Source organism: Pongo abelii, chromosome 9 (assembly GCF_028885655.2).
Source record: "Pongo abelii isolate AG06213 chromosome 9, NHGRI_mPonAbe1-v2.0_pri, whole genome shotgun sequence".
NCBI classification, from domain to species: Eukaryota; Metazoa; Chordata; class Mammalia; order Primates; family Hominidae; genus Pongo; species Pongo abelii.
In genome coordinates, this window is record NC_071994.2 from 15,340,686 (window position 1) to 15,412,774 (window position 72,089).

General features: G+C 39.8%; 3 protein-coding genes and 1 pseudogene across 3 annotated transcripts in view; 2 read left to right on the top strand and 2 right to left on the bottom strand.

The window, feature by feature from the left end:
- Positions 1–11,700: 11,700 nt before the first annotated feature.
- LOC129047363 (polyprenol reductase-like) lies at positions 11,701–12,655 on the bottom strand (annotated as a pseudogene).
- Positions 12,656–14,513: 1,858 nt separating this feature from the next.
- Positions 14,514–32,285, bottom strand: OOSP3 (oocyte secreted protein family member 3). The gene is given in 5 exon segments (XM_054524329.1): positions 14,514–14,594; positions 15,075–15,228; positions 16,559–16,656; positions 30,654–30,832; positions 32,213–32,285. Coding segments are annotated over 5 exon segments (585 nt in total).
- Positions 32,286–44,406: 12,121 nt separating this feature from the next.
- Positions 44,407–58,107, top strand: TCN1 (transcobalamin 1). The gene is made up of 9 exons (XM_002821730.4): positions 44,407–44,548; positions 46,847–47,026; positions 48,216–48,356; positions 49,246–49,401; positions 51,671–51,861; positions 54,859–55,048; positions 56,079–56,262; positions 57,594–57,712; positions 57,879–58,107. The coding sequence occupies exons 1-9, from the start codon at positions 44,470–44,472 to the stop codon at positions 57,938–57,940; spliced, it is 1,302 nt and encodes a 433-aa protein (XP_002821776.3). The 5' UTR covers positions 44,407–44,469; the 3' UTR covers positions 57,941–58,107.
- Positions 58,108–64,865: 6,758 nt separating this feature from the next.
- Positions 64,866–72,089, top strand: part of CBLIF (cobalamin binding intrinsic factor) — a 16,455-nt gene continuing 9,231 nt past the window's right edge. Inside the window, exons 1-5 of the mRNA XM_002821732.3 lie at positions 64,866–64,990; positions 66,338–66,514; positions 67,242–67,355; positions 67,807–67,947; positions 69,059–69,240. Of these exons, the coding sequence (XP_002821778.2) occupies positions 64,912–64,990; positions 66,338–66,514; positions 67,242–67,355; positions 67,807–67,947; positions 69,059–69,240 (693 nt within the window). The 5' untranslated portion in view covers positions 64,866–64,911. The remainder of the gene's footprint in view (positions 64,991–66,337; positions 66,515–67,241; positions 67,356–67,806; positions 67,948–69,058; positions 69,241–72,089) is intronic.

The window sequence follows — 72,089 nt, forward strand, 5'->3', positions numbered from 1 at the left end:
CAGGAAAATGTGGGAACATTTGGAACTCCCTAGAGACTTGCTGAATGGTTTTGACCAAAATACTGATAATGATATGGACAAGGAATTCCAGGCTGAGGTGATCTCAGATGGAGATGAGGAACTTGTTGAGAACTGGAGCAAAGGTGACTCTTAACATTTTAGCAAAGAGACTGGCAGCATTTTGCCCCGCTCTAGAGATTCGTGGAACTTTGAACTTGAAAGAGATGATTTAGGGTATCTGGCAGAAGAAATTTCTAAGCAGCAAAGCATTCAAGAGATGATGTGCATACTGTTAAAGGCATTCGGTTTTATAACAGAAGCACAGCATAAAAGTTTGGAAAATTTGCAGCCTTACAATGTGATAAAAAGAAAATCCCATTTTCTGAGGAGAAATTCAAGCCAGCTGCAGAAATACACACAATTAATGAGGAGCCAAATGTTAATCCCCAAGACAATGGGGAAAATGTCTCCAGGGCACATCAGAGTTTTTCATGGCAGCCCCTGCCATAACGGGCCCAGTGGCCTAGGAGGAAAAAGTGGTTTTGTGGGCTGGGGGCCCAGGGTCCCCATGCTGTGTGCAGTGTAGGGACTTGGTGCCCTGCATCCCAGCCACTCCAGCCATGGCTGAATGCAGAGTTTGGGCATGGCTGCAGAGGATTCAAGCCCCAAGCCTTGGCAGCTTCCATGTGGTGTTGAGCCTGTGAGTGGACAGAAGTCAAGGACTGGGATTTGGAAACTTCCACCTACATTTCAGAAGATGTGTGGAAACATCTACTTACCCAGGCAGAAGTTTGCTGCGGGGGCAGGGCCTTCATAGAGAACCTCTGCTAGGGCAGTGCAGAAGGGAAATGTGGGGTCAGAGCCCCCACACAGAGTCCCTACTGGGGCACCACCTAGTGGATCTGTGAGAAGAAGGCCACCATCCTCCAGACCCCAGAATATTAGATCCACCAACAGCTTGCACTGTGTACCTGGAAAAGCCACAGACACTCAATGCCAGCCCATGAAAGCAGCCAGGAGGGAGGCTGTACCCTGCAAAGCCACAGAGGCAGAGCTGCCCAACACTGTGGGAGCCCACCTCTTGCATCACTGTGACCTGAATTTGAGACATAGAGTCAAAGGAGCTCATTTTGGAGCTTTAAGATTTGACTGCCCTGCTGGGTTTGGGACTTGCGTGGGGCCTACAGCTCCTTTGTCTTGGCCAATTTCTCCCATTTGGAATGAATGTATTTACCCAATGCCTGTACCCCCATTGTATCTAGGAAGTAACTAACTTGCTTTAGATTTTACAGAATAATAGGCAGAAGGGGCTTGCCTTGTCTGAAATGAGACTTTGGACTGTGGACTTTTGAGTTAATACTGAAATGAGATAAGACTTTGGGGGACTGTAGGGAAGGCATGACTGGTTTTGAAATGTGAGGACATGAGATTTGGGAGGGTCCAGGGGTGGAATGATATGGTTTGGCTGTGCCCCCACCCAAATCTCATCTTGAATTGTAACTCCCAAAATTTCCAAGTGTCATGGGAGGAACCTAGTGGGAGGTAAGTCAATCATGGGGGAGGGTCTTTCTCATGCTGTTCTCATTATAGTAAATAAGACTCACGAGATCTGATGGTTTTAGAAACGGGAGTTTCCCGCACAAACTCTCTTGTCTGCTGCCATGTGAGATGTGCCTTTCACATTCTGCCATGATTGTGAGGCCTCCCCGCACACGTGGAACTGTAAGTCTATTAAACCTCTTTCTTCTGTAAATTGCCCAGTCTCAGGTATGTATTTATCAGCAGCATGAAAACAGACTAATACAGAGGGCCAAGGAGAATTCTAGGCAGAAGGAACATCAGATGCAAAGGTTCTAAGGCAGGAGCATGCATTCAATGAATGGCAAGGACATCGGGTAATTAAAGTTGAGTTAGGAGGATGGAGCAGCAAGGTATATAAGGGATGGCACTTTCTAGCCCTCTTCCCTGGGAGACAATACAGAGTGCTAGGGCTTTGTGGGCCATAATAAAGACTATATGACTTTTACTATGAGCTGGATAGATATAGAATGAGGGGTCTTCTGCAGAGGATGCCATGATCTAACTTGGTGTTATAGATTGAATTGTGTCTCCCAAAAAGATATATTGAAGTCTTAACCCCTAGTACTTTAGAATATGACCTTGTTTGGAAATAAGGTCATTGCCTATGTGATTAGTTAAGATGAGGTCACGCAGGAGTAGGGTGGCCCTTAATCCAATGTAACTGATGCCCTTATAAGAAGAAGGAGCACAGCCTTGTGAAGACACAGACACACAAAGGAAAGCACCATGTGGTAAGTGGCAGAGATTGCAGTGATATGGCTGCAGGGTAAGGAAGCTGAGGATTGGAGGAACCGTCAGAAATTAGGAAGAAGCAAGAAAGGACTCTACTAAGATTCTCAGGGGAATCATGGCCCTGCTGACACCTTTATTTTGGACTTCTAGACTTCAGAACTGTGAAAGAATAAGCCCCCCAGTTTTTTTAAGCACCCTGTGTTGTTTTAAGCCCCCCCCCCCATTTGCGGTGCTTTGTTACAGCAGTTTTGGAAAATAAATACACTGGGTATTAACAGAATGGCTCTGGCTGCTGTCTTGAGAATATTTAATAGATTCACAAGGACCGAGGAAAAAATGCCAGTTAGGCGGCAGCTGCAATTATCTGAGAAATACAGCAGCCTGTCACAAGTTAGTAGTGGTGGAAGCCACAGAACTTTCTGACAGACTGAATATGGTGTAGAGATGAACACAGCTGCCATGTACTGAGATACAGGAGGGGAGCCAGGAGGGGATCCAGGAGGGGAGCAGGCTGGGGCTGGGGACAAAATTATAAATTCAGTTCTGAACTTTTTTTTTTGAGACAGCCTCTTGCTCTGACACCAGGCTGAAGTGCAGTGGCGTGATCTGGGTTCACTGCAACCTCCGCCTCCTGGGTTCAAGCGATTCTTCTGCCTCAGCCTCCTGAGTAGCTGGGACGACAGGCATGTGCCACCACATCCAGTTAATTTTTGCATTTTTAGTAGAGACAGGGTTTCACCATGTTGGCAGGATTGTCTCTATCTCTTGACCTTGAGTGATCTGCCCGCCTTGGCCTCCCAAAGGCTGGGATTACAGGCATGAGCCACCACGCCTGGCCTCAGCTCTCAACTTCTTAAGATGCTAGCTACTTCTCAGTTGCAGTTGGAGATGCCGATTAGGCAATTCTTTTAGAGTTTATCCTGTTATTTCTCCTGGTTCTACAACCTGAGTTGTTTGTTTGTTTGTTTTCTCCTTTTTATGGCCTGTAAGTATTCTCTGCCACCACTCAAACTAGATGCTCCACTGACCACACTTTGAGGAACACTAGCAATAGGATCACAAAATCACAATTGGTGGGCCAGGCACTAGGCAAATGTGTCATGTTATTGCCAGGGTGCACCATTGTCAAAAGCTAAAGGTGCCTGGCAGGGTGGCTCACGCTTGTAATCCCAGCATTTTGGGAGGCCGAGGTGGGTGGATCACCTGAGGCAGGAGTTCAGACCAGCCTGGCCAACATGGTGAAACCCCGTCTCTAATAAAAGTACAAAAAAATCAGCCAGGTGTGGTGACAGGCACCTGTAATCCCAGCCACTCAGGAGGCTGAGATGGAAGAATCACTTGAAACCAGGAGGCAGAGGTTGTGGTGAGCCGAGATCGCGCCACTGCACTCCAGCCTGGGCATAACAGAGCAAGACTCTATCTCAAAAAAAGAAAAAAAAAAAAAGTAAGTTAAAGGAGAATGGCCTGTCTTTGTGCCACTGCCACATCCAGCCCTCTCTGCACTGCCTACTAAGCAAGTCTCATCTCATGGCAGCTCCCCTTTCTCTCCATGATCCCACTATACACTTTATCTTGCACCACCTCACATACATCACCACCTCAGGGCTCCTGTACCTTCTGTTCCCACTGCCTGGCACTTGCCTCCCATCCACTCCCCTGCACGTCATCCAACTCAACTCCTACTTTTGCCGAAGATCTTAACTCATCATTTCCCAAGGAGAATGGTCCTTCTAGAGTGGGTCAAGCCTCCTGTTGAAGTGTCCACATTTCCCTGTACTCTGATCCTTAGCAGTTTACATATGGAGGATTCAATTAATGTCTGTCTGCCCAACTAGACTGCAAACTTCCCTAAGACAGGAATCACACCCTTTTGAATTCCAAGCACTGAGCATGGTACCTGACATGTCACGAGTATTCAAGTATTTTCTGAATGAGTGTGAGAGTGAAAAAAGGAAGTAATGAATGAATCCTCCAATTAGTCCATGGCAGCCTCCCAAAAAAATAATTCTCCAGGTTCAAAGGAAGAGTTGAAAACACGCTGATGGCACTTGAGTTCTCTCTTTAGCCAGAGTTTCTTTAGCTACCTGAGAGAGATCGCTCACACCTCACCAGATCACAAAATTTTGTGACAGCCTTAGAGGAACAGTCAGACCTTTGGTGTCAAAGGGAGGAAGATTTAAAGTAGAAGTTTGATCATAGCATTAAAATGGAAAATGAAGGAAAGAAGATGGGCTAAGAAGACAGTTCAAAAGAATTCAGGAAGGTGTTAAAACGAAGGATGAGGCATAAACCAAATAGAGTGATGAACTTGGAAAAAACACCATTTTCCAAAGACATTAACCAGTTAACTTGTCAGACTGAGACCCTCTGGTCTTGGATATTAGCAACAAATGATCCTGTCAATAACACCAGACTAGAAACCCCATCCTTTGGCAGTCATGCAATCAAACCACCATAAACCCAAGTTTCTCACCTACCTGACAATAGCCCAGAAGTAGTAAAAACCAAGGAAAGAAAAAGAATCCACCCTTTTAACCACAGAGAGGTCTTCATCTTGCTAAAGCTCACAGCAAGGACTGTTCAGGAAACAGAAGGAGGTTAAGGTTTGGGACGCCTCAAGTTATTTTATGCCTGTCACATTGTTCAAGTATAAGAAATTCCCTCCTACAGCAAGCACACACGAAAAGAAAACTTTTACACCACTATCACTTAGCCTCTAGAAAAATAACATTTTATGACAACTTTGGTACTAAAAAGTAAATGTGCATCCCATACAATTAAATGGCTGCTTTCTGTGCCCATGAATCTCAAGCCTTCTTGGGGACTTTTGAAATACCTGAGAGGATATCATGCACAGGTCTACTGACTCACAGGGCCCTTTGTGGGATCAGTTTAGGGATGCAATAGAGCTTTGTCTTCATTGACGGAGTTCTTTGATAATGCACTTGAAGTCGTTATTTCAAATTTAAGGTGAGTCCTCCAGAAAGGTCAGTATGCCGACTCATGGAAATAGAGTAGTGGTTACCAGACTTGTGGGGATGGACACAGGGAAAGGGGAGATATATTAGTCAAGGGGTACAAAATTCAGCTAGGAAGAGTAAGTTCAGGTGTTCCATTTGCACAGCATAGTGACTGTAGTTAATAATAATGTATTCTATATTTCGAAGTGACTAAAATATCAGATTTTAAATGTTCTCACCACAAAGAAATGATAAGTATGTGATAGATATGTTTATTAGCCTGATTATATCATTCCATAATGTATACAGGTATCAAAACATCACATTGTACCCCACAAATATATATAATTATTTACCAATTAAAAGTAAAATTAAAAAAGACAAAAACTGCATGATTTCATTTATATATAGAATATTAAAAAGTCAAACTCATAGAAGCAAAGTGTAGAGAAATGGTTTCCATGGGGCGAGGGTGGGAGGAAAGGGACTGGGGAGATGTTGATCAAAGGATACAAAATTTCAGTTAGACAAGAGGAATAAGTTCAGGAGATCTATTGTACAACGTGGTGACTATAACAATGTCACAATGTACTGCGTACTTGAAAATTGTATACAATTATATAATTATTAATAACAAGGTATTGTATACTTGAAAATTGCTGAGCATTTTACTATATTTTCTTTTTTGACAACTAAATATTGTACATGTTTATCATATACAACATGATGTTTTAAAACATATATGTAGTCTGTGGCCACACCACCCCAAACGTGCCTAAAATATGTATTAGTTTGGTGCAAAAGTAATTGCAGTGTTTTGCCATTACTTTCAATGGCAAAAAAACAAAAACAAAAAAAACGCAATTACTTATGCATCAACCTAAAATACGGAATGACTAAATTGAGTTAATTAACATACCTCGTACGCATTTCCTCATACACTTACGCTTTGCAGCAAAAAACATTTAAAACCTTCTCTCAGTGATTTTCAAAATACAATACATTGTTATTAACTGTAGTCACCATGTTGTACAATATATCTCTTGAAATTATTCCTCTCATCTACTTGAAATTTAACAGAGGAGGTTTTAAATGTTATGACTACAATAAAGGTTAGTATGTGGAACTACGAATATGTTAATTAACTCAATTTAGCCATTCTACAATGTATACATATATCAAAACATTACTTTGTATACCATAAATATATACAATTTTTGTCCATTAAAAATAAATAGGAGGCAGGACTAGATTGCAGCTCTGGACAGAGCAGCATGCGGAGGCTTATGCTGTGAATTTAAGCTCCAGATCAACGGCCACTCCGAACAAGTAGCTAAGTATCCACCACATTTTTAAAGTTGCATAAAAATATATTATAGAAATATATGACTAACCCATGATCTCTTGGTGAATACTTCAGCAATTTTCATATTTTCATTATTATACATTAATATCCTAAAATATATTTTGTTGGACATGTATATAACTGTTTCCACAGAACAAAGTCCATTGCACCTGGCTCATCCATTGATTCTAATTAGCCAATAATTACATAGTATTTCATTACCTATTTAGTTCTGTTCCTGAAGTTTCTTTGCTCTTTTGAGTATCTATTCTTGCATCACTATTGAAGTGTGTAAACACTCTAGTTTCATAATATATTTTAATATAGAAAAAAGCCTTGCTTCTTTTTAAAAAAATTTATTGGAACTTCTGCCATGTCTATTCTTTTGAATCAACTTTACAACCATTGTATTAGTTTCCCCCAAAAGTTCCCATTGTTATTTTTATTGGAATTCCATAAAATTTTTAGATTTATTAAAGAAAATTTGGTGTATTTACATAGTATTTCCTATCCAGTAGCAATGTATTATCTCTCTTTATTCAATCTTGTTATATTCCAGATTTTTTAAGACTTCCTCTTTAAAGGTGCTGCATGTGTCTTATATTTGTTTTCTAAATGTTGTACATTTGTTTGCTACTGTGACCCAAATTTCATTTCTGCAATATTTGTAACCTATAACAAACATGAAACGTACTTATTATGCTTGTGATCATTGTATGTAGTTTCTATATATAGTACATATCATACATATCATGCATTTTCTATATTTTATGTTTAATATGCATGTATATTAAGTACATTAATTCTATTGACTGTCATTACTTTTAAAAGGATAATTTACTGATTTCTCTTCCTATTTTAAATTTACTTAAAAGCCAGTCCCTTTGGCTGTTCCAGATATGTATATTACTATAAAAAAATTATTTTGCCTCATTCTTTTAAATGTAAGACAGACATTGAATTACCTCAACTATCATAAGCTGATGGCTTTCTGTGACTAAACTCTGTCACCCAGTGATTGGAGCGATTAGATACTGAAATCAGATGACTCTGGAGACTTGTTACATGGTTTCCTACTCATTGCAAATGATGCAGCACCTTATATGAGGAAGCTTCAAGCCAGAATGGCACGGGGGAGCCTATTCTCCTGGAAGGTTCCATAGGTAAACTCCCTGGAGTGTCTGGAGCTACTTACATGAATATATCAGGCAATGGTAGGGCAAAGCAAGCAAAGTATGTTCCACTTCTACACATGGCCAGTTTCTTAAAAGAGTAAAGGGTCAAAAAGTAGAAAGATACAACATGAATAGTTGGCAAAGAATGTGATGTTTTGTGTTACATGTTCTCTGAAGGGCCATCACAGACTCACAGAGCTCCTTAGAGAAACGGAAACTTCAAGGCAGACAATAAAGCAAATACTCCCAGAGTCCGCCTGAGTGTGAGGGGAAGTTCAGGGCTTGGCAACCAAAACGGCTGTCCTGCAGTCAGCAAGTATTTTGGAACTAGTATGCAAAAGAGAAGTAACATGTATTGAGCAGCTACCATATGACAGTCATTTTGCTTCATTTATTCTATTATCAAAGATCAAATATTGATGACTCTTTCCTATTATTATTGCTTTTTAAATGTTTTATAACTAACATTAAAAAGCAGGAAATTTTATCTAAACTTCTGCATTCTTTTCAAAATTAGAAGATGTACATTTGTGCTTTGGCTAAATATGGACTATACCCTCAAAAAATGGTTTAGGCTTTCCAAACTACCTCAGTTTTCATCATTTTTCTTTTTTTTTATGTTACCTACCTAGACACTATTTATTTCTGAAATTTTTATTATTTTATAACTCTATCTTTCAAAAATGGAAGATATGTACATAAATGTATAAGATATAGATAACTTCCCATGGATGGGGCTAATCCAGGGGGGTGGGGAATCAATGGAAGTGCTTTTTTTCTCTCTTTAGAACTTTTTTATATATATTTACTTTTTTCTGTTTTAAGGTCCCCTTTAATGTATCAGCTCATTTTGAGAGATCTCACTTACCAATGGTTCTTGAGTTTTCAGGTACTTTATGCAAATGTTGCAGCCTCCTTAAACCAAATATCTATTAAACTACATACAAAAATATCTGCAAAGGCATTTTTGTAGGAATTCTAGCAATAACCACACATTGAAGTAAAAATATAATACAGAACACAGCTTGGCAGAGACAAAATAATCCATGCTTACTATAAGCAAATGTTAGTGTGTAGGATGAGCTTCAACAAAAACAAAGGCTATTTTCAGCACACTTTTTCAATCAGTAGTTAATCCAGGCAAGGCTGCTAATGAGGTAGTTCAACGTCATTCCCCCTAACTTAGTGGTAGTAGAAAATGAAAGATTACGGCTATTCAACTAAGCCAACAGGAAAATCATGACTCTCCACCTCTAAGCTATTTCTGGATCCTTGTGAAGAATTTGCAAACTCCCTGATGCTCTCCCTTTAGGCACATGGAATATTTTCACCAACACAAAAAAAACAGTACTGATTCTGACATTGCAAGCACAGCACAATTCTCAATTATTTCCCATAGGTGAAGCTTTCACCAAAGGCCATGCTACTTTGTTCTGAATCCCTTTCAGGACATCACTATTTCCTCTTTTATCTTTGCCTAGAAATGTAATGTTTGGCCAAAGAAGGAAAAGGGAAAGTAAGAAGCAGGGATGAGTGAGAGACAAACAGCAGGAAAAGGAAACAGGTGGGAAACTGAACACTGCAACTTTCTCACAACCCCTGACAGGGTGTGTCATGGAGCATGCTCATTACTTAACAGTACAATGAGATTCCAGAACATCAGCCCAATCCCTAGTCTAACCTGGGCATAAAATTGCATGCTAAAAATAAAATACATTTTTCCCCAAATAACTTATTTAAAATTATGCATGACAATCACGTGGAAATTAAGACCAAACTGCAATATGCTTTTCATTTCCAATGTACAAAGAGTTTTGTTCCTGAGAATGGCAAATTCTAAATAAGTAAAACAAATATGGCATTTATTTAAATAGACTGGGTCACAGATTAATCTTAATTAAGTGGTGTTAATTGTTGGGAGAGAAAATGTTCTATCAGAATTGCTGTAAGAACTTTTGAATGTTCTTGACATGCATGTATTTAAAGATATACTAAAAAGATTTTTAGTTTAACAGTTTTGGGTTACAGCTCCAGGGATGGGGGCAGGGATGATTGACTACACGTTTGATATGTGTCTTATTAATCATAAGGTTCTTTCCCGCATAGCAAAGTACACATAAATGCAAAGCTTTAGTGCTTGGCTGACTGTAATAGGACATCTGCATAAAAGGAATAAACTTAACACCTCAGCCAATAAGCCAGAAGATATTATGCTGCACAAATGTGCAGTTTTTACTGTGTTGCCCAGGCTACAGTATTATTTTTCAAGTTTTGGGTTTTCTTTTATACCATGCATTTATTTCCCTCTGAATTAATCACAGGTATTTTCTTTAACATAAGCTATTTTAAATATAAACTTCATTCCTGAATATCTTCAGATACATTCTGTTAGTTCAAATAAACTCAGGCAGACATTAATCCAATTTAAATAACTACATATGAATGAGGCCACAGTATTATTCAATCCAGAGTGTGTCATTTCCATTCAAGAAGGCTTGCTATGCATAAATATATTTTCTGTTCTGATGCTTTCACTTTTGAAGTGCTCCCTTCAAAGGACGTAAAAAAAATATTAAATAAAGGAGCTTTCAAAACGTTCCGTTAGGCTATGATTCGAGGGGGAGATGAGTGGAAATGGCTATTGATAGTTACATGACTGGAGATCTTTGTGGTATTGCGTGAAAGTATAAATTAACTCCAGCAAACTCATTTTTCCCTGAAACTTTTGGTGTAAAAGTATATATTATTTTGAGACAGGGTCTTGCCCTGTTGCCCAGGCTGGAGTAAGGTGGTGTGATCTCGACTCACTGCACGCTTAACCTCCCGGGCTCAAGCGATCCTTCCACTTCAGCCCACCTGAAAGTAGCTAGGACTACAGGTGCGTGCTACCACTCTTAGCAAATTTTTATATTTTTTGACGGAGACAGGGTTTCGCCATCTTGCCCGGGCTGGTCTCGAACTCCTGGGCCCAAGCGATCTGCCCACCTGGGCCTCCCGAAATGCTGGGATTACAGGTGTGAGTCACTGCACCCAGCCTTTTATTATTTTCAAAGTTTATTCTGCTTTTACTGAAATGCAACAAATATTTATTGAGCACCTGCTATATTATTATATAGTCCATTCCTACCAAGCTGTTACAGACATTGATGATCTTATTGAAAGATTCTCCCCAGGGTCTGAAAGCTTAAGGGGATGAGTAACTCCTCCCTCCTCAGGCCCAGTCCCAAGGCGCGAGGCCACTTGCGCCAGCAGTGTACCTCAGCAAGATAGCAGAAGCAGGAAGTGAGCTGGCCCAAAGACACCTACCCCCTGGAGTTGGAGAGAGAGGCCATCCGGGTACCACGTAGCAGTTACGTCAGACTGGGACACTTCCTGTTTATAGGAAACTATAAAACACCTGCCCTGACCTCCCTTGGGGCTGACGCCATTTTAGGCCTCAGCCCGTCTGCCCCCCGTGCTCATTAAAACAGCCTGTTGCTCCACACCACCTTGCGGTGTTTATTGGCACGTTCTCGGGTTTCTAACCAATACAAGAGCCTTGTACTTATCTCTTCGTTTGTGTGTGTGTGTGTGTGCGCGCGCATGTGTGACACTGTATATTTTTGGTTAGTTTGCTTGTGAAGCAGCTTGGAGAAGTCTTATCTACTTTTTATCCGTTGGTTTTTATAGAGCATCTCAGAAAGTGGACACAGAAATCGCAGATCTGCCATTAGTATTTCTTCTTTGAAGACACTGGAGATTCATTTTCTTGAGTGGCATTGCCATGTTCATTCAGTGAAAACTTGTGGGGTATAGAAATGGAACAGAGAGTTTCAAGCAGTTCTGCAGAAACTGTACGTTGGACTCCAGACTTCATTGTCCTTAGGTATGGAAACTATCACCTAGTTTGCATTCTTCATGACTGAGGTTAACTTAAAAATGATAGGAAAGCTTTCCTATGCTTCAGGTAGGAGACAAATTTACTTTTGTAGAATTTGTGGCTGAGAAAGGCAGCCAGGGCTGGACTGAAGAACACATATGTCACCACTATTCACCAAGTTGTGGAACCCAAAGGTAACAGCCATGGAAATGTAGATCAGATCTGCTAAGTAGTTAGGGGAAGAAAACATTCAAACCAGTCTCCAAATGGGATTCTGTGGTTACAGTGAATGACCACTCCTGCTTTATTTACCCTGAGATTGCCGAGAATGACATGGCACTTACACTGATGGGCAGATGGCCAAATGAATATCATCATCCCGAGAATATGGAACCACCGCGCTTGCATCAACAGCTTTTTCCCTATTACATAGGCATTCCTGCCATCCACTGGCACTTGGCTCAGCACAGGTAGGCTGACAAGGACATAGTAGACAAGTCCAAAACAGTATTGCACGACGTGAGTCGTGCCATTAGAGAAGACACTGACGTAGAAGCCCTCTTCGTAAGCTGTGCAGCCACGGAAATACCAGCACTAAGAATGCAGACAGCGCCAGCTTCCCTCCCTGGAACTGTGCTGCCCTGAGAATTCTGAGCAAACCATAAAGCCAGCTTGGAAAAAGATGCTCCCAGGAACAGAGATGGAGTAAGGCACCAAAGCAGGAAGCCATTCCACAGCACTGAGATGATATAGAAGTGGGAAAAGTAGGAAAAAATATCTCTTGGGGACATCAAAGGCGCGGCAGGCGGAAGGGCGCGGCGGCCCCCCAACACTTGGTTTTCCCAAAGCAGATCAGGTCCTGGAAGAGCGCGCGGCCCAGGAGCAGGCCGGGCGGCAGGAGCTGCAGCAGCAGGGTCAGCAGGAAGGCAGCGGCCAGCGTGAGCCACAGCGAGCGCAGCAGCGGGTTCAGCGCCCAGAGCTCGGCTCTCCCGGAGGAAGCCATGGCCTACGCGCCCGTGTTCCGCGTTCCGGCACCGCCGCCTGGCGCGACCTCGGCTCACCGCAACCTCTGCCTCCCGGGTTCAAGCGATTCTCCTGCCTCAGCCTCCCAAGTAGCTGAGATTACAGGCATGCGCCACTACTCCCGGCTAATTTTGTATTTTTAGTAGAGGCGGGGTTTCTCCATGTTGATCAGGCTGGTCTCTAATTCCTGACCTCAGGTGATCCGCCCGCCTTGGCCTCTCAAAGTGCTGGGATTACAAGTGTGAGCCATCACGCCTGGCAATCCTCCTTTCAAGAATGAAGCACCACAGCTTTGGGACAGTGACTAGGGTTATCACTCTCTGTCTGCCTTTACCACCCCTGGCTCCCATTCTGGACTTGGTGGGCTTTTGACTTTAAGGGACAATGGAAAAACAAAAAATATTTTATGAATGAAAGTAGTAAGTTCCTTCCAAATGAATGCTATATGTGAAAGAGAGAGATTAAATACACAAACTCTATCCACTCTTGGTCCTAATTAATACAAAAATTCTTGCATGTCTTCACTGCTGAAATGGAAACTACCCACTTTTATCACCATTTTCTGAGTTTTCCAGCTTGTTTTCATTCTTAAATTACTGGGTTTTTTTGAAGAAGGACAGGAGGAGTCTGAATATACTGTTTATATTTAAAGGATGATGAAAATGTCAAGTAATGTTTTCTACGAAAGTAACAGGGATTCGTTCATTTCAAATGAGTACTAGATATGAAAGAGAGAGAGGCAGGGAGGAAGAAAGGAAGAATGAATAAGTGAACTGTAACCAACTTTAGTCCTAATTAACACACAAATCCTTACTGGTCCCCTTACTAAAATAGAAAGCAGTAGCTCTGTTGGTGCAGCAAGCCTATATGTGTTGCTTACCTGTTGTCTCACTACCAAGTGTGCCTCTCTCTGCCCTACAATGTTGGAGCCAAGAGTTCAAAAATTAGATTTTCAAGCCTCACCTTTAGGTTCTGCCAGCAGGAAACACTGATGGACATTAAAAGATGTCTATCTTCACCCAGTTATTTTCAAATAACAAATATCTAGTCAATAAACCCTATTGCCTAAGGTTTCCCAATATGAAGAATAGGATCACACAGGCAGGACTTGAGCTGAAGGTTTTGTTAGAAACATCTCAAGATCCTCATGTGCATGTTTCAGAATGATGTTCTTACTAACTGGAGAGTGGTCATTGAAATAAAGAAGGATGGTCCTAAGGGATCACTAAAGGTTTAGTTCCTAGAATGCCAAGAATAAAAACTAGTCTCACCCTATTGATCTTGAAAAAAGATACAGAAATATTCTGCTATCGCTGTTTCCCAAAGCCATGGGCCTACAGGAGGTCAAACTTTCTACTCTATTTCCTGGTTGATCTGATGGTGTTCATTTCTATCATGGATACTAAATCTTTCTTAAAGGAATTAAACAACTATGTAGAATTATTATCAGTCTACTGTATTTGAAACACGACTTGTACACTAACAGCAGGTGGAGGACAGAGACCCTTCCATGCCTACATCCCAGCCTAGGTTCTGTTTTGAGATTATAATCCAGTCATCAAGAAGTATAGCCAAAGGCACAGCACATTTTATTTGTAAGATCAACTCCACATAAAAATTATACATAGTCATTGTATTATAAGAGACTATGCACGGGTATAATGGCCTATGTTTAAAAGGGGCACTTTTTAAAAACATATGAAGCACTGGGCACTATCCCAATCCAATGTCCTCTCAGGAAGTGGCATCAAAAAGTGATAAATCTGTAGTGAGTGATTCAAAAATTAAATTTTAAGTAAGCTGTAGCAACAGAGTTTTCAGGATTGCCATGGAAGAACCTAGAATATAGCTACATTTGCACTTTCATTGACTAATGGATGAGACATATTAAGTAGAAGTGACTGATGAGATGCCTCTACCTACAGAGAAAAAAGAAAGGTAGTTAATAAAAAGTTTCCAATGTAACCCCTTGATAAACTTGGCACAGTAAACACACTGACTAATATATTTACCGGTGAACATGGAGGACCTACTATGTGCCAGGGATTAGAGGGAAGGGTTGAAAGAGTTGAAAATTTTTATTCAAGTGTCTGAGCACTATTTAAAGTGAGTGGTTTATCAACTCAGATTATGTTTAAACTATACTAGAGATTTTCATTTATTTGTCATAACTAGGGTAAAGGGAGACTTATTGACAAGACCAGGATATATGTAGACACATGGAAGTAGCATTTTTTCTAAACAGGATTGAAATGTAATGTGAGACTCATCATGTAGTTAGACACTATTTAAACAACAAATACCCTCCTTAGCAGAGATTTGAGCTTTTCCTTCCATATGTCAATATGATCATTTCTATGTGGACACTGCCATGTTTTGTCTCTTCTAAGGATCCTCACTGAGGAGTTTTGAAAATATGGAATCTGAGTCAATCCAAATAAGCTAGCATTGGTTAAGTTTCAGGGAGAATGAGAATTGGTAGAGAGAGGGTCATTTTGGAATTCTGTAAGATTGTTATGGATAGTGCTTGAAGTGGTATCCAAAGATGATGAGCTGAAAGTTTTAAAGAAGACACAATTTGCACATCAGATTACGTTTAAAAATAAACAAACCAGTAAGTCTCATTTTGTCTGAATTCATTTTTTTTCCTTTTACTTATCAGTAGTAGACTTACTACCACTGCTACCTCTCTGCCTTCTACTTGACTTTTTTTTTTAAGGATTAACAAACCTCCATTTAGGGGTGTTAGTCCAAAAAAAAAAAAAAAAAAAAAAAAGTCCTACCATAGGAAATTGTATTCTAAACAAAAAACATCAGCTCTGGTGAGCTAAATAAAATCCCCAAGACAATCTCTTACAAGTATAAACTGAGAATCCTGGCTCTTTTAGAAGTTATCATTCATAAACTACTAAAAGGTTAACAGCGTTCATCCATTGATCCTGAAGATACAGCAAAGTTTCAGGGATTTCCCCAAAAGTCATAAGGCCATAGTATATTAAGAAAACATCTAAATTATTGCTTTTTTAAAATATTTTAATACAATTATGCCCATTCAAGCCCTTTGATTTATATAAGCTATCAAAATTAGGGGGGAAAAGTTAGGTATTATGTAGAATAAAGAACAACTTAGGCTAAGATTTTTTTAATTTGATCTTAAAGGGTTGAAAACTGAGAAATTTGGCTACTATTCCTGTTTCTGCAAGCATTCCCTGATCTGCGGGGTGGCAGTTAGGTGAGAAGGTGTGTTCAAGTCCTGACTTGCCATTCCCTAGCTACATGATCATGGGGACAATCACCTCTGAGCTCTGTTTAACCCGTTTTACCATATCTTACTTGGATTTCCCAAAAGCAGGACTTGGCAAGGATATTTATGTGCAGGTGATTTATTATAGAAGTGTTCCCAGTAAGGGAATGGGAGAAAAGCAGGACATAGAAGGTAAAGACAACAACAAGCAGGAATGCTATTTAAGGCAGAGTCCTAGCCTCAGTAGGACCCTCAAGAGAGCTCCAAAGTTAAATCCTGCCTCCAAGTTTATCCCTGACTCAAGAAACAGAGCTGGCTTTTCATGCCCCCAAATCACTCAATCATGAGAGTGGGAAGTATTTGTTAAATTTCCAAGCCCGATTGGTATCACTGAAAGCCAGATCACACAGAAGCAGGGAGAGGGACAAACAGAAATAGCAAGAGGGGTCCCAGGGCATTTGGGCAGAGCATCTGTAATGGCCAAAAGGCATTGATAAATACCTCATCATTGCACAGAGAAACTATGCAAACCAACCTCGCTCCAGGGTTGTAATGATGTAAAGCTTCATATTCCAAATGTTTTCCTTTTCATTAGTTCTTAGAGGGTAAACTGTGAACCATCTGGTTCATTATACTCACCCGTATACAATACACATGAAAGGAATTTTGCCAGTGACTCCTTTGTGCATTATATTACAGTGGAGTGCTGAATAAAAAACTGTTCCATATGAGAAAACCTAATGGGACAAAAATACTTTATAAGCTGATGTCATCTCACACAGGAGTTTTAAAGACATTTGAACAATGAACAGATCAAGATAAGATGTAATCTCTTTATACTGCACCAAGGTCTCTCTGCAGAGAGCTGGAAAAAGAAAACTGATTCACCAGAAAAATTTTTAAAAAAACACCATCCAAGGCTTCTGATCATCAGTGCAATCAGTTAATATGTGTGGAAATAAAATAACAAGATTGTAATCTTGAAATGCCAGACTAGGAACAAGAGCTACAGCTTCTACTTAACAAGTTTTTTTTCTGATTTGGCTCTTAAACATTATCACAGTGCTGTATCCCAGATGTCTGAAAATATTGAACCAATTGAAGATTTGTGTTTTCTGAACACATGCTCATTGTGGAGATGTCAAAAACACTTATGTTGGTCCAGCGTGGTGGCTCACACCTGTAATCTCACCACTTTGGGAAGGTGAGGCAGAAGCAGGAGGATCACTTGAGCTCAGGAGACCAGCCTGGGCAATATAGCAAGATCTCATCTCTACTAAAAATCAAAAAACAATGAACCGGGTTGAGTGGTTCCAAGCCACTCAGGAGGCTGAGATGGGAGGATTACTTGAGTCCAGAAGGTGGAGGCTGCAGTGAGCTGTGATCATGCTGTAATCATGCCACTGCACTCCAGTCTTGATGACAGAACAAGACTCTGTCAAAAAAGAAAAAAAAGCCACTACGGTTATGGTCAAAGATTCATAATCTTAATACAGGAATAACTTCTGTAAATACATTTAGGTATATGTTTTTCTATTGATAATTTTTACAAAAATGTCGTACTGAATTACTATTTTTCAACCTGTTAAATAATGCAGCAAATATTCTCATAGAAATAAAATGTTATCAAAAAGAATGAATAGAAATATAGAATTCAATAACATGATTATTTTCCCATTGTGTTGCTATTGAAGGTTATTTTAGTTGAGTATATAAATTGTATGTAAAGTGTGGAAAATAGATATTATATGCTCCTTACTTCTCTTGGTAATTATGTATTCAATAGTGATTTCTAGTATGCAAACTAAAGACCACCAAAAAATCCACTTCTTCATAAACAATAAGAAAATGGCAGAAATTATCAAATTCAACATTTTTAAGACTCTGAATATTATCCTAAGTCTTGCAACAATTCAAGGAGCATTTATTCAAGAAAAAAATGATAGAATCTCAGTAAGAATGATAGCTTTTTGGCATTGTAACTTGTTCTATTTCAAGTTCCCTCTTCCCAGTACACAGTATCTATGAAAGCCAACAGCCTAGCAGGATCCAGAGGAAACAGATGGTTTGGAGCTCCTTAAAAGCCCCATCTTCAGAGAATTGTCATTTTTTTGACTTTTCCTGAAATCCTGGTTATTTGACTTGACTCTGAATGTGCTCAAGGGGAATAGACCTATAACAAGTAAAGAGATTGGATTAGTAACCAAAAACTACCCACAAAGAAAGTCCAGGCACCACCAGGCTCCACTACTCAATTCTATCAAACATGTAAAAAAAGAATTAGAACCAGTGCTTCACAAAATCTCCCAACAAATAGAAGTGGAGCAGAGGAGAGGCCAAGATGGTCAAGTAGAAACAGCTCCAGTCTGCAGCTCCCGCCGAGATGGAAATAAATGGTGAGTGAATTCTGCATTTCCAACTGAGGTACCCAGATTCTCTTATTGGGACTGACTAGGCTGTTGGTACAACCCACAGAGAGCAAGAAAAAGCAGGGTGGGGTGATGGTTCACCCAGGGGCTGCACAGGGAAAAGGGCCGTCCCTCCCCTAGTCAAGGGAGGCAGTGAGAGATTGTGCTACCCATCTGGGGAGCTACACTTTTCCCATGGATTTTTACAACCCACAGAACCGGAGATTACTTCATGAGCCCACACCACCAGGGCCTTGGGTCTCAAGCACAAAGCTTTGCAGACTCATGACAGCTGCTCAGGTCAGCAGCCGCTCAGGCAGGCACTAAGCTGCAGGAGTTTTTGCCTACTCCAGCAGCTCCTGGAACTCCAGTGAGGCAAGAGATTCATCCACTACTGTGGGAAGGAAACTGAAGCCAGGGTGCCAAGCAGCCTTGCTCAGCAGATCACACTCCCACAGAACCCTGCAAGCTATGACCCACTGTCTTGGAATCCCCACTGGCCAGCACAGCAGCCTGCAGTCTGCCTAAGATGACTGAGTACCTGGGGGGAGGGGCCACCACCATTACTGCAGCTCTAGTCAGCGGTTGGGGGATTCACCCCAGTGCAGTGCACCTGCTCTGCTAAGGGACAGCCAGACTGCTTCCTTAAGCAGGTCCCTGATTCCATGCCTCCTTACTGCATAAGACCTCCCAACAGGGGTTGCCAGACACCTCACACAGGAAAGTAACAGCTGGCATCTGGTCAGTCCTGCCCTGGGACAAAGCTCCCAGAGGAAGGCACAGGCAGCAATCTTTGCTGTTCTGCGGCCTCAACAGGCGATACCCAGGCAAACAGGGTCTGAAGTGAACCCCCAGAAAATGCAGCAGGCTTGCAGAAGAGTGGTCTGAATGTTCAAAGAAAAACAAACAGAAAGCAACAACATCAACAAAAAAAGACCCCACAAAAACTCCATCCAAAGGTCAACAGCCTCAAAGGTCAAAGGTAGATACATCCAAGAAGATGAGGAAAAATCAACACAAAAATGCTGAAAATTCCAAAAGCCAGAATGCCTCTTCTCCTCCAAATGATTACAACACCTCTTCAGCAAGGGCACAGAACTGGGCTGAATCTGAGATAGATGAACTGACAGAAGTAGGCTTCAGAAAGTGGGTAATAATGAACTTCGCTGAGCTAAAGGATTATGTTCTAACCCAAAGTAAAGAAGCTAAGAATCAGGATAAAAGATTACAAGAGCTTTTAACTAGAATAACCAGTTTAGAGAAAAACATAATGACCTGATGGAGCTGAAAAACACAGCACAAGAACTTTATGATGCAAACACAAGTATCAATAGCTGAATTGGCCAAAGTGGAAGAAAGAATATCAGAGCTTGAAGAATATATTGTTGAAATAAGGCAAGCAGACAAGATTAGAGAAAAAAGAATGAAAAGAAATGAACAAAACTTCTGAGAACTATGGGACTATGGAAAAAGACCAAACCTATGAGTGATTGGAGTACCTGAAAGAGACGGGGAAGATGGAACCAAGTTTGGAAAACACACTTCAGGATATCATCCAGGAGAACTTCCTAACCTAGCAAGACAGACTAACCTTCAAATTCAGGAAATCCAGAGAACCCCAATAAGATACTCCACGAGAAGATCAACCCCAAGACACATAATCATCAGATTTTCCAACGTTGAAATGAAGGAAAAAAAATGTTAAGGGCAGTCAGAGAGAAAGGCCAGGTAACCTACAAAGGTAAGCCCATCAGACTAACAGCAGGCCTCTCAGTGGAAACCCTATAAGCCAAAAGAGATTGGGGGCCAATATTCAACATTCTTAAAGAAAAGAATTTCCATCTCAGAATTTCATATCCAGCCAAACAAAGCTTCATAAGAGAAGGAAAAATAAAATCCTTTTCAGACAAGAAAATGCTAAAGGATCTCATCACCAGAAGGCCTTCCTTGCAAGAGTTCCTGAAGGAAGCATTAAATATGGAAAGGAAAAATCATTAATGACCACTACAAAAACACACTAAAGTACACAGACCAATGACACTGTGAAGCAACTACATTAACAAGTCTGCAAAATTAACCAGCCAGCATCATGATGACAGGACCAAATTCACAAATAGCAATATCAACCTTAAATGTAAATGTGCTAAATGCCCCAATTAAAAGACACAGAATGGCAATCTGGATAAAAAGACAAGATCAATTGGTGTGCTGTATTCAAGAGACACATCTCATATGCAAAGACATAAATAGGATAAAAATAAAGGGATGGAGGAAAGTTTACCAAGCAAATGGAAAGCAGAAAAAAGCAGGAGTTGCAATCCTAGTTTCTGACAAAATAGAATTTAAACCAACAAAGGTCAAAAAAGACAAAGAAGGTCATTACATGGTAAAGGGTTCAATTCAACAAGAAAAGCTAACTATCCTAAATATATATGAACCCAACACAGGAGCACCCAGATTCATAAAATAAGTTCTTAAAGACCTACAAAGAGACTTAGACCCCCACACAATAGTGGGAGACTTTAATACTGCACTGTCAATATTAGATCAGACAGAAAATTAACAAAGATATTCAGGACTTGAACTCAGCTCTGGATCAAGCAGACCTGATAGATATCTACAGAACTCTACACCCCAGAACAACAGAATACACATTCTTCTCAGCGCCACATGACACTTACTCTAAAATTCATCACATAATTGGAAGTAAAACACTCCTCTGCAAATGCAAAAGAACTGAAATATAACAGTCTCTCAGACCACAGCATAATCAAATTAGAACTCAAGATTAAGAAACCCACTCAAAACCACACAATTACATGGAAATTGAACAACCTGCTCCTGAATGACTTCTGGGTAAATAATGAAATTAAGGCAGAAATCAAGTTCTTTGAAACCAATGAGAACAAGGAGACAATGCATCAGAATCCCTGGGAGGCAGCTAATGCAGTGTTAAGAGGGAAATTTATAGCACTAAATGCCCACATCAAAAAGCTAAAAAGATTTCAAATTAACACCCTAACATCAAAACTAAAAAGAACTAGAGAAACAAGAGAAACCCCAGAGCTAGCAGAAGACAAGAAATAGCCAAGCTCAGAGAAGAACTGAAGGAAATAGAGACACAAAAAACCCTTCAAAAAAAATCAATGGATCTAGAAGCTGCTTTTTTGGAAAAAAAAAAATCAACAAAATAGGTAGACCACTAGCTAGACTAATAAAGAAGAAAATAGAGAAGATTCATATAAACACATTCAGAAATGGTAAGGGGGATACCACCACTGACCCTACAGAAATACAACCAACCATCAGAGAATACTATAAACACCTCAAACTAGAAAATCTAGAAAAAATGGATAAACTCCAGGACACGTACACTCTTCCAAGACTGAACCAGGAAGTTGAATCCCTGAATAGATCAATAACAAGTTCTGAAATTGAGGCAGTAATAAATAGCCTACCAAACAACAACAACAACAAAAGCCCAGGACCAGTTGGATTTACAGCTGAATTCTACCAGAGATACAAAGGGGAGCTGGTGCCATTCCTTCTGAAACTATTCCAAACCATTGAAAATAAGGAACTCCTCTCTAACTCATGTTATGAGGCCAGCATCATTCTGATACCAAACCCTGACAGAGATACAACAAAAAAAGAAAACTTCAGGCCAATATCCCTAATGAATATCAATGTGAAAATCCTCAATAAAATACTGGCAAACTGAATCTAGCAGCACATCAAAAAGCTTATACACCACAATCAAGTTGGCTTCCTCCCCAGGATACAAGACTGGTTCAACATATGCAAATCAATAAATGCAATTTGTCACATAAACAGAACTAAAGACAAAAACCATAGGATAATCTCAATAGATACAGAAAAGTCCTTTGAGAAAATTCAACATCCCTTCATGTTAAAAACTCTCAATAAACCAAGTATTGAAAGAACATACCTCAAAACAGTAAGAGCCATTTATGACAAACCCACAGCCAATATCAGAATGAAAGGGCAAAACCTGTATACTTTCCCCTTGAAAAATGGCACAAGACAAAGACGCCCTCTCTCAGCACTCTTATTCAACATAGCTGGAAGTTCTGGCCAGAGCAATCAGGCAAAAGAAAGAAAGGAATGGTATTCACATAAGAAGAGAGAAAGTCAAATTGTCTTTGTTTGCAGATGATGTGATCCTATATCTAGAAAACCCCATGGACTCAGCCAAAAGCTTCTTAAGCTGATAAACAACTTCAGGAAAATCTCAGGATACAAAATTAATGTGCAAAAATCACAAGCATTCCTATACACCAAAAACAGACAAGCAGAGAGCCAAATTATAAATGAACTCCCATTCACAATTGCCACAAAGAGAATAAAATGCCTAGGAATACAGCTAACAAGGGAAGTGAAGGACTTCCTCAAGGAGAACTACAAATCACTGCTCAAGGAAACCAGAGAGAACACAAACAGATGAAAAAACATTCCATGCTCTTGGATAGGAAGAATCAATGTCGTAAAAATGCCCATACTGCCCAAAGCAATTTCTAGATTCAATGCTCTTCCTATTAAACTACCATTGACATTCTTGACAGAATTAGAAAAAAAAAAAAACTATTTTAAAAATCATATGGAATGGAAAAAGAGCTTGTAGAGCCAGGACAATCCTAAACAAAAAGAACAAAGCTGGAGGCATCATGCTACCCAACCTCAAACTATACTACAAGGCTACAGTAATCAAAACAGCATGGTACTGGTGCAAAAACGGACACATTAACCAATGAAACAAAATAGAGAACTCAGAAGTAAAACTGCACATCTACAACCATCTGATCTTTGACAAACCTGACAAAAACAAGCAATGGGGAAAGGATTTCCTATTTAATAAATGGTGCTGGGAGAACTGGCTAGTCATATGCAGAAAATTGAAACTGGATCCCTTTCTTCTACTTTACACAAAAACTAACTCAAGATGGATTAAAGACTTAAATGTAAAACCCAAAACTATAGAAACCCTAGAAGAAAATCTAGGCAATACCATTCAGATCATACACATGGGCAAAGATTTTATGATGACATCACCAAAAGCAATTGCAACAAAAGCAAAAATTGACAAATGGGATCTAATTAAACTAAAGAGCTTCTGCACTGCAAAAGAAACTATCATCAGAGCAAACAGACAACCTACAGAATGGGAGAAAATTTTTGCAGTCTATCCATCTGACAAAGGTCTAATATCCAGAATCTACAAGGAACGTAAGCAAGTTTACAAAAAAAAAAACCACAAAAAAACATTAAAACATTAAAAAACAAAACAAAAAAAACATTAAAACAAAAAAAAATTAAAAAGTGGGCAAAGGGGTGTGGTGGCTCATGCCTGTAATCCCAGCACTTTGGGAGGCCAAGGCACATGAATCACTTGAGGGCAGGAGTTCAAGACCAGCCTGACCAACTTGGTGAAACCCAGTCTCTACTAAAAATACAAAAAAAATTTAGCTGGGCATGGTGGCACATGCCTGTACTCCCAGCTACTCGGGAGGCTGAGGCAGTAGAATCACTTGAATCTGGGAGGCAGAGGTTGCAGTGAGCCAAGACCACACCACTGCACTCCAGCCTGGGTGACAGAGCAAGACTCCATCTCAAAAAAAAAAAAAAAAAAAAAGTGGGCAAATGACATGAACAGACACTTCTCAAAATAAGACATACATTTGGCCAAAAAACATAGGAATAAAAGCTCAACATCACTATCATTAGATAAATGAAAATTAAAACCACAATGAGATACCATCTCACACCAGTCAGAGTGGTGATTATTAAAAAGTCAAGAAACAACAGGTGCTAGAGAGGTTGCAGAGAAATAGGAACTCTTTTACACTGTTGGTGGGAATGTAAATTAGTTCCACCACTGTGGAAGACAGTGTGGTGATTCCTAAAAGATTTACAGCTGGAAATACCATTTGACCAAACAATCTCATTACTGGGTATATACCCAAAAGAATACAAATTCTATTACAAGGATTCATGCACGTGTATGTTCACTGCAGTACTATTCACAATGGCAAAGACATGGAATCAACCCAAATGCCCATCAATGATAGATTGGATAAAGAAAATGTGGTACATACATACCATGGAATACTATGCAGCCATAAAAAGGAATGAGATTATGTCCTTTGCAGGGACTTAGGTGAAGCTGGAAGCCATTGTCCTCAGCAAGCTAATACAGGAACAGAAAACCAAACACTGCATGTACTCACTTAAAGGTGGGGGCTGAACAATGAAAACACATGGACACAGAGAAGGGAACAACACACATAGGGGTTTGTCAGGGGAGGGTGGGGAAGTAGAGCATTAGGAAAAATAGTTAATGCGTGCTGGGCTGGATACCTAGGTGATGGATTGATAGTTGCAGCAAACCACCATGGCATACATTTACCTATGTAACAAATCTGCACATCCAGCACATGTACCCCGGAACTTAAAATAAAATTTTAAGAAATTAAAATAAATATTTTTTAAAAAAAGAAATAGAAGAGGGCACATTATTCAACTCATTCTATGAGGTATTACCCTGATATTAAAACCAAAGACATCACAAAAAGAAACTATAGCTCAATGTACCTTATGAATATACATAAAAAAACTTCCAACCCAAATGCCCATCAATGATAGATTGGATAAAGAAGATGTGGTACATATGCACCATGGAATAGTATGCAGCCATAAAAAGGAAGAAGATCATGTACTTTGCTGGGACATGGATGGAGTTGGAAGCCATTATCCTCCACAAACTAATGCAGGAACAGAAAATCAAATACCGCATGTTTTCACTTATAAGTGGGAGCTGAATGATGAGAACACAGGGACACATGGGGGACAACAACACACACTGGGGCCTGTCAGGGGGATGGGGAGGGAGAACATCAGGAAGAATAGCTAATGCATGCTGGGCTTCATACCTAGGTGATGGGATGATCTGTGTAGCAAACCACCATGGCACATGTTTACCTATGTAACAAACCTGCATATCCTGCACATGTACCCCTGAACTTAAAGTTGAAGAAAAAAAAAGAAGAAATCATTGTCTAACCATACCCCCCAACAAAAAATAAAAACTTCAGCATACCATATCCAGCAACATCTAAAAAGGATTAAGCAGTATGACTAAATGGGATTTATCCCAGGAAAAGGATATGTTGGCTCCACATAACAAAAATCAATGTAATACACCATATTAATACAAGAAACGGCAAAACCCATATGATCATTTCAGTAGTTTCAGGGGAAAAAAACTATAAAATTAAATACCATTTATGATAAAAACTCTCCACAACTAAAGATAAAAGGGGACAGCCTCAACCTGATTAAGAGCACCTGTGAAAATCCCACAGCCAGCATCATATTTAACGATGAAAGACTGAAAGCTTTTCCCTTATAATCAGAAATAATACAAAGATGTTCACTCTCACAACTTGTATCCAATATTGTCTGGAGGTTCTAGCTAGGAACATTAGGCAAGAAGATAAAACAAAAATTATCCAGATTGGAAAGGAAGATTTAAACTATCTCTATTTAAAGATGACATGAGGCCTGGCACAGTGGCTCACACATGTAACCCCATCACTTCAGGAGGCCAAGGTGGGCAGATCACTTGAGGTCAGAAGTTCGAGACCAGCCTGCCCAACATGATGAAATCTGGTATCTACTAAAAATAAAAAAATAAATAGCTGGACGTGGTGGCACACATCTGTAGTCCCAGCTACTTGGGAGACTTGAGGCAGCAGAATTGCTTGAACCCAGGAGGTGGAGGTTGCAGTGAGCTGAGTTCATGCCACTGCACTCCAGCCTGGGCAACAGATTAAGACTGCATAGAGAGAGAGAGAGACAGACAGACAGACAGACAGACATGATCTTGTATATAGAAAATCATAAGAGATCCACCCAAAAAAAAAAAAACTATTACAACTAATAAGCATGCTCACTAATGTTGTAGGAGACAAGATCAATTGACAGAAATCAATTCTTTTTCTGTGTACTAGCAATGAACAATTTGGAAAGAAAATTAATAAAACAGCTTCAACTTCAGTTGGATCCTCGCAGCAGCTGCAGCGGTTCTCTTCTGTGTCTCTCTTTGCCACCTCCTTTTCACTTCAGGAACACGTGTGCACATATATTTGTTTAAATAACTATTCTTAATTCTTTTGCATATATAACCAGGAATTAAATTGCTGTTATTTAAGCCACTGCAAGATTCTTCCCTTCTTCCCAATAGTAAAGCAGGAATATTAGAAATGTTTTATATTTGAAAAAGACCTGTATGTGAACCCAGAATCCTTAACCTTGGTTTTCTTTAACCTCTCTAGAAAAACCCTTATCTGTGAAATATTTTATCATTAATCATATTAATGTTTTCATTTTGCGCAAAGCAATTAGTACTCAATTTAAAATTATCTTCCTTTAAAAGTAGCTAAGTTTGCTGTGTCCAGCAAGAGACTGACAGTCATGGCTGTGTGACCTTTTGTAGGTTACTTAATCTTTTTGAACTTCATTATCCTCTTCTGTACAATGGAGATAATAAGACCTACCTCACAGGATTATTGTGCAGTCCCTGTCTTTCTTAAGACAGAAAAAGTTTCACATTGAAGCTAACCCATCATTTAACCACTCTTCTAAGCACCATATATTTTGTTTCACAAATTTGCTATTCATTCAGAAAAATAATTTGAAAAGTGAGTAAATTCTACACAATTATAGTTCTCAAATGACTTGTACATTATGGTTCCTGTTCACATTTTACTACATGTAATCTTCTAAGGTTTTTAGATTTCTTTGGAGGTTGGCGGTGGCAATATCGCGAAGGCAGCTAACTTTTCAACATTCTTGGATCAAGCTGATATTTTGTTGAAAAGAATTCCTGCATTTCTAAAAGAACCAGGGCTGAAGCAAAAATCAGTTCCAATGAACAGGTGTCCAAATGGGGTGTTTAATAAAATCTAATCATTTTAAACAACTCTGGTGTTTCAGTGTTTTGTTTTGATCCTGTGAGTATTAAAACTAGTATTTTAGGTGAGTGGTAAAGAAAGAAACCAAACAATAGAATAAAGAGTTGTTCCCAGGAAAGAACTGAAGTTGGGACAAATAAATTATTAACTTTGATTGTTAGACCTTTCATTGAAGACATTCAGCCAAAGACTCGTCATCTTTAGAAAAATAAAAGACTAGGCAACTCCAAAAAATTAAATATACAGTTACCATTTGAGCCACAAATTTCAGTCCTAGGTATTTACCCAACACAATCGAAAACAAATGTTTACACATAAACATGTACACAAATGTATAGCAGTAACAAAAAATGAAAACAATTATTCAGCCATAAAAAAGAGTGCAGTATTGAGACATGCTATGATATAGATAAACTTTGAAAACATGCTAAGCAAAAGTCACGAAAGGCCACATATTGTATGATTGAATTTATATGACATATCCAGAGTATGCAAATCTATAGAAAGAGAAATTAGACTTGTGGTTGCCTATAACTAGGGGAGAGGAGGCAGTGGAGTGACCGCTGATAGGTATGGGTGCATTTTTGAGAAGTGATTAAAATATCCTGGAATTAGAGAGCAGTGATTGTTGTACAACTTTGTCAATGTACTAAAAACCACTGTATTGTACACTTAAATGTTTAATTATTCTTTCCTAATCCATGCCTGCTACTTAAACTGATTACTACAGTCCTTCATTTTGTTTTTAATACTGTTGAAATTCTAGATCCTGCCCTTTAAATGGAAAATCTTTATAATAAATTATAAACCTAAGAAAGAAATGAAGCCACCAAGGCAGAGATTCTTTGACTCATAAAACTCCAAGAATCTGATTTGAATCAAAATACTCATATGAATATTAACATTGCTTTTGTATACTATGGAAATTATTCACAATAGCAAAGACTTGGAACCAACCCAAATGTCCAACAATGATAGACTGGATTAAGAAAATGTGGCACATATACACCATGGAATACTATGCAGCCATAAAAAATGATGAGTTCATGTCCTTTGTAGGGACATGGATGAAACTGGAAATCATCATTCTCAGTAAACTATCGCAAGAACAAAAAACCAAACACCGCATATTCTCACTCATAGGTGGGAATTGAACAATGAGAACACACGGACACAGGAAGGGGAACATCACACTTCGGGGACTGTTGTGGAGTGGGGAGGGATAGCATTGGGAGATATACCTAATGCTAGATGACGAGTTAGTGGGTGCAGCACACCAGCATGGCACATGTATACTTATGTAAGTTACCTGCACATTGTGCACATGTACCATAAAACCTAAAGTATAATAATAATAATAATAATAATAATAATAATAATAAAAGAAAACATTTTAAACATTAACCAAATTGTTCCATATACAATCTGTCCTTGAAAGGTAATTTTAAAGGGGTCTTATAAGACCCTGAAAACTTTAGAAATGGTTTTCATGCCACAGGGGGAAAAAAAAAATCTTCAAAAGAAACCTACAGCTCTGATTGGTTATTCTACTTCATAGTTTGTGGCTCCTGTAATAACATTGTGGCTGATGTCTCTGCCTCTCTTAGTGTCTCATATTTAGTTGTATAAACTTTGTAAAGTTGGCTTATTAATTCTTTGGCCTTTGTAATGATTTCCCTATATCCATAATAAGTCATACTTTGAAATATGGGGAAAACCACAAAGGCCAAAGAAATTAGAAATCTGCAAACTTTCATGTGGTAAGTTTTGTAGATGTGAAACAGCAGATTGAAGGAAATCAGAATTGTTTGTATAGGACACACATATCTCTAAATGGAGAGTGTGGGTGTGGTTATTCACCACTTAATTTTCCTATAAATATACTACCTTTTTTTTTTTTTTTTTTGAGACGGAGTCTCACTCTGTTGCCCAGGCTGGAGTGTAGTAGCATGATCTCAGCCCACTGCAACCTCTGCCTCCCAGGTTCAAGCAATTCTCCCTGTCTCAGCCTCCTGAGTTGCTGAGATTACAGGTGGCCGCTAGGCTAATTTTTGTATGTTTAGTAGAGACAGGGTTTTGCCATGTTGGCCAGGCTGGTCTCAAACTCTTGACCTCAGGTGATCCGCCTGCCTCGGCCTCCCAAAATATACTATTTTTGTCATATTGTAAAACCACTGCATACTGAATGCAGAGTCCACTTTTCTTCCTCCACCAAAAGTTAATGTTGAATAGTCTGTATGTTGCTGTCAGAAAACTCTCGCTCTACTCCTCCCTAGTTCTATTGCCTTAATCACCTGGATTCAACTTCATTCCAGTGATAAAACCAGAGAAAAGCAAAAGATACAGGAGATTTTATCATCAACTTCTATTAAGCATTCAAGGATCAAAAAATTCCAATCTTTTTTTTTTTTTGAGACAGTCTCGCTCTGTCACCCAAGCTGGGGTGCAGTGACGCAATCTTGGCTCACTGCAACCTCCACCTCTCGGGTTCAAGTGATTCTCCTGCCTCAGCCTCCTGAGCAGCTGGGACTGGACAGGCACATGCCACCACGCCTGGCTAATTTTTCATATTTTTTTTAGTAGAGACAGCATTTCACCGTGTTAGCCAGGATGGTCTCGATCTCCTGACCTCATGATGTGTCCGCCTCGGCCTCCCAAAGTGCTGGGATTATGGGGTAAGCCACTATGCCTGGCCAAAACTTCCAATCTTAACTAAACTGTTTCAAAACTTGACAAGGGGCATATGAGAAAGAACGAATTATAGACCAATCTCATTCATGGCCATAGATGTCAAAATTAGAAACAACATACTAGCAAATCCGCCTCCACCTCAAACCTCCTCAGATGTTTTTTTCCTCTGATTTCCCCTAGTGAATTCTACCTCTGGTGTCACCCATTTTTTCATCGCCTTCTTCTTCAAAGGAAGAATGTAAATCCCAGTTTACCAACATGCAAGTTTCAGTTACATATCTGTTGAACAGATGCATGATCTATGGTAAACTGTTACCCATTTTTGCCTCAGTTACTATGAAAACTAGGAACAATGCCTGTTTTACAGTGCTTCTAGACTTTAGGGGATGTAATGACTAAAAAAGACTTGAGAGTGCTTGGATAGTTATACTACTATATATGTTGAAGCATTCTCCTCCACAATGGGCTATGTGCCATGATATTTTATGGCCAAGTCAAGATTCCCACTGGTCTTCCTATCCTGAAAGTACCAAATTCAAGTAATTCAAGAGCCATAAAAAAATCTCACACTGACAGTACACACAGTGCTACTGCAAGGTACAACCTAGGGGTTAGTTTATTATTTGAACTGCTTGCAGCTCTTACCTCTTTCTGAATCTCACACTCAGTGGCAGGGTAATTAAACTCATATCCCTTCGCAGTTACATTGGTTACAGGACAGCCAGTTCCCAGAGACGCTTCATCAGAATGCAAAATACGATCTTGACCAAGTAAAGTTGGTTCAGCCACAACCCAGAACATAGAGGAAGTACATCCTACTGACACTGTTGAAAAAAAAAATTTTTGTTAAAGATTTAGATAGCAGTTTTATGCTAAACAACACCCAGAGAAAGTTTGAACATAGCATATTTAAACATATATATATACACCACTGTAAAACAGCCTTGAGAGATACAATATGATCACTCAGATGAAATGGTAAAATTGTAAATGAAGGATCAGTCCCATTCAAGCTTATCTGGAAACAACCTCTGTCTCCTCCCCTGCCAGTACTGTTTCCTTAAAAGTTCAACATTAAGCTAAATATGGGATGCTGTCTCTGCTTCTTTTGCTGTATGGGGCTGCCCAGGGATTGGGGGAGCCTCAAGCTGGTGTGCTAGCCTTGAGTTCACATAATTAGGCCAGTGTAAATGACGGATAGGGCACTGAAGCTGTAGCTTCTATGGCCTCTGACTCTCATCCCTGGCAGACATCTACATCCCGTGTGGGTGAAGAGACAAGGGAAACTGTACCTTGGGGCATTTGCTAGACCTGCCAATAAGATGAAGATCTGCACCTGCTCTGTCTTCACCCTGTATCCTTCTATGATGCAAAAGGAAGATAGTCTCAGATTAAAACCTTGTGTGGTGAGTCTGTCAACTCAAAACATTCACAGCTGTGGTGCTGCAACAGCATTTCTTCATTTTGTGTCCATTAATTCTACTACCAGAAGCATATCCAAAAAACATTTGTAGACAAAAACATGTCCTATAGATACAGCAATTCATCACTGTATTTTCATGATTAAAAAAAAACTAGAAATAACAAAATTACATGTATTTTATATGTATTATTTCTATCCAATAACTTTTTACATAAAGAAAAATATATAGTTTAGATGAGAAAAGATTACTGTAAAATATGGAAAAAGTAAGTGGAATGCAAATAAAACTATTAATATTAATGATAACAACTTTATGACTTAGGGAGAATAAGAAGTGAAAGGAGAAAGAATGAAGAACTTTATTTTCTCAACCTGATTTATAATCACTAACTCATGACCACTTAGGAGGCAACAGGGCAGGACAGGAGGCAGGTGGCAGGATTATGAGTGGGAGATCAGGATGGGAGGTGGAAGAGCAAGTTGAAACCTTAAATAGAGAAATATTTTTCCACAGGTAGGGTGAATAGGGTGACAAAACACAACAGAAAACACCTAAATCCAGAGGAAGAATAAAACTAGCTCTTTCCCAAGTATTAGGATAAACTAGATAAATCACTTGTTTTGTGGGGTGGTAGAGAGCAAACAAGAGAAAGCAATACCACTACAGCAGTCAGAAAACTATATTGGAAAGTCACTTCTACTCAACACAGCAAAGAGTAAAAGGCCCACAACCACTAAGAAACTATGCCTTCAAACAACAAAACATAAAGGTCACTTGTACCTGACTCTTGCTCAGAAAGAGCCAAAATCGTGCACAAAAGGAAAGACGACTGTAACCTCACAAAATCTTTCATGACGTCAGCTGCCAACTAATGACCCTTGAAAAATTCAGGAAATTGGAAGCAGCTGCCCTGCTTTGGCTACTTTTATACCTGCTTCCACACCCAGCTGACTACATTTACAAATCACTTTCTGCCAATGGCTCATATTTTCCAGGAATGTATTGTTTTTGCCAATTTAAATTGCTTAATGTTTGGAAAATACAGAAAGTATAAAGAACAAAATTAAAACTCTTTATAAAAACCACTATTTTTATATTCACAGAAAGAATTTTTTCTCCCTGCTGAAACTTGACATTCTCTTGATCACTCCAGAACCAAAATCAGGGCTGCAAATAAAGTGTCATTGACAAATCTTTGAGAACTGTGACTTCTTCAGGCCCTCCAAAGTTCCTAGAACAGAATGTTCACAGAGGGTCAATGCATGTTTATTGAATTGTTGGGAAATGATTTTCAAACTTTAGCAGCACCAAAAACACCTGCAGCACTTGTTAATACACCGATAACTGAACTGTGTTCTGGAGATTCTTATTCAGGGCTGGGAATGGGAGGGCCAAGAATTTACATTTCTGAAAGTTTCCAGGTGCTGCTGATGCTGCTGACACCAGGATCACACTTTGAGATCGTGCCTCAGGCATGGTCACTTTAGAAAGTATTTATTTCAATGGCTCCCAAATTTTAGATTAATTTTCAAAATTATCTGGAACACCATTTAAAAATATGTGTATTCTAACCCCAGTCTAGTCCATTGAGATCTGTTGTAGCTGGAAATGTAAGAATGCATATGAGTCACTGCAGGGTCTTGTCAAACATGCAAGTTCTCACAGTCAAACTCAGTGGGGCAAGACTCAGGAATCTGCATTTTAAAACAACTGCCCCCAGGTGATTCCTGGAGGCTCACACTTTGAGAAACTCTAAGCAGAAGTCCTCAGGGCTGCTGATGAGGGCGGAGGGAGGCAGATCTCCAATTCTTTTTCAGTTATTTTCATTTTATTTATATCTGTTTTATATTAGATCCTTTTGGGTTTTTTTTTTTTTTTTGAAAACACCAACGTTATAAATTCTCAGCATCCTTTGAACTGAAATGTAACATCATTATTTTAAATAAAAAATCAGATGTGCCTGGGGCTACTCATTAAATGACATCTTTGATGGATCAATAAGGAATAAAACAATGAATCCAAATCCTATTTCTCATCATATAGTCTCCTGAGACTTCCAACATCCATAATATAAACTTTGCAAAACATGTATGTTATCTGCGCCACCAGTCATTAATCTTTTGAGAATCTGGAATGACCTAAAAGAAAACAGAGACCAGTCCAACTAGCATGACATTGGGCCAAGTTCCAGAATCAGTAGTCTAAACAAAGCCTTCCCATAAGAGATATAAAAAATAAAATAAAAATTCCTCCACCCAATAAAACATGTCACATCTCCCAGCTTCTTCTACACACCCACAGATTATAACAGAAAAAAAGAGATGGAATAATTCAGTTTGCTACCATACCACTTTGAATCACCCTCAGATCTGGGAAGGAAGAGCCTCTGCTCAGGGACCCATGCATTAGAGGGTATCGCTCTGAACTTCTCCATCATGTTCTTCTCTGGGCACAAGAAACGTGTTGAAACAAAGGAACATGCCATCCAAATCCCAAGCCTTCATAATTTCCTGCCCAAATGGCCTTGAATGGCCATGGGCAGGGGAGGGTAGTACAGTGGAGATAGATGGTGGCTCTCACCACATTGCAGTGTTCCAGTGTGAAATTCTAGAGATTCTAGACTCTGAGAATTCTAGACTAAAGTCTATCCTTCTATCTCATTATGAAAGTCAGTTTGTCAAAATAGGAGACATATCTTGTTTAACAGTTTCTTCATTTAAAGCTTTTATATAAATATACATGATATGTGCCTCCACTTGTACCCTTGCTCCAGTCCCCATGCATGTGAGGTGGGAGCAGACTTGGGGCCGTTTGTCCTCCACACAAAGTATTAGTTTGGTGCAAAAGTAATCTCGGTTTTGCCATTACTTTTAATTTGCAATGACTTTTAATGGCAAAAATCGCGATTAGTTTTGCACTACCTTAATAACTTGTCTTGGGAGAGATCTACTGATTACCTTGGGAACCCTCTTAGGGACTTGTCTTGCTTTGCCAATAAGCCTGAAAGGACCTGAGTTTCACTAAACATCTTTGTTGCTTAGGTCACTCGTCAATGTTCACCTTCAGTAAGTCAAGCAAATAATCAGAATTATGTAACTCTTACTGAGCATGGATGGAGAGAGGTGAAACAAAAGATATTGATTATTTCAAAGTGGATCTGCTTGATGAGATAAAGGAATTCTGGGTAAATGTCAACAACATACTTAATGCTTGGGTCACTTTGACTTTAACCCCGGATGTTTACATCCCCATGGCACTCCTGATTTCCATGGAAGGCCCCTCTATCATTTACTTTTTTCCTAGTTTGCTCCTGTAAAAACTTCTAATATTTATCCAATGAGATTATCTACCAGTATGTGTTATTAATTTATCATTTGGCTTAAGGATCTGAGGTTCCTTTCAGCAAACATTTTGATAACCTCTTACATCACAGGCATTTTGCATGGTACAGTGGAGGACACAATAGTGAACGAGAAAGATGTATCGCTACCTTTGAGGAATTCGCAGTCAGGCAGGGAAACAAACATTAAATACACACAGTTAAGAAATAATTCTGCAAAAAATTAATTGCTATTCTCATAAGTGCTACAAACGAAAGTACAGAATGTCAAGAGAGTGGCTAACAAATGGCCAGAAAGTACTCGTTCTTAGAGATCACATTTCAAGTCTGGAGTTTTATTCAAAATGGAGTGGAAGGCTTCAAGGATTTAACCAGGAATGAGGATTTTAAAATATTTTTTAAAAACATCAGCACAATAACAACATATCTCTATTGCAAAAGAAAATTCAAAACTTCCATTTTCTTGGCTTAAAAGTCTTAAGACAGTGTATTTCAAACTGTGTTCCTCAAGAATTCCTTCTCTAAATGTGGTCCATATATGACTCAAGTTGGAGAAGTGCTGCTGTAGGAGTTGGGGCGGAGAATGGCTTGGAGAGGGGTACAAGTGAATAGTAATACACAAATGTGGAAGCTATTTCGGAGAGGGCAAGAAACTGGAAATGTTGACCAGAGTATTGGCAGGAAAGGCAGGGCGAAACAGACTGTCCCAGAAGGTAGAATGTGTCACTCTGGTTGGTTGGTTAAGTGATCAAAGGAGACAGAAGTATCAGGCATAACAACCAGACTTTGGGCAGGTATAACTGAGTTGATGGTTATTAGTGAGACAATAATAGCCATCAATTACGTACTGCTTATTACGCACCAGGTACTACTCTAAGCACCCTCCATATATTAACTCATTGACTCCTCATGAAAACCTAGGACATAAGAACTATTTTCTACATTTTGGAGACCTAGAGAAATTAAAGATTTACTGAAGGTCACAGAGCTATTAAAATGGCAAAGATGGCTAAACTGATAAAGAAGTAAGTTTGCAATGGAAAACTAAGAACTCAATTTTGGATATGCTGATTTTTAAATTGCTATAAGACATCCAAGTAGAATTACAGAGAAGGCATTTGGCTATAAGTTGGGACTCAAGAGAATCTAACATAAAAGTAAAAATTGGGAAGATATTAGGCTATTTGATGGTTTGAATGTGGGTGAGAACACCTAGAGAGCATGTGTAGCATGAGAAATAATATTAGTACAAAGCTCTGAGGTCATACATCATTTAAAGTTTCAAAAAAGATTGGTAGTGAGTACAAAGAGGGAGTCAAAAAAAACTGGGAGAAAAATTACAGGGCTAAGCGTTGATGATATTGCAACAGAAAACGTGGGGAAAATGTATCTAGAATTTGAAGGAAGAATCAACTATATTCAGTGATTTTTAAGAATTCAGGTAGAAAATACAACCCACAAAATGGGAGAATATTTGCAAATTAGGTATCTAGAATATACACAAAGAACTCTTACAGCTCACTAATAAAAAGATATATGGAAACCCAATTAAAACAATTAGTTCTGAATAGTTTTCTCTTTAAAAAAGATGCCAGGTGTGGTGGCTTATGCCTGTAATCCCAGTACTTTGGGAAGACGAGGAATGCAGATCACTTGAGGCCAGGAGTTCAAGACCAGCCTAGCCAACATGGAGAAACCCTGTCTCTACTGAAAACAAAATACAAAAAATAGCTGGACGCAATAGCACAGACCTATAATCTCAGCTACTCGGGAGGCTGAGATATGAGAGCTGCTTGAACTCAGGAGGTGGAGGTTACAGCTAGCTGATATCGTGCCACTGCACTCCAGCCTGGGCAACAGAGCAAGACTGTCTCAAAAAAAAAAATATATATATATATATATATATGTGTGTGTGTGTGTGTGTGTGTGTATTTGTATATATATTAGATATATACAAATATCCAATAACTTCATGAAAAGATGTTCAACATCATTAGTCATTAGAGAAGGTAGAGACAATGTTACCATAAGACCCAGGAATTCCACTCCTAAATATACACTGAGAGAATTGAAAATGTCCATAGAAAACTTGTAAACAAATGTTTATAGCAGCATTGGCCAAAAAAAATAGAAACAACAAAAATGTCCATCAACTACTGAAAAGAGTCAGGTATGGTGCTCACGCCTGTAATCCCAGCACTTTGGGAGGCCAAGGTGGGCAGATTGCTTGAGCCCAGGAGTTCAAGACCAGCCTGAACAACACGGTGAAACTCCATCTCTACAAAAAATTCAAAAATTAGCTGGGCATTGTGGTGCATGCCTGTAGTCCCAGCTACTCAGAGACTGAGGTGAGAGGATCACCTAAGCCTGGGAGGTCGAGGCTGCAGTGAGCGGCGTTTATGCTGCTCTCTACTCTGGGTGACAGAGTGAGCCCCTGTCTCAAAAAAATAAAAAAAGACTACTACCAAATAAATAAAATGTTATATATCCACATAATAGAATATTATTTGGCCATTAAAACTGAAGTTCTGAGCCGGGCATGGTGGCTCACACCTGTAATCACACTTTGGGAGGCCAAGGCAGGTGGATCACCTGAGGTCAGGAGTTCGAGACCAGCCTGGCCAACATGGCGAAACCCTGTCTCTACTAAAAGTACAAAAATTAGCTGGATGTGGTGGCAGGCACCTGTAATCCCAGCTACTCAGGAGGCTGAGGCAGGGGAATCACTTGAACCCAGGAGGTGGAGATCGCAGTGAGCCGAGATCTCGCCGTTGCACTCAAGCCTAGGCAACAGGAGTGAAACTCTGTCTCAAAAAAAAAAAAAAGAACTTCTGATACATGCTACAACATAGATGAAACTTGAAAACATTATGCTGAATGCAAAAACTAGTTATAAAAGACCATATATTGTATGATTCCATTTATATGAATGTCCAGAAAAGGCAAAGTATAGAGGCAGAAAGTAGACAAGTGGTTTCCTAAGACTGGGAGGACTGGTTAGTCACTGCTGATGGGTATGAGGTTTCTTTTGAGGTGATGAAAATGCTTTATCATTGATTATGGGGTGATAGTTTGCACATATTTGTGAATACACTAAAAACCATTAAACTATATACTTCAGTTCAGTGAGATGCCAGAAATTTGTAGCCAAAGGCTAAGAGAGATAAGAATTTAGAAGGAGATTTACTATGTACAATATTAAATTGCCTCTAGAACCATCATTAGGATTGGATCCCATTATGCCCCAAGGAGACAAGTACAAAATCTGTTCCAACTCACCTGGCCTCTTTCTTTCCTGGAAAGGCCCAGAGAATACTACCTTAACTAGATATTAACATACGAATTAGTAAAGGGAAGTTGTTGGGATTGACAGTGAAAGATTTAGCCATTGAAATTATCTCAGTCACTGTAATGTGATTCCAGATTAGCCAAAATTAGATGGCAGTACCTAATCATCGAAGACAAGTTGTAGAAATTACCATAGCTGGCTACAGAATCAGAGTGACAACAGAAGTGCTTTGATCCACAGTGATTTATGACATCATCTAACAAAACATGAAGTAACTGGGAATGAAATAGATGGTCAGCTGATTAAAATATTGCTTGAACTATATAACTGGAAAAAATTCCAAGTATAGTGTATTATTTTTCTGCTGCCACATAAACAACTACCCCAAGACTTAGTGGCTTAAAACAATCATTTTCTCGCAAATCTATGTGTAGCAGCTTGGGCTAGGTTTAGCTAGGCACTTCTACTGGTCTTGGCCAGTGTTATTCATGTGACTTTAGTCATCTGGTAGCTCAACTAAAGCTAAATAATCTAAAGGCATTTCATTCAGTGTCAGGTAGTTGGCAGCCTACAGCTAGCATGTTTCAGTTCTCCTCTATATGGCCTTTCTAGAAGGTCACAGCTATAACAACTAGAACATGAGCTCAGTTTTATACACATTGTGGATCACAGAATTCAAAACACAAAACCCAAAGCAGAAGGAATTTTTAAATTTCCACCTATTTCATATTTGCTAACTACCTCTTTCATATTTGCTAACCACCTCTTGACCCAAGACAGTCACATGACCCGGCCTCAATTTAAATCTAAATTTAGAAAGATGTTCTATATAAAGATATAAATTTTAGAAACACTAGCATATAGGTGTCATTTAAAGCCTTGGGATTAAATGAGAGCAACATAGGAGAATGAAGAGTTTTAGACACTGAACCCTAGAAGATTGCAACATTTAGAAGTCAAATATATTAGGAGAAAGTGGCAAGAAAACACCAAAAAGGAAGAGTTAGAAAGGTAGAAAAACTCCAGAAAAGGATGGTGTTCCAGCCAAATGAAGTAAGAAAAAGAGAGTAATCAACTATCAGTTCAAGTAAAATGAGAATTTAGAAACACTGTTGGAAGCAGCAAAGTAGAAGTGACTTGTTAAAAACCAGTTTTAGAAAAATCTGTAATAGATACACAAAACATTAAGAGAAAGGAATTGAAGTATACAGCTACAAAGTCATCAAATCACAAGGAAAGCAACAGAAGAAAAAAGGAAAAAAAGAACTATAAAACAGTCAGAAAACAATTAACAAAATGGCAATGGTAAGTCCTTACTCATCAAAATTACTTGAAACTTAAATGGATTAAATTCTCCAATCAAAAGACAGAGTGGCTGCATGAATAAAAGGCAAGATTCTTGGCCGGGCTTGGTGCCTCATGCTTGTAATCCCTACACTTTGGGAGGCCGAGGTTACAAGAGACAAAGAAATTGTTACAAGAGACAAAGAAAATCATTATATAATGATAAAGGAGCCAATTCATCAAAAAGATATAAAAATTATAAATATTTATGTACCCAACATTGGGTGCATAAAGCAAATATTAACAGAACTAATGTGAAAAATAAACAGCAAAACAGTAACAGTAGGTGACTTTAATACCCCACACTCAACAATGGATAGATAATCCAGGCAGAAAATCAATAAGGAACTACCATATTTGAACAATACTTAGACCAAATGGACCTAACAGACATATACAGAACATTCCATCCAACAGCAGGGGAGTGGGAGTACACATTCTTCTCAGGCACATATAAAACATTCTCCAGGATAGATCACATTAAGTCACAAAATAAGTGTTAACAAATTTAAGAATATTGAAATTATATCAAGTATCTTTTCTGACCCCAATGGTATGAAACTGGAAATCAATAATGTGAGAAAAATTGGAAAATTTACAAATACATGGAAATTAGATAATACACTCCTGAACAATCAAGGAGCCAAAGAGGAAATTAATGAGGAAGTAAAAAAGTATCTTGAGACAAATGAAAAGGTAAACCCAATATCTGAAAACATATAGGATACAGCAAAAGCAGTACTGAGAGGAAAATTCATAGTTATAAATGTCTACATTAAGAAAAAATAAAGATTTCAAATGAACAAACTAAGTTTAAACATTAAGGAACTAGAAAAAGAATAATCCAAACCCAAAGTTATCAGAAAGAAGGAAACAACAAAGATCAAAGCAGAAACAAATAAAATAGAGAATAGAAAAACATTGGAAAAGATCAACAAAACTAAGAGTTGGTTTTTGGAAAAGATAAAAAAAAATCGACAAACCTTTAGCTAGAATAACCAAGAAAAAAAGAGAGAAAACTCAAATAAGTAAAATTATAAATGAAAGAAGTGAAGACATTACAACTGCTATCACAGAAATACAAAGAATCATACGAGACTACTATGAACAATTATATGCCAGCAAATTGGATAACCTAGAAGAAATGCATAAATTCCTAGAAATATACAATGTACCAACAATGAATCATGAAGACATAGAAAATCTGAACAGACCAAAAATATAAATAAGGGTACTGAATCAGCAATCAAAAATCTCCCTACAAAGAAAAGCCCAGGACCAGATGCTTCACTGGTGAATTCTACCAAATACCTAAAGAAGAATTAATGGCAATTCCTCACAAACTGTTCCCAAAAAATTGTAGAAAGAATATTTCCAAACTCATTTTACAAGATGAGTATTACCCTAATACCAAAGCCAGATAAGGACACTACCAAAAAAAAATCACAGGCCAATATCCATAATAAACATAGATGCAAAAATCCTCAACAAATTCAACAGCACCAAATTCAACACACCAAATTCAACAGCACATTAAAATAAGATGCAAAAAAAAGCAATAAAAAAAATTTAGCATCCTTTCATGATAAAAAAAACAACTCTCAACAAATAGGGTGTAGAAGAATTCCACTACTGAGCAATTAAAAGGAATGAAATAACGTTAATAATAAGCAAGAAAATAGGTTTTTTGGTTTTCCACTCCTGTGTTGCTTAGAATAATTGCCTCCAGCTCCATCCAAGTTGCTGTGGAATATTTGAGAAAATATTTGCAAACCTATATGTGATAATAGATTAATATCCAAAATATGTAAGAAACATGCAATTCAATAGCAAGACGAAAACAAAAACAAAACAAATAACCTGATTTTAAAATGGGCTAAGGACCTCAACATTTTCCAAAGAAGACATAAAAATGGCAAACAGGCATGTGAAAACATGCACAATATCACTAATCATCAGAGAAATTCAAATCAGATCATCATATGATATCACCTTATACCTGTTAGGGTGACTATTATCAAAAAGACAAAAGATAACAAAGTATCGACGAGGATGTAGAGAAAAGAGAATCCTTTGTGTTTGCAGAATGTAAATTTGCACAACCATTATGGAAGATAGTGTGGTGGTTCCTCAAAAAATTATAAATAGAACTGCAATATGATCCAACAATCTTACTTCTGGGTGTATATCCAAAGGAAGCAAAAGCAATGTTTCAAAGAAATATATGTACTCACGAATGGGCACGGTGGCTCATGCCTGTAATCCCAGCACTTTGGGAGGCCGAGGTGGGTGGATCACCTGAGGTCAGGAGTTCTAGACCAGCCTGATCAACATGTTGAAAACCTGTCTCTACCAAAAAAAAATAGAAAAGTAGAGAAGCTGGCCTGTATGGTGGCAGATGCCTGTAATCCCAGCTACTCTGGAGGCTGAGGCAGGAGAATCGCTTGGACCCAGGAGGTGGAGTTTCCAGTGAGCCAAGATTGCGCCATTGCACTCCAGCCTGAGCGACAAGAGAGAAATGCCATCTCAAAAAAAAAAAAAAAGTATTACATATATATATATATAAAATATGTACTCCCATGTTCATTGCAGCATTATTCACAATAGCAAAGACATAGAAACAACCTACGTATCTGTTGATGGATGAAGGGATAAAAATTGTGATTTATACACACACACATATATATGTGTGTGTGTGTATATACATATATATTTATATTTATATAATAGAATAGTATTCAGCCATAAAAAAGAAGGAAATAGTGCCCCTTGAGACAGTGTGGATGAACCTGAAGAATATCATGCTAAATGAAATAAGTCACAGACAAATACTATGATCTCATTTATATGTAGATTCTAAAAATTATCAAATACATGGAAACAGAGCGTAGAATGGTGGTTTCCACATATGTTTTATACAAATATATGAGAGAGAGACAGAGATTTATTACAAGGAGTTGATTCTTGCCGTTATGGAGGCTGAGAAGTCCCACAGTCTACTGTCTGCATGCTAGAGGCCCAGAAAAGTCAGTGGAGTGATCTGAATCGCTCTGAGCCAAACTGAAAGCCCAAGAACCAGGGGAGCCGATGGTGTAAATCTCAGTTTGAGGGCTGGAGAAGATAAGATGTCCTGGCTCAAACAGGCTGGCAGGAAGCAAAAAAAAGGGTAAATTCCCCGTTCCTTCACCATTTTATTCTATTCAGGGTCTCAACAGATTGATTGATGCCCACCTACATTGGTGACGGCATTCTACTTTCCAGAGTCCACCAATTAAAAGCTAATCCTATCTGGAAACACCCTCACAGATACATCCAGAAATAATGTTTAATCTGGGCACTCAGGTGCCAGTCAAGTTGACACAGAAAATTAACCATCACAGAGATACAATGCAAACAGTGGCTCATTAAGTCACGACGTCCTTAGCTAGGCTGACAGTATTCTCTAATAGTTCTCAGAAGAACTGTGTGATAGGCAACACTTCTCACATGTAGCAACTGTCCTGGCAGGGCAGAAATTCACATTTGATGTATAGCTCTCTGGTTTTCCTCCTTGGTTAGGAAACTCTCAGGGAATCTATCTTAGGAGAAAAATCATAGTTTGGAAACCACTATGCCAAAGATCCCCTCATGTGCTGGGTTCTCCAATACTGCCTGCTTCAATTTCAGACTTACAACTTTTACTTCCGTTTTCAAAATTTTTTATTTCAATTTTTGTGGGTACATAGTAGGTGTATATATTTATGGGGCTCATGAAATGTTTTGATACAGGCATGCAATGTGTAATAATCACATCATAGAGAAGGGGGTATCCATCCTGTCAAGCATTTATCCTTTATGTTACAAACAATCCAGTTATACTATTAGTTATTTAAAATGTACAATTAAATTATCATTGACTATAGTCACTCTGTTATGCTACCAATAGTAGGTCTCATTCATTCTTTCTAATATTTTGTACCCATTAACCCTCCCCACCTCCTTCCCACCACTACCCTTCCCAGCCCCCGGTAACCATCTTTTCATTCTCTATCTCTATGAATTCAATTGTTTTGATTTTTAGATCTCACAAATAAGCGAGAACATGCAATGTATGTCTTTCTGTGCCTGGCTTATTTCACTTAACATAATTATCTCCAGTTCCATCCATTTTGTCACAACTGACAGGATTTCATTCTTTTATATGGCTGAATAGTACTCCATTGTGTATATGTATGACATTTTCTGTGTTCATTTATCTGTTGATAGACACTTAGCTTGCTTCCAAATCTTGGTTATTGTGAACAGTGCTGCAACAAACATGGGAGTGCAGATATCTCTTCAATATACTGGCCTTCTTTCTGTTGGGTATATAGCCAGCAGTGGGATTGCTGGATCATATGGTAGCTCTATGTTTAGTTTTTTGAGGAACTTCCAAACTCTTCTCCATAGTGATTGTACTAATTTACATTCCCACCAACAGTGTACGAGGCTTCCCTTTTCTCTACATCCTTGCCAGCATTTGTTATTGCCTGTGTTTTGAATAAAGCCATTTTTAACTGAGATGAGAGGATACCTCACTGTAGCTTTGATTTCCATTTATCTGATGATCAATGATGTTAAGCACTTTTTCAAGCACCTTTTCATATGCCTGCTTCCCATTTGGATGTCTTCTTTTACTTCCATTTTTATATGTTGTATGTGTTTGCATGATCAAATCTACTTTATCAGGAAACATAAAACATAAAGTGAAATGGAAAAAAAAGGAAAGATTACAGGAAACAGTCATTTGCCTAATATATGTTCACTGGGCGGAAAGCAAATAATAGATGTGAATCCCGAAGGTTTAGGACAGGAGACAAAGGAAAGTTATTGCCTCATTCTCCCTAACCACATCCTTCAAGTCTTCTTCCTTATTTATTACATCACATGGACAAATACACTTGACCACACCTCCCAACATTGCTCAATATTTGCTTGAGTGAAAAGAGGCTGAGGCAACCTGAAGGAGGAGCTCTCATTACCTTCTGCCCATCACTTAATAAATAGCCAGCCAATTCCTCAACATTCTGGTACACTGTTGGAGAGATGAGACAGTCACAGCAGCTGCCCCTAGTGGGGCTCTTACTGTTTTCTCTTATTCCAAGCCAACTATGTGAGATCTGTGGTGAGTAAACTTTGAGCTAAAATTACTCTAGAATGATAGTCTACTGAATACTGTTGACAAGAGACTCTATGTAGAGTTACCTGAGAAAAGATCCCATTCCAGTTTCATATGTGGTTGGACCCCATGAATGATGAAAAGGGTGGCAGGAGATGATGGTGAGGAAAGTCTCACAATGCATGTTGTTGTAAGAGGAATTATAGATTGTGTGTTCACTTGCCTAACTGCTCTTTCTATGCTCAGATCCTCTCTAGCACAGCATCCCTACCAAGTAACTCTCTATTCATGTGAATTTCCAATGACAGAAAATGTATGCTCCCAGAAACTTTTCTAGATCATGGAAAGTTATCTTTTGGTCTTGATATGCAATCTTTTTTTCCTGAAATTCAACGCATGATTTTTGGGTTAACCCCTTGTAACTACATAGAAAAAAATAATAATCTCTTTCAAATAGTGATGACTGCTGTCTTGTCATAAGTGAGTTTAGATGTTCCAAGTTGCATGTCCACCTTCCTTCAACTCTTTCCCAGGACACATGGGATAAAGTTCCATCATCTCTTGCATGGATGTTGACCCCAGAGATTGTGTGGTTCTGTAAAAGAACATTAAAGTAAGAGAAGGGAAAACTGAATTCAGTTTTAGTTTGACCCCTTAGTTATTGAATGACCCAACATTTCTGAATTTCTTTAGCTTCATTCATAAATAAAGGATAATGAGGGGAGACTATTGAAGCAAATTGTCTCATGAAGTCTGGTGCAGTTCTCAAGCGCATGACTTCTCTTTTGTGAGACTTTACTCTGAAATTGAGCTTCAAACCAGTCCAAAGATTACTAGGTGGCACTATCTGTGCTCTCTAACCAGTAAGAAGAGAAACCACAGAAGACAGGCTTGTATACATACAGGCTAAAGCATAGACTCTTCTGACTCTAATTTTTCTTCTTGGCCTGACATTTCCCCTGTTGGATCCTAAGAATAGGGGATGGCTATGTAGGTTTTGGCTTTCAATTCATTTTAAATAATAATGATAATAATTAAATTTATCTTTGAGACTCAAGGAAGCTGATTTGAGTTGTTGACCAGGAAGTAAAGTCTGTTTCAGGGCCAGAAAATCTGCTGAGCTGGATGCTTCCACAAAATCTCAGAGAATTGACTCACGATTGTTCCATTGTGTCTGCAACAAACCATGACCTTTCTACAATCACTCTCTTCGATCTTCTTGACTCATTCTTTTAAAGTAAAGAAAACTGGGCAAGGGAAATTACATTTCCTTGATTCTCAAGTATAGTGATAAAAACCCCAGTTGAGCTGGAAATAATAGTATGTGCAGCATTTTACAGTTTATTCGGTGGTTTCTTGTCCAATATCTGTAAGGTAAGTGTTAATAGCCACAATTTTTAAATGAGAAAACTAAGGGTAAAACGAGTTACATAACTTATTATCCACAGTCATAAGTTAAGGAGCACAGAATGTGACCAAAATCTGAATCCAAACCTCATGTTCTTCTCACTCTCCCACTAATCCATTAGATAATCTGGAGATGTGTAGGATTTGGGGCTACTCCTCAAGATTATGGAAAAATATATTGAGAAAGTGTCCTGTGTTTTAAACAGTAAATCTTTTTATTCTCCTCTATTTCCTTGGGAGCTATGGATTCTCCTACTTCCACAGTATAATGTGACTTCCCTCCATCTCTGGAATTGGGGCATATTGTAGGCTAAAACTGGAGAGTTTTTCACAGGCTGCATAATGCTAAATAATGATCTCGATGCCCAGCCAGCTGAGCAATCAGACAATGAAGTTTTGGGGCCAATCACCAGTATAACATAGAATTTTTACCTGCATTTTCTGAACATTAACCCAATTGATTTAGAAGATGGAGAAGGAAAGAACTGAATCCAGGAAGTAGAAAGTCCTGCTTACTGAGAGTCGGAAGACATGTAGTCTAGTTTCAGCTCAGCCTCCAATTATGGAAATTTCTTTAAGGACACTCTATCTAAGCTTCATATACAAAATTAGGGAATGATGCTAGATTTCCCAGGCAGGAGTCTGCCAGTACACAATAAGTCTGCACCAGTTGTTAAAATATTAAAACATTTTCATGTTGATTGTTAAAGGAGTAATGTCTGGCATGGGGGTGGGTTCAAGACCCACCTTTGTATTATTCCACCAACACAGTCAGCAGCCACTGGATTGGTCTAGGTCTGTGCCATATCTGTTACTAAATATTTTTATATAACCCCTGCTGCAAGTCTTACTATTTTCTGAGTATGTATTTCTTATTTCCTTTCTTCTCTGCCACAGAGGTAAGTGAAGAAAACTACATCCGCCTAAAACCTCTGTTGAATACAATGATCCAGTCAAACTATAACAGGGGAACCAGTGCTGTCAATGTTGTGTTGTCCCTCAAACTTGTTGGAATCCAGATCCAAACCCTGATGAAAAAGATGATCCAACAAATCAAATACAATGTGAAAAGCAGATGTAAGTTTCTGTATTCTCTGGAAGATTTAGAAAAAAATCTACCTATTTAAAGATTATCTGCAACTAATCCTAAAAATTATGCATCCAAAGTATCCCTGCTACATCCCTTCTAATGGTACTAAACTTGAGGTAACAGAAACATGCCCAAAATACAATCCCACGCCACTCACCCTAGAGCTAGGTCTTGCTTCTTTTGGTCTTAAAAACCACTTTTTTTCAAGAAGCCACAAACAAAAGCTATGGATTCTTATCCATTAATGCTGTTATATAAGCTAGCTTAGTTCACAACCACATGGGAATATAGATCAAAACTAAGAAAGCTGGTGATTGACAGGCAACCATGGAACAATCCAGATTTGGATTGGGTGTGGGTGGGCCTTGAACCAGTCATGTTAATACTGAGCCTCAGTTTTCTAATTAGTATAAGGGGAAAAGAAGCCACTCTTACCTACCTCATAATATTATTATAAGAATTATGAGAATCCTGAGAGTTTGGATACTCTAAAAGGCAGAACATAAAAAATCAAGTATTACTATCCTAGCAAGCTGGTACCACAAAGAGAAAAAAAAAAAAACCCAAGATCTTGTTGTTTATCTATTTTTCCTCTTTTTTCACTTTCATAAGGATTGTATGATTCCAAAACAATTCTGGGATTTTTATGGAAAAGACCAAGATTTAGTTTGCATTTATACAGTACTGCTCTAAAAGGCTCTGCTTTGAGGATAAAGAAGAGAGGAATCAAATATTCGTACAGGAATGTATCACATAATGATGAATATATATGACTGCGGTCCCACAAGATTTTAATAGTGTATTTTTATTGTACCTTTTCTGTGCTTAGATATGTTTAGATGCACAAATACTATTGGGCTACAATTGCCTATAGTATTCAGGACAGTAACATGCTATACTGGTTTTTAGCCTGAGAGCAACAAGCTGTACCCTATAGCCTAGGTGTGTAGTCAACTATACCATCTAGGTTGTGTAAGTACACTCTATGATGTTTGCACAATGACAAAATCGCTTAACAACCAGTTTCTCAGAATTTATCCCTATCATTAAGCGACACAAGACTGTATAGAGCGCAATAGAAGAAAAAAGTGATAGGCAATATGTCTCAAGGAAATCAGGAGGCCCAAAAAAATCACAAGCCTGTACCTTGTTAAGCTTGAATACTTTTCTTTTCAGTGTCAGATGTAAGCTCGGGAGAGCTTGCCTTGATTATACTGGCTTTGGGAGTATGTCATAACCCTGAGGAAAACTTAATATATGATTACCACCTGATTGACAAGCTAGAAAACAAATTCCAAGCAGAAATTGAAAATATGGGTAAGAATCAAATATTTAGAGACCCTAGACAACCTTGTCTTCTCCTCCACTGATTCAGAACTATATGAAGTTTCCCTCCACTCTTTCCTTCTCCTCTTCATCCCGTTCATCTCATTATGTCTTTGCAGGGCACTTCCCTTTTTCCCTTTCAGTATGCATCTTGAATTTTCTTTTTAAATATGTTCAGCTGAGCGTTGAACCTATGTCAAGTACTACTTTACATATTATGGCAGACACACACACACACACACACGCACACACACACAAGACACCATTCTCTAATCGTCCAGGAGCTTGGCTTTAAGTCAAATGATGAATTACACCAGAAATAGCTGAACAATACAGGACACAGTGTCATAAGTACCAAAATATACAATGCTAGTTTATGAGCTAAAGGTGGCCGGAGTATATCATCACTGGGAAAAATCAACCGGCCATGGTGGCCACTAGTGAGGTGCAGTTTTTATTTCAGTTCCCACCCAATATTTATTCTATTTTTCAGTAAGTCCATTTTCCTTTGAGATGGCCTCCAACCTAGGTTTCTACTTACGGTTTCAACACCTTACTATTGAAAATGCAAGAGGCTTGGAGGTTGAAAACCTGTATTCTGGCCCTAACTCTGTAACCATCTGAATATCTAGATAGCATCTTAATCTCTTTAAGACTGTGTCCCCTCAGTTATAAAATGAAAGAAATTGAGTGGAATTTAGTGGCCCTTAAAAGCCTTCACATTTCTCAGGTTTTCTGATTCTAGGGGTGACCTCCCCCTTCTATTACCCATCTTTCCTTAAATGTAAAGAAATTGAAATAGAGTAAGTAGGAATAGATGGAAAATGCATACTCCATTACCACTTCCATGATTAAGGGAGGTATTTCTTCTCTTTTTTAGAAGCACACAATGGCACTCCCCTGACTAACTACTACCAGCTCAGCCTGGATGTTTTGGCCTTGTGTCTGTTCAATGGGAACTACTCAACTGCCGAAGTTGTCAACCACTTCACTCCTGAAAATAAAAACTATTATTTTGGTAGCCAGTTCTCAGTAGGTGAGTTACTAAGCCCAATTCCCTTGGTACAGAGGACATGGTCACCAGTAGGTCTTGCTCTTTGAGTTTTTCTACCAGTAAGTACCTGGATTTTATTTTCTACCCTCTTTGCTCTAGTCCCCTCAAAAGGGGATTTTCTTTTTGAGAAGAATGGATGATGGACGGCATTTAAGCTTCTTTCTAGATGTGTGGTATACTAGAAATACCCGGTTTCTGCTCCAGCTCTTCTTTGGGTTATATAAACAATGAATGTTAACTCTTGATCTTAATTTTTCCCTCTGTAAAATGAGGATAAAGCATGAGCATATCCACATGAAATATTTTAGAAAGGGTAAGTTTTAGACAAGGGAAATGCAATGGAATTTGTTTATCTTAACACTGTCTCTTTCTCTAGTTTATTGGGACAATTTGGATACCTCGATAGTCTTGAACAATACCACCTCTCCAATGACAAAGTCCAATATTTTAATCAATAGATTATATATTCACCTTGGGAAATAAACCAGAAATTTCCCACTGTGTCAGCCTTAATATCCATAAAGAAGTCTTTAGACAGTTAGTATAGGTGCTTAGCCTCTATGGATCCAGATATACAAGTTCATCTTTCTCCAAATTCAAAGTTCAAATTGAAGTTCAAAGCAAATCACCATTTAGTATTTCTGGATAGTAAGGAGAATGTGAGATTTCTCAGACTTCTTTTCCCATGAGAGAGGAAAGGTCCCATGCTAAAGAACGCAGGAGACACCAAGTATCAAGCCAGAAAACGAGTCCTTATCTTTCCTTCTTCCAGTCTCTTGCCTCATCCTCTTTTGTAAAGAGGTTTACTGGGTAACAACTCTGTAAAGTACTATTTTCTAATCAGTCTAATGAAACCCTTGAGAGCCTTACAAAGACATAGTTTATTTGATGACTCGTCCTAGGTTTTCTCAGTCCCTCAGCCAACATAGCTAAAAGATTAGAGAAAGATGGAAAAGACAAGAGCAATCAAGATGTAAAAGTGAAATACTGTTTATGTGTATGCACCTACAAATCCATAGGTGTTTTATGACCAAAGTATGTGTAAAAAAAGAAACCCAGAACTGTAGTTAAAAAAAAAATAAGGCAGGGCGCGGTGGCTCACGCCTGTTATCCCAGCACTTTGGGAGGCCGAGGCGGGTGGATCACCCGAGGTCAGGAGTTCAAGACCAGCCTCGCCAACATGGTGAAACCCCGTCTCTACTAAAAATACAAAATTAGCTGGGCATGGTGGCTCACTCCTGTAATCCCAGCTACTCAGGAGTCTGAGGCAGGAGAATCGCTGGAACCCAGGAGGCAGAGTTTGCAGTGAGATCGGACCATAGCACTCCAGCCTGGGCAGCAAGAGTGAGACTCCATCTCAAAAAAAAAAAAAAAAAAAAAAAACAAAAAACAAACAAACAAACAAAACACTCCAGACAGCAGCAAGAGAGCTTTAGAGATTTGTGCTACATCCCACCCTAAACTGTTTTTAAGCTAATTTCCTGGCTCTTTACCTACTATGTGTGTGTGATGGGTCTCTTTTCCTTGGCAAGTTCTTAGATACTTTCCAGGATGTTTGGATTCTCAAAGACACCTGTTCCTCAGCTGGGTTCCATGGCCTGAGCTTCAGAGTTCAGGCAGCAGACATATCTTTGCAGGGCACTTCCCTTTTTCTCTTTCAGCATGCATCTTGAATTTTCTTTTTAAATATGTTCAGCTGAGCACTGACCCTATGTCAAGTACTTCTTTACATATGATGGCAGACACACACACACACATACAAGACACCACTCTCTAATCCTCCAGGAGCTTGGCTTTAAGTCAAATGATGAACTACACCAGAAATAGCTGAACAACACAGGACGCAGTGTCATAAGTACCAAAATATACAATGCTAGTATATGAGCTAAAGATGGCCAGAGTACATTATCACTGGGAAAAATAAACCGGCCATGGTGGCCACTAGTGAGGTGCATCTCCCTTAAGTAACCTTAAGTGGGAGGCCCATCGCACTACAGTATGAGGTATGAACTATGGAGTACATGGCAACTGAACATTGGGAAGAAATCTTTAAATATTTGAGTGGTTAGTGCTGGAGAGATGATTGCTGTATCTAGAAATCTTTCTTCACCAATTAGCATGACCAACCATCCCAGTTTTTCTAGATCGGTTTTTCTTTTAGCACTGACAGTCTCACATCCCAGGAAACCTCTCGGCCCAGGACAAACTGAGATGGTTGGTCGCCTATCAACAATGTTTTGTTTCCTGACAGATACTGGTGCAATGGCTGTCCTGGCTCTGACCTGTGTGAACAGGAGTCTAATAAACGGGCAGGTCAAAGCAGATGAAGGCAATTCGAAGAACATCAGTATTTATATAAAGTCACTGGTAGAAAAGATTCTGTCTGAGAAGAAAGAAAATGGTCTCATTGGAAACACATTTAGCACAGGAGAAGCCATGCAGGTAAGTCAGAGGGTGAAACAGGAGGCAGAGAAGGGAGTCTTCTCGGAAGAAAGCAGTATCTTTTTTTTTTTCTTTAGATGGAGTTTCGCTCTTGTTGCCCAGGCTGGAGTTGCAATGGTGCGAGCTCAGCTCACTGCAACCTCCGCCTCCCGAGTTCAAGTGATTCTCCTGCCTCAGCCTCCTGAGTAGCTGGGATTACAGGCACCCACCACCACACCCGGCTAATTTTTTCTATTTTTAGTAGAGACAGAGTTTCACCATGTTGGCTAGGCCGGTCTCAAACTCCTGACTTCAGGTGATCCAGTCACCTTGGCCTCCCAAAGTGCTGGGATTACAGGCTTGGGCCACCGCGCCCCACCAGTATCTTTTTCCTTTCTTATTGGCCTCCTAAGACCTTATTATCCGTTCTGCGGTTCCTATACTAACTTTGATTTTGCTCATATGATTCCCTTCCCCTGCCTAACATGTACTCTTTTCATCTTCAGCTTTACTTCCCCATAGCCAATGCTTCTAGGAAGCTTTTCCTAACTACAATTTCTCTAAGAAACTCTAGAGTCTACTACAATCTACCTTGTTGTTCTATCACACGTAGTTTTACACTTTCACACACACAGTAGTCCCCCCTTATCCACAGTTTCACTTTCCACAGTTTCAGTCACCCAAGGTCAACTGAGGCTTGAAAATACTAAATGGAAAATTTCAGAAATAAACAATGCATAAGTTTTACATTGTGCATAATTCTGAGTAGTGTGATAAAATCTTGCACCTTCCCGCTCTGTTCCACCCAGGAAGTGACTCATCCCTTTGTCTATGCTTGTTAATCACTTAGTAGCCGGTTATCAGATCAACTGTCCCAACATTGAAGTGCGTGTGTTCAAGTAACACTTATTTACTTAATAATGGCCCCAAAGCACAAGAGCAATGGTGCTGTAGTATATTATTATAATTGTTCTATTTGATTATTGTTGTTGTTAATCTCTTACTGTGCCTAATTTATAAACTGAACTTTATTATAGGTGTGGATGTATAGGGAAAAAACATAGTATATTTAAGGCTCAGTACTATCCATGGTTTCAGGCATCCACTGTAGGTCTTGGAATGTACCCCCGCTGATAAGAGCAAACTACCCCATTACCTCCATTTCCTAAACTAGGAGCATGAGTCACAGTAACTGTGTCAGTAATCTAACTAATCTCACAAAACCAGAAGGTGGTGTAGATTGGGATGGGGCCTGGGCTGTTCTCAAAACTCACACTCAGTACGTACACTGTCATGCATACGCTCTTTGAGGTCTGAGATTTTATTCCTGCATTCATTCAGCCATTGATTTACAAACTCTAAGGGGAAGAAGATATAAGAAGCGATCAAGGAAGGTTTGCAGAAAAAAAAAAAAAAAACTTTACTGCATCATCAGTATGAATAGATATTTTCCAGGCTGACTCAGGGCTAGAGGACTTTCAAGGGAGAGATGACAGTGAGGACAAAGACCCAAAAGCACAAAAGAATGTTAAGCATTTTAAGGTCAAGGTGTTCGGCATGATCAGCACAGAGTCCTTGGGAAACATAACAGGAGGCTGGAGGTGTAAGCACCGGTCCAATCATAAGGTTATCTGTATTGTTGTTGTTACTATTTATGTTGTTGATTGCCTTACTAAGTTTGACCTGAATATAAACTGCTTTCCCATTTTCGTTGCATATTTGAATCACCTGAAGGAGCTCTTAGAAAACACTAATACCCAGGCCCACACCAGCCAGGTAGTACAGAAATTTAGAGGTGGAGCCTGGGCCTCGCTCTGGTTTAAAAGCCCTACAGGTGATACAAATTCACAGCAGGATCAAGAGCTAATTGCCTACAAGACATTGTTGGGTATTTTTAAATATTAATAACATTTAATTTATTGTTATGTATGTGAATAACATTTATTGATGTGTCTTAAGAGGAAATGTACTATGATGAGTTTTTCTTTTTTCTTAATATCCCACAAATGCTTGTGGACAACTTGGTCAGCTTAAGAACCTCCAAGAAAAGATGAAAACAAGAACTGTCCATCCCTGGGAAACTACAGAGCAGCACGTTCAAGTCCGACCCACCTTAGTTCCTGTCTTGCGTACCCCAATGCCCTCCTAACTTTTACTACCTCACAATTCTGCCCCTTCAATCGAGCTTACATTCTGCTGCCAGGACAGTTTCTGTTTAATGAACTATTAGACTCCCCATTGTCAATCAAATAATGTCAGACACCTCCTCATCGTTGTCAGTCAAATGAGGTCAGACATCTCACCATAAAATTCAAGCATATACTAGTCTAGCCCAACTTCCTTCTCCAGCCTGTTCTTCCACAGTTGCCTGCAATGTTCCCCATACACCAGTTCTCCTAAACCAGGAGGAATCCCCTGAGGAACTTTGCTAAAATGCAGATACTCTCATTACTGCCAGGTCATGTCCTGGCCATTCCTACCTAACACCTTTGTTCATGTTGTTCCTTTTGAGTGCTCTATCCTACTCTCCAAGTCCTAACTCAAATACCACCTTCTCCAGGAAGCTTTTTTTTTTTTTTTAGCTTCATTAAATGTTTGTGAGCTCCTCTCCTCTTCTGAAAGAGGCATCCCACTAGATGCACCCCTTAGGGCATTCCTCTGGCATCTCCTTTTACAGTAGTTTGTTAATATTTATTGAGTGTCTCCTATATGACAGGTATTTGCCAGCATTGGGATACAGAAATGAATGTGGCGAAGTCTGCCTTCATTGGAACTATTATAGCTTGTGTTATTAAGCAGTTCCAACCTCCCTGCCCAAACTAGTTTATAAGCTTCTGGATAACAAGAAAGATAACTGAGTTATCTGAGGTGCTTCCTAGGTAGTCAATGTTCAATTAATACTGAATTAGTTATATATATAGTTATATATAAGGCTTCCGCCTTATTTGAAGTGTCTCATATTCTCTCTCTGTCTCTCTTTATCTCTCATCACCCCCCACCCCTGCCCTGCCTCATTAGGCCCTCTTTGTATCATCAGACTATTATAATGAAAGTGACTGGAATTGCCAACAAACTCTGAATACAGTGCTCACGGAAATTTCTCAAGGAGCATTCAGTAATCCAAACACTGCAGCCCAGGTCTTACCTGCCCTGATGGGAAAGACCTTCTTGGATATTAACAAAGACTCTTCTTGCGTCTCTGCTTCAGGTATAAGCATTAAACAGCACACTGTTTTGCTTTTCACCATAGCACCCAAAGCATGTGAGATTCAGGTGTCCTTTGAAACCAAAAGTGACCAGATAAACCTCCAAAACATAACAGCTGCCAGAGAGAATTCAGTTTTCATCATGTTATCAGGGATTACAGTCACCTGAGGATTTGTTCTTAACTGAGTGCTAGACGTCCTTCTTAGTTCAAACATTAACAAGGCAGACCTGATTAAATAATGCCTATCTCCAAAGGCGTATTTTCTGACTGTTGGATATAGAAGGATCTGAGCATCATTCTCATCCTAAATAAAGTATAGAGGATTGGTACCGTGACTCTGACTTTGCATAGTGAGTGATCCCTCAGGGAAATGAGACATCTGTGTGGAAGGGATATGCCAGTATTCAAAAATTGTAGCATACATTACTTATTCAAACAAACGACTTTGCAACCAGGTACGAGGAAAGGAGATATTGTCTTACATCTCTGTCCATTCCTGGTTCAGCCACTCACAGGTTTAGGAAACTTGGACAAAATGTTTAACCTCTAAGCTTCAGTTTTCTAATGTAAAAGTTGGGAACAAGGACAGTATCTAACATAGGTTTTTGTAAAGATTGAATGAGACAATCCATGTAAAATGATTAGTATAGTACCTGGCACTTCATATGTTTTCAATAAATGTTAAGCAATAAAAAGGAGAAAAGACAAGCATTATTGTATGCTGTGCCAAGGCAAAAAAAGAAAAAAAAAATCAGGATCCTCTGTGAGAAACAGAAGTTAGAGCAACTGAATTGCTTAAACAGCTGGGAGTTGGGCCAAGTGCCAACATTCACAAGCTGGTGAGTTTGGGTCTTAGTTTCTGTTTTAGTTATATGAGAAATTTGCCCCTTGAGTGATGATAATTGCTCCTTATAGTAAATCCATCTCTGCATAGACAAGGAGTCCTTGGATAGGGGTTGAGTAGGTCTGCAAACTCTAATATCATTTTCATTTTTCTGAGTATTGCTCTGGGCTTTTCTGTCTCTGCCAGGTAACTTCAACATCTCCAGTGATGAGCCTGTAACTGTAACACCTCCTGACTCACAATCATATATCTCAGTCAATTACTCTGTGAGAATCAATGAAACATATTTTGCCAATGTCACTGTGCTAAATGGCTCTGTCTTCCTCCGTGTGATGGAGAAAGCCCAGAAAATGAATGATACTATATTTGGGTAGGTCTGTACCTAACCTAAGGTTAAGACGTTTGCTGTCATTTCTAAAGATGCAGTAAGAATGCATTTGCACCTAAATACAAAGTATATTTAAAATGCTTCTGGGTCAGTAGCTTTGCTGTCCATCTACATCTCACAGCAGGAGTTTAAAATAGGAGGTGAGATATTTCATCTTCCTGCACATAATAGGTAGTAAATTAATGTTCGCTAAATAAATTAATGAATCTCAGGGCTCTCTCTTATTTCAGTAAAATTCTTTCAATAACTGTAACTTCTAAAGTCAAACATTTGAGATCTAGAACAGTGGTTCTTAACTCTTTTTGAATCACTGACCCCTTTGAAAATCAAGTGAATGTAATGAATGTTCATCCAGGAAAAAAATGAACATACACACAAAAATTGGCATTTGTTTATTTATTTATTTTACAGACAGCATCTTACTATGTTGCACAGGCTGGTCTTGAGTTCCATGGCTCAAGAGATCTGCCCACCTCAGCCTCCCAAAGTGCTGGGATTACAGGCATGAGCCACTGCCAAATTTAGCATTTAAACTGAGGATTTCACAGATACCCTGAAGCTTCTCCCTGCCCTCACTTTCAGAAAATTCATAGATCCCTAAACTAAAGTAACTGGTCAAGGAGGTCAAGTATTAAAATTAAAATAATGGCTTTGCCTCTGAAAAGTATGACTTATTTGGCTCCTTAACTCTAGTTGACAGTTATTTATCATATCTAACATCATAGAGTAGGATGCTATAAAGAAAATCAGAATAATAATATAATATATATTATAAAGGCTACCCTCAAGGGCTTTAAGGGAGGTAGAAAAATGACTATGGAATATAAAACAGATACTGACCTGTCACTTTTTAATAAACACAATATGAAATATCAAATTATCCTTTCCTGTTCCTCTTTTCTAAGGGAAAACTCAGTAACTTATGGTGTCTCTAGCACATGAGGATAATATGTTCTTCTACTGAATCAGTATCTTCAGCAGTTACTATCTTGGGGTGGAAGGTTGAAGCTGTTATCTGAAAAGTATCTACCATGGCAGGTGGGGAGAGCAGAAACCATGAGCATCATTTCTCTAATTTAGCATGAAGTGTGAAGTGCCTGCATTAGAATCAGCTGGAGTGTTTATAAAGCACGCAGATTCCTGACCCCCAGCTCATATCTAAAAATAAAAATATCTATGGATAGGGCCAGGAAATCTGCATTTTTTGTAATGTCATCAAGTGATTCTCAGGTACATTAAAGTTTGAGAAATGCCTATTGTTGGTTTCCTTTGACAATTCTAAGTTCCAGTAACCTCCTGGCTGTCACCCACAGTTTCACAATGGAGGAGCGCTCATGGGGGCCCTATATCACCTGTATTCAGGGCCTATGTGCCAACAATAATGACAGAACCTACTGGGAACTTCTGAGTGGAGGAGAACCGCTGAGCCAAGGTAAGGGAGAGACATGCCAAAAAGTCCCATGCTAAAAATGCCCAAATGGAGAGGGGTGTGAGCCTTTGTGGGGATTGGGCCAAGGGGTTAGTAGACATGACATCCATTATTTGGTGATTTAATGGTCAAACCATTTGACCCAGTTCTCTTTCTTCTCCCTCTTCAGGAGCTGGTAGTTACGTTGTCCACAACGGAGAAAACTTGGAGGTTCGTTGGAGCAAATACTAATAAGCCCAAACTTTCCTCAGCTGCATAAAATCCATTTGCAGTGGAGTTCCATGTTGATTGTCTTTATGCCTTCTTCTTCATTTATCCCAGTATGAATAGGAGAGTTAATAACCTCCCCTTCTCTCTCTACATGTTCAATAAAAGTTGTTAAAAGATTAACAACTATACAAAAAGAGCATGTTCTAATTAGTTCATTCTGAAAGGATTTTAAAATTTATTAGAGGAAAGTCCACCTAAGGAAGAACTGAAGTGAAAAGAAATGAGACCACATGTCTAATAAGCGGGGTTCTACTCAAGGTTCTCCTACTAACTATCTCAGCGGCAATGGGCAACTGGGTAAAACGGGGATAAGGTTCTAGGTCTAATGTTGCAGCAACAACCAATGAGATCAAGCAGAAAGTCTGTGAGAGACTGAGCTCTCTGAGGCCCAGATGCAAGAGAGGAACCCATTGGTCACACTGATTTCATACAGGTAGTGGGTAAAAAAACATGTTGCTCAGAAGAAAGGGGGAAACGTAAGGCATATACATAAAAGGTCCGCCCGTAGTTTGAGAGACAATCTCATCCCCTGCCTCCAGCTGTCTCCCTTGGGTCCCACTTATTCTTCTTTTACATTTATTTTCCCTTTATTTCCCCATAAAATCACCCCGATATTCATATCATCAAAATACATATGCAAAAAAGTCACTTATAATGTTCACTTCCACAGAATTCACTTTTTTCCTTTTTTATTTTTCTAATCAATTTTTGTCATGCTAAGAAGTCACATCTTAAAGGAAAAAAGTTGAATCACATCAAGGCAGCACAAGCTTGTACTTATACTGAGTACCTGGGCTACATGCAGTACAGTCAGAAACTAGAAGATACCAAAGGACAAAAGGTACTTTATGTAAAGTGTACAGTAACCCATTTAAAGTAATTTCCTGCAAATAAAAACCACAATGAGACACCATGCCACACCAGTCACAATGGCTACTATTAAAAAGTCAGAAAATAACAGATGCTGGCAAGGTTACGGAGAAAAAGAAACACATACACTGTTGGTAGGAGTGTAAATTAGTTCAACCACTGGGGAAAGCAGTGTGGAGATTGCTCAAAGAGCTAAAAACAGAACTACCATTCAACCCAGCAATCTCATTACTGGGTATATACCCAAAGGACTATAAATCATTCTACATCTAAATCTAATATAAACCACGTGTATGTGTATCGCAGCACTATTCACAACAGCAAAAATATGGAATCAACCTAAATGTCCATCAATGATAGACTTTTAAAGAAAATACAGTACATATACACTATGGAATACTATGCAGCCATAAAAAAATGAGATCATATCCTTTGCAGGAACATGGATGGAGCCAGAGGCCATTATCCTTAGCAAACTAACATGGGAACAGAAAATCAAATACTGCATATTCTCACTTATAAGTGGGAACTAAATGATGAGAACACATGGACACATAGAGGGGAACAACACACACTGGGGCCTAGGAGAGGGTGGAGGGTGGCGAGGAAGGAGAGGATCAGGAAAAATAACTAATGGATACTAGGCTTAATGCCTGGGTGATGAAATAATCTGTAAAACAAACCCCCAGGTCATGGGTTTATCTACATAACAAACCTGCACATGTATACCTGAACTTAAAGTAAAAGTTTAAAATAAAGTAATTTTTAAAAGAAAAATGCATTCAGGTAGAATTAGTTGAATTATTAATTTATTTATTCATTTTATTTTTTTTTTTATTTTTTTTTTAGACAGAGTTTCGCTCTTGTTGCCCAGGCTGGAGTGCAATGGTGTGATCTCGGCTCACCGCAACCTCTGCTTCCTGGGTTCAAGTGATTCTCCTGCCTCAGCCTCCTGAGTAGCTGGGATTACAGGCATGCACCACCATGCCCAGCTAATTTTGTATTTTTAGTAGAGGCGGGGTTTCTCCATGTTGGCCAGGCTGGTCTCGAATTCTTAACCTCAGGTGATCCACCCACCTTGGCCTCCCAAAGTGCTGGGATTACAGGCGTGAGCCACCGTGCCCAGCCAGTTGAATTATTTTAACAATGTCTTCCTCATTTCTCCCGTGTTTTCTTCATGATCGTCCTAGCTTCCTCTCCTTCACCAGTGACACTGCTTCACAGTCAGAGATTGAGCCCTCTTCCAACATACTGCTTTCTGCTATTGATACTCAATGCTCAGGTTCAACTCTGCCCTGGTCTTCATTAACTGGGTGTAACACATGACACTCATGAGTGGACAGAAATGGATTCTATCCCTTGAGTCTGTGTCTCATCTTTAAAGCTAAGTTAGAAAATATATACACCTACTGTGTACCCACAAAAATTAAAAATAAAATAATAAATAACAATAATAATAAAGCTAAGTTAGAGAAGCTGGGAGGCATGTTACCCTTCCAGGATCCCTGGTGCTGTTAGTGGTCAGATCTGTTTGTAGCCTATACAAGCTATGTGAAATTGAAGGATACTGGTTTAAGGTGAGAAATATGCAAAATGTCAGAATTGCATACTAGCAACTAGCACTACTAGCCTTTATTTCTAACAGAGAGAGCCTAGTTTCTCCCAGCCGGAGGTCTTAAAGTATAATGTAGGCCGGACGCAGTGGCTCACGCCTGTAATTCCAGCATACTGGGAGGCTGAGGCAGGTGGATCACGAGGTCAGGAGATCGAGACTAACCTGGCCAACATGGTGAAACCCCGTCTCTACTAAAAATGCAAAAATTAGCAAGGTGTGGTGGCGTGCGCCTGTAGTGCCAGCTACTCAGGAGGCTGAGGCAGGAGAATCACCTGAATCTGGGAGGCGGAGGTTGCAGTGAGCCGAGAATGCGCCATTGCACTCCAGCCTGGGAAACAGAGCTAGACTCTGTCTCAAAAAAAAAACAAAAAGTATAATGTAGTAACATTGCTGTCTGATATAAATGCCTTTAATCTCAGAAGTAGACATGAAATAACACTCCCTAGGGTTCCACTAACATCGGCTCGTGAAACCTAGTTCTGAGGACAGGCACGGTGTGGCTCATGCCTGTAATCCCAGTACTTTGGGAGGCCAAGGCGGGCAGATCACCTGAGGTTAAGAGTTTGAGACCAGCCTGGCCAACATGGTGAAACCCCGTCTCTACTAAAAATACAAAAATTAGCTGCGCATGGTGGCAGGCAATTGTAATCCCAGCTACTCAGGAGGCTGAGGCAGGAAAATCACTTGAACCCAGGAGGCGGAGGTTGCAGTGAGCTGAGATCATACCATTGTACCCCAGCCTGGGCAACAGAGCCAGACTCCATCTCAGAAAAACATAAAAATAAAAATAAAAATAAGAAACCTAATTGGCCACACTTGCCTTACAAGAAGCTCCTACAGCTTGAGACTATTACAGAACCTGAACTGTGTCTGAAGAGAGAAACTTCCTTTTGCTGCCACAGCAAAGAATAATCACCACAAATAAACCTTACTTATGCCCAGAGAGAGTCTAGGTGCTTTCATACCAAAATATTAGGCACAGGAGAAACAAGGAAATAAATGAACACATCATCCCAGTCAATAGTTAACCAAGGACTGTCAAAATATCCCTGTTAAGAAATGTATGGCCTGTGTGGTTCCTGTTCTGGGAATTATTTACTAACTGCAACAATTGTGTCATGATCAATCTTGCAGCAGCCCTGGTTGCAAATGGTAATTTATAATACAAGGAAGTGAGTGGTTAAAGAGCTGGCAGGCCAAGGGTGTGTGGATCATCTCAGGATGATCAGGAGCAGGCTCTGGAACCCAAAGTCAGCACCATACTGTACTCATAATCCTGTATTAGATTCTTATTGTTGCTGTAACAGATTACCACAAATTTTGTTATTTAAGACAAAGTTATCATCTCACAGTTCTGGAGGTCAGAGTCTCACTGGGCTAAAATCAAGGTGTCGAAGGAGCTGTGTTCCTTCTACAGGTGGAACCAGTAAACCAAGTTCTTTCCCTACTTTGTATGGGTCACAAAGAAGGAACATGCAATTGGACAAAAGCAACTGGGTTGTATTCACTGGCCAGGGAATGGAAAAGGGGAGCTCTCGCTCTAAAGGCGCCTTCTCCTTAAGCAATGGGAAGCAGGGGAATTTTCAAGAGTTAGACATGGGGTGGGGAAGTATGTAAGCAGGCTGAGGGGGGAGTTCCAAACACGCAGGCGCAGTCCCCAGACATACTTCTTCATACCCCGCGTGTACACAAAATGGCAGCAATTTTCTTTTAAGGGAGAGGAATCTAGTATTATAATGATAGGTTAATGATCTAAAAGTAACTAGGGGTTGCCGGTTCTGGTTTGCACCGGTCTGGTGCAGGTCTTATCTTCCTCTGGTATTTGGCAAGGGATCATGAAGCTCCTGCAGCATCCCGGGCAATCTGGAGCTCTTTAAGCAGTGGCACCCATAGATAAAAAGGCTAAGGGGAAACAACGGTTTAAGAAAATAAGGAGCCCTCCCAGCTATTTCCGTAGGGCTGCCCTAGTAACAGAGCTTGTAAAGGAGAATCCATTTCCTTGACTTTTCCAGCTTCTGGAGGCTGCCCATGTTGCATGGCTCATGGCCCCTGTCCACCTTCAAAGCCAGCAATTGCATCATTCTGACTTCTGCCTCTGACATCACATTTGCTTTTCTGACTCTAACGCTCTTGCCTTCCTCTGCCACTAACAAGGACCTCTGTGATGACATCGAGCCCACCCAGATGATCCAAGCTAACCTTCCTCTCTTAAAGTCAGCTCATTAGCCACCTTAATTCCATGTGCATCTTTAATTCTTCCTGGCCATATAACCCACGAAACATGTTCACAAGTTCCAGGGATTAGGGCATGGGCATTTGGCGGTGTGTGGGCAGTGCCATTATTCTGCCTCCTACTCCTTCACACAGCCTGCCAGGCTATCCACCAAGTAGACGCCAACTGTCTTTCCAGCCTCATCTTCCACCATATACCATGTATTGGATATATATTGCTGCATAACAAGTGACTCTAAAACTTAGGGGCCTAAGACAACATTTATTATGCCACAGTTTCTGTGGGTCAAGAATCCAGGGAGGGTTTACATGGGTCCTCTGGCTTAGGAGGGTCTCTCCCAGGGCTGCAATCAAGATGTAAGCTGGGGCTGCCTTCATCTCAAAGCTCACTGGGGAAGGGTTCTTTCCTCCCTGGATATCGGCTGGAGGCTACTCTCAGGGGCCATATGTGGGCTTCTCCATAAGGCAGCTCACACTTCGCAGCTGCCTTCATGAGAGCAGGAAGGGCAAGAGAGAGAAGGCAAGCAAGAGGGAAATTGGTCTTTTGCAACCACATCCCATCACCTTTGCTGCATTATATTCATTATAACAGAATGTGGCCCCAGGCCAGCCCACACTCTAGGGAAGAGGACTACACAAGGCATGAATACCGGGAGGTGAAAACACAGGGCCATGTTAGAAGTTGTCCAGCACACCCCAGTACGTACCCTGTGCTCTCATCTCACAAAACTCACCCATGTTTCCCAAGGGAGAAAAAATGCTTTATTACCCATGTCTTACATTTGCTCATTAATTCACTCATTCAAAAAATATTTTATTTCTACTGTGAGCTAGGTAGTGTTGTAAGGGCAAAGGATAGAGCAGTGAGCCAAAGAGACAAAGCCCCTCCCGCGTGGAGCAGACATTCTAGTAGGGAGATAAACAAACGATAAACAACCACACACTTAGTGCGACAGAGGGCGATGAGTTATAGCAGGCGAGGGGCATCAGGGGTGTCAGTGGAGGTGAGGATGTAAGATCTTATGTAGGGCAGCCTGGGAAGGCGTCTCTAAAAGCTTACCTCTAAGCAGAGACATGAAGGATGTGAGGAAGCCACCATGAGGCTATTTAAAAGAAGAGGGTCCTGGGCTGAGGGGGCATCATATGCAAAGGTAGCTGATGTGTTCAAGGAGCACAAGAAGTTCTGTGTGATGGGAGCATTGTGAGCAAAGGGGAAAACGCCTGGAGCTGAGGTCAGAAAGGAAACCAGGAGCCAGATCTTCTAAGGTCCTGTAGGTCATGAAAAGGGCTCTGACTTTTGTGCTAAGATAGGCACCACTGGAGAATTTCCCCTTAAAATGAGCTACTTTACATGCAAGGAAAAAAAAAAAAAAAAAGCTCCTTTCTTTATAATTTCAAGATACCATTTTCGGTTCTCCCTTATAAAGAAGTATAATTTGCATTATACTATAGCTACACATCTGAAATATGTATACTTAATGGATCTCACATTTTCTAATTACTTACTTTAAAAGATAATATCTGAAAGCTTTGGGTGTTTGAGACGGCTTTTATCTCCAGATAAGGAAAGAGAAATCAAACAAAACCATTTCTGGGAAACCGAGGTCCATTTCTTGCCTAAAGTCAAACAACTTCAAAGAGTCTAGGCTAGAATCCAGGTCCAGGTAGACATCACTAACTTCACAAAGCCAGATGTCACCTGGCAGATCCCTGCCTGAGAGACTAAAAGGGCATGTTGTAAAGCAGGTGCCTAGGATCATAAAATGAGCTGATGCCTATGAATGGCCTAAATCCCAGTGAAGTAGTTACTAAAAAGCAGCCTGGTAACTGATTGGATACAATAAGGGCTAGAAGAAGTCTTGTTGATAATAGCACATTATCCAAACTTCCTGATATCTGACCCAGGCCTTTGGTAAAGGACATTTTCTCAACATTGCCTTCACTGCATACCCAGCCCCAGGTTTCTCATATGACTGTGTAACCTAGAAGTCACCTCCAGACACCTTGGAGGGTCTATAGTTGGTAAACTTAGATAAGCAAATGAAAATTTACTTACTTGTATCAGGAAAGGAGAGGTCAGCACAGGGGCAGTTAGGAGAGGCTGGGTTGGGGACAGATTATTTAGCAAAGGGAAACACATATAAGAGAAGGTAAAGAAATATTCCACTTGCAAATCGCGGTACCTGTGGATGAGAGACGTAGATGGGAGAGTGAGATGGCCTGGTTTGCCCTCTACCTCCTGAGCCTTCTCTGGGCTATGGCTGGGACTAGTACCCAGACCCGGAGTTCATGCTGTGAGTATGATGTTTTTCCAAGGAGGTCAGGGAGGCAGTTGCCCTGGGGAAGGGGCTGTGACCTCTGACACTGAGCTCTGCTGATGAGAAAGTGGTTGAAAATAGCAATCACTATAGGAATTCCAAAATGGGTAAGTCTGAGTGTGATTGTGTGCTGTTCATCTTTCCTGACTCAATAGCATAAGTTCTTTGAGAGGCAAGTCTATACGTTTTTTATTAAGAGATGGGGCCAGGTGCAGTGGCTCACACCTGTAATCCCAGCACTTTGGGAGACTGAGGCAGGAGCATTGCTTGAGCCCAAGAGTTCAAGACCAGCCTGGGTAACATGGTGAGACTCCATCTCTACAAAAAAAATAAATAAATAAAAATAAAAAATTAGCTGGGCGCAGTGGCATGCACCTGTGGTCCCAGCTACTCAGAAAGCTGAGGTAGGAGAATCGCTTGAGCCCAGGAGGTCAAGGCTGCAGTGAGCTATGATCACACCACCGCACTCCAGCCTAGATGACACAGCAGCAGCCTGTCTCAAAAAATCAATCAATAAAAATAATAGAGATGGAAGTACTACTGCAGGAATAATGGTTGATGGTACAAAGACAGACACTCAGTGGCTATTGTGACCAGACACCACTACATACTAGTGAGAGATTTTGGTACTCGCTGAGGATAAATTATATCCCAAATCTTTAATATTCTTCATGAAAGAGTGAGGGAAAAAATGAATGCAAGGGAATCAGTGATTTCCAGGAAAGTGATAGAAACTACGAGAAATGTCATGAGCCATATTGCTTGAAGTTACTAAATTTAAAAATCACTTTCTTAAGGATATGGATTATTTGAGAAGATGTAGAAACTAATTGTCCTCAAAAGTAAAATCTCACCATTTTCTCCATTTCTCTTTAGTCACTTAGGATACTAATGCTAACCAAGTGTTCTCCTAAAAGGCATCAAAGACGGCCAGGCGAGGTGGCTCACCCCTGTTATCCCAGCACTTTGGGAGGCCAAGAAGGGTGGATTATCTGAGGTCAGAAATTCGAGACTACCCTGGCCAACATGGTGAAACCCCATCTCTACTAAAAATTCAAAAATTAGCCGGGCGTGGTGGTGCGCGCCTGTAATCCCAGCTACTCAGGAAGCTGAGGCAGGAGAATCATTTGAACCTGGGAGGCAGAGGTTGCAGTGAGCCGAGATCGTGCCATTGCACTCTAGCCTGGGCAACAAGAGCGACACCGTCTCAAAAAAAAAAAAAAAAAAAAAAGAAAGAAAGAAAAAAGCATCAAAGACACAGGGATAATGTTTTTGAGAAGGAATGAGGGTTAGAAGGTGAGTAAATGGCTTTCCTCTTCTCAGCCGTTCCCTCAGCACAGGAGCCCTTGGTCAATGGAATACAAGTACTCATGGAGAACTCGGTGACTTCATCAGCCTACCCAAACCCCAGCATCCTGATTGCCATGAATCTGGCCGGAGCCTACAACTTGAAGGCCCAGAAGCTCCTGACTTACCAGCTCATGTCCAGCGACACCGACGGTGAGACATCTGAGCCGCTCGCACCCTCCCTGAATCTCACACATCACATACCACCTCCAGATTCCAACTCAGTGTCCTTCCCACCCCAGTGCTGCCTCTGACTGTAAATAAACTACCCAAACACCTTTCCCTACATACCTGGAAGGTACCTGGAAAGAAACACATGTGAAATCAGAGCATTCATGGAGGAGGTCAGTAAAGCAGGGAGAGTTCTGGACTAGACGTCGAAAGAGCAGCCTTCTGGTTCTGGCTCTGCCACGTCATAACTCTGGGATCTGAGACAAGTCACTGGCTACTGCTTAGCTTCACCTTGCAGATGATTCTAATAATAATAACCCTACTACTACTAATAGCAATGATAATATGATAAAATCTCTGTTCTGCCTATCTCCCAGGGGCTGCCTGCAGGCTCAAGTTAGATAAAGTTTAAATTATTTTGTAACTGTAAATTTCTGTATATAAATCTATGAGTATTTTGCTGCTTTTCTAATCATATACCAGGGATTCTGAAATACCAAATACTAGAGTCACCAAGTTACACAGAGGCCACTAGATTAAATACTCCCTTATGTATTCTTCCATATTTTTTTCTTTGGAAAGACAGATCAAAGAACTGCTCATGTTATTAAAAAGTCAAAATGCTCTAGATAAAAAGCAGAGAACTCATCACTGGCTCCTGGAGAACTGTCCCCGTCTCTGTCTAACTGTTGTGTTCTCTTCTCTGCAGATCTAACCATTGGGCAGCTCGGCCTCACCATCATGGCCCTCACCTCCTCCTGCCGAGACCCTGGGGATAAAGTATCCATTCTGCAAAGACAAATGGAGAACTGGGCACCTTCCAGTAAGACCTCACTGGAAGGGAGAAAAGAGTCAGGCACATGGTTTTTGCTAAGAATTTTAAACCCAGAAAGGAAAAGGGTGGGGGTGGAGAGAAAGGAAAGTTAGGGAAGAGACACAAGGTATCCTTCACTCTGGTCCTTCTGATAATCACACAGAGGAAAGATTCATTTCCAATCCAAAATGAACTAGAAAAGGTCATGATCCCAAGGACACAAGCTTGTCGAGCTATCACCTGTCTGAAGACACAGAGTCAGTCATCCCTTTTATTCTTTGCAGATGCCTGATGACATTCTTTTGAAAAACACTGAAGTTGCTCTTTGCCTATGTTGTGTGTCTCTTTGGGGGCAGGTTTTCTAGCAATTTCCTTTTCAAAGGCTTGGCTTTTCCTTCTTTGCAAATGTCCTCATCGTGGTGAATGTGAGTCTGATGAAGGTTCTCTGTCCCCTTCGGAGGCCCCAACGCTGAAGCATCAGCCTTCTATGGGCCCAGTCTAGCGATCTTGGCACTGTGCCAGAAGAACTCTGAGGCGACCTTGCCGATAGCCGTCCGCTTTGCCAAGACCCTGCTGGCCAACTCCTCTCCCTTCAATGTAGGTGAGTAGGTCACCACTACCCCGAGCTGGGAACATCAGAGGCATTGTGCACTGAATGGTGGAGCTGGCAGGGAACTGGGAAAGGAAAGCATTCCATGGAGGAGGAGCTAAGGACGTGAACGTGCCTGTGGATGGGAGAAACTTATCAGATGTTTGTTGGGCAGGTGAATTGAGGAGTACATGAAGGAAGGGGAGGGAGCGTTATGTAGAAACAAAGACAATTGATAATACTTGATATGTCTGGCAGCTACAGAATCTCCGCTGGGAACAATAGTCATGTCATTCAAGTCAGAAGTTCCTCCCAAAATAAAGAACTTATTAATGTCTTGCTTCAGTTCTCCTCTGCGTCCTCTTTTTAATCACTACCGATGCTCCCACACTCCATTCTTTTTGATGCTTCTCCTCATTACATCCAAATATCCTCTCTCCATTTAACAGCTACTCTCGGAACCCTAACTCATGATATTTCCCTTCATGGAAACTCGAGCACCACCTTTCGTCTTTGTTCTGCAAGCATATGGCTGCTTGTGAATGGAAGGTTTTCCCTCTACAACATCATGTCCTCCTTCTGTCCCCTTGTATGGATAATGATCCTTCTCCGTGGGGGCCACTGTCACAGCCCGCATTCATGGTCACCTTTTCTCCTCTGCCAACTCTCTAAGCAATAGTATTATCTCAGGTTTTCACTCCCTTACGCATGCCCCATCAGCAACCTCTCGTTTCAGTTTCTGTCAGACAAACAGGTGAACCACTGCTCTAGGATCCTCCCTGGGGGTTAAGAACAGACTGGTCTCCCTTTCACATCTGGGACCTCACACATTTCTGGGGCATCTCTGCCTCCAAAAATTTGGACTTATTTGCTTGTAACACTAGCACCCTTAATGAAGTTATGCAACTTTCAAATGGGGATTTGGCCCTGCTGCTTACTTAATTTTTCTGAGCCTCCATTTTTTGTCTCTTAAATGGAGATGATTACAGGTACTATTTCACAGGTTGTTCTGAGGAGCAAATAAAATCACGGAGCCAGAATATAATAAGCACATAATAAATGTTACCTGTTCATATTGCCGTGATGGTGACTATGGTGATCTTATCCCCTCTGTCATTCACAGACACAGGAGCAATTGCAACCTTGGCTCTGACCTGTATGTACAACAAGATCCCTGTAGGTTCAGAGGAAGGTTACAGATCCCTGTTTGGTCAGGCACTAAAGGATATTGTGGAGAAAATCAGCATGAAGATCAAAGATAATGGCATCATTGGAGACATCTACAGTACTGGCCTCGCCATGCAGGTAAACATGTGCTGGATGCTCTTGGTTGGGTTCCTGCCAATAAGCCTGGATTGCAGAATCAAGAGGCCAGGCTTCTACTAACATCTCTGTGAAAGTCCAGCTAGTATGACCTAAGATATATTCTTTGTGGTGCCTGGGCCTCAGTTTCTCTACTGGTAAAATGCAGGTAAGTGTTAATTCCTCCCTACCTCCTATGTAAAGTGTGAAAACAAATCTATATGAACTCGTTTCTCTTCCTTGGGGAAAAAAAATGAAACAAATCAATCAAGAAATATATTAATTTATTATTAATAATGATCAGTTTATTTGTAGTAGTTCAGACTATTACAATTTTGATGTATAAATAATAAGAATATTAAAGCAGGCCCTCTAAAAATATACAATTTTTATATATATATGATGCAATCTTTTATATATATAAAATCTTATATATATATCTTATATATAAGATGCAATCTTACCAGCCAAGTGTTCTTTTTCAGTGTTTTACCTTGATCTAAAAATAGCAAGTTTATACTCAAAATGATTAAGGAAAATAACCTAAAGTTGACCCAGCCTCACAAAAACCCATAGTAAATGGTAAAGCAGATCTATCTGTCAGCCAAGTCCATACTCAATTCTATGCTTTAATAGCATGCATTCCCAGGCTTCGATTCTGTAAGATGTGTTTGGTATTCATAGTTCCAAATCCAACAACCCACCCTACCCTACTTGATTAGGGCAGCAGCCTCCATAGAAGACAGATGCACCAATGGTAGTGGGCAGAAATAACCAACTAGAATCAGAAACTAGCAGCCATCTGTGGCTGAATCCTCTAATCCCAACTAAGAAGTTTTAGCTCCAATGACTCAAAATATCCTATGGGGATTAATAGGACCAGGAACTCTTCAACTCAGAAAGCCCAGGAAAGGGAGAATCATGGAATGATGATGCCAGCCCTAAACCTAACATAGTTGCGGACTATTAGAAAGAAATTGTCTCCTGGGGAAAACAATGGAGACTAGTATTGAGATTTCATACATTAAAAATTAGAAAAGGATATAAACAGCCTAAGAATTGGTTCATGTTAAACATAAGAGCAAAAAAATAATTTCCACTTCAATGGACCACGTATAGAAGTGACTAATAAATATAAAGTTCACTTCTATGTCACAGTCAAGGAGACTTTGTCATAGAACAAAACCCTGTTTTTTCCATGGCTGAATTTTACAAGAACATTCCCAGTGCTCTTGTCTAGAAGCTTTTTGGAAAGAAAAAGGCAGTCTGGAAGAGATATAAAAGATGGTTTGGGGACTTTTTTTTTTTTTACATGTGACTCTCTAAAAATAACCTTGCTTCAATTTAGCACCAGAGAAGTGTTTACTTTTGCTAACTTGGTTTGCGAATTCTGTTTGGATTTTATCACCTGCCAAGTACACTGATAAGCTGTACCTGGGAATTAAAGCTTTTCCTATCAAAAGGCAGGACTGTGTCTAGATCCAAATACCACAGGCCATGTGGATTTCTTGTCAGAATACATAATCTCTCCCTACCCTTTTTACTGCCTCTATCTGGAATTTACTTAGGCATCCTGAAGTCTGGAATCAATAGGTGTCTAATATATAACATTTTCCTAATCTAAAATATTCTGATATAGAAAATCAAAGGGCTCTGGAACTATCACAACTTAGGTTTGACTCCTAGACTTGCCACCATCTCAGACAAATATTGAATTTCCCCAAATTTTATTTTCTCCATAATAATAAGGTTGCAATTCGGTTAAATAAAATGTGGTATGCAAAAAAATGCATGCATAATGTCATGCTTAACAATTGTTCAAGATCTGTCTCAGCAGAGCAGTGATGCTAGTAAACTTCCTTTTCAGCCTTTGTTCACCTTCTTCCAAGATGTCAGTACACTTCCAGTGGCCCAGGCCATGCTCATCCCTACCCAAAGACGCTCATGAGGCATTTCCTCTGTTCCAGAACTTCTCATCTTTCTTCCATGAATATCCTATTGCTTTCAAGTTTCCTCTGATAGGCGCTTATCTTGAAAAGGGATCTGATAGGCCAGGCATGATGGCTTACACCTGTAATCCCAGCGCTTTGGGAGGCCGAGGCGGGCGGATCACTTGGGGTCAGGAGTTCAAGACCAGCCTGGCCAATATGGTGAAACCCCATCTCTACTAAATATACAAAAATTAGCCTGGTGTGGTGGCAGGCACCTATAATCCCAGCTGCTCAGGAGGCTGAGGCAGGAGAATCACTTGAACCCGGGAGACGGAAGTTGCAATGAGCCGAGATTGCACCAATGCACTCCAGCCTGGGCGTCACAGCGAGACTCCATCTCAAAAAAAAAAAAAAAAAAAAAAGAAAAGAAAAGAAAAGAAAAGAGAACTGATAAACTTCTTGATGGAAAGTTATTAATGACATCTAACCACTTAATGTGTTATCCTCTCTAGAGTGTTGGCGTTGGTGATGTGTAATCCCAATGAATATATCTTGCTTAGTGAAATTTGGGAGGTGCATATGACAAGTGGACAAGATATTGTTGCTGAGGAGCACCCACCTGATGGCCCTTAAACCAACTGCCTTGTAAAGTGGCCTCTGTCCAGAGCCATGCTTTATGGATGCTGAGGTTCAGTGATGGTCGTCCCTGTCACAATTGCCCAGTTGTGCATACTGACCCTAGCTGAGACAGCCATTTATGACTCCTCTCTCTCTCTTCTCCCATTTCCTATTCCAAGCTTCAGGTGAAGCAGTCATTAACAATCTCAGCCTATTAACATACTCTGGTGGCCATAATTGCACTGTAAAGGAAGGGAGGTGGTAATGACAGCTTCCATATCACATGTCACACATCACGAAATG

Coding starts and splice junctions, on each gene's coding strand:
- TCN1 (XM_002821730.4), top strand. CDS start 44,470: ATGAGACAGTCACAGCAGCTGCCCCTAGTGGGGCTCTTACTGTTTTCT. Junction 51,862..54,858: donor GCACAGGAGAAGCCATGCAG/GTAAGTCAGAGG, acceptor CTGCCTCATTAG/GCCCTCTTTGTATCATCAGA. Junction 57,713..57,878: donor AGGAGAACCGCTGAGCCAAG/GTAAGGGAGAGA, acceptor CTCCCTCTTCAG/GAGCTGGTAGTTACGTTGTC.